This window comes from Lissotriton helveticus, chromosome 2_2 (genome assembly GCF_964261635.1).
Source record: "Lissotriton helveticus chromosome 2_2, aLisHel1.1, whole genome shotgun sequence".
Taxonomy (NCBI): Eukaryota; Metazoa; Chordata; class Amphibia; order Caudata; family Salamandridae; genus Lissotriton; species Lissotriton helveticus.
Window position 1 is genome coordinate 206,314,334 of NC_136060.1, and position 72,089 is coordinate 206,386,422.

Consider the following 72,089-nt stretch of genomic DNA (forward strand, 5'->3'; position numbering starts at 1 on the left):
TAAACTGGAGTAGTGTGCAAAAAAAAGATGAACCTCATTTATAAAGCCCTGCATCAGTTTTCCACTGCTGATGCGTCACTTTCTGTGACGCATCGGCGGCATAAAACATGTGCCTTGTTACGCCATATTTAAAAAGTGACGCATGTAGGTAGATGTGTCACTTTTTAAACCTCTGCGCCACATTATACCTCTGTCAGGTGTAATGTACACAGAGGGGGCATTCCCCCGCAAAAAGCCTCGTAATAGTGACACAGTGAAATCTTTGAGATTTCACTGCGTCACTCTTAGGACACTGTTACGTCAAAATCTTGCACCTGCCTAACAGCAGCCATAAGACTGAGGCAAACACTTTCACATGGGGCTTTCCCCATGTGAAAGTATGCATTGCAGGAGTTGCGTCATTTGTGTGACACACTCCAACAATTCGTCACTTTTGCGCTTACAGATACATCACAAATACTGACTTATCTGTAAGTCCTAGAAACATGATGCGTCATACATTAAATATAATGCATCATTGGTGTCACAAGGAGTGCACAGTGAAAAGTGATGCATCGCTGTTTTCATAAATAAAACTCTCAGTGTGCTTCCTAATGTGAGGTAACACAGGTGACATGATTATGAAACCTTCAAATTATTTTACTTAATCATGTACTCATTTTTTATTTTTTGCTCAAAAATGTAAAAGCTATTAATTTGCCCCAAAATCGATTTTTCAATAACATTTTAGAATCACAGTGCAAGTCCTATGTACAATCATTCCATTTCAGTACTGAAAAGTCACTATTTTACAAAATACATTTCCTATCTCTTGGAAACATTCCTACCAAGCATTACCCAAAAAATTAAACAAACGAACAGCAAAAAAACTCAATCTGCTTCCTTCCATTTTAGGAACATAATACAGGTCCTATGTACAAGCATTCATTTTCACTACTGAAAGCCAATAATTTGCCATAAAACCGTTTTTTATTTAATATTTTATGAACAGAGCACAGATCCTATTTACAGGCATTCATTTTCACTACTAAAACCCATTGTTTTGCTCTAAAATTAACATTTTAGAAACACTGCACAGATCCTATATACAAGCATTCATTTTCACTACTTAAACCCATTGATTTGCACTAAAATCGTTTTTCAATTACCATTTTAGGAACACAACACAGGTCCTATGTACAAGCATTCATTTTCACTTCTGAAACCCATTCATTTACCCTAAAATTGATTTTTAAAATAACATTTTAGATACAGAGTGCAAGTCCTATGTACAACCATTCAATTTAACTACTGAAACATCACTATTTCACAAAATACAAATCCTCTATTTTACAAATATAGAAACCATGCATTTTCAAAAAGCATCACACAAACCAACAGCAAAGATAATCAATGTGCTTCTTAATCTGAACTCTCTATCTAAATGAATCATAACTCACCTTTACAAATGCTTTGGGAGATTCAGAACAGTGTCAGATACACACACCAATATTTCTTTAGCAGAGCAAAAGGTATGTTCTTCAGGCACTGCAACCATTAATTACACAGAAAACCTCTAATTGTACACACATATTCCTCATGGTAACCAATCAAAACTCTTCCCTCTCTATTTTCAAATCAACACCCTACCCCCCCTCAGCCCTTTCTACCTGTTACCATAGCAACTCCCTCCTCACTGAGCTCCCAGGGTTAAAAGTTTATTCTACAATGTTGCAAATCAAATGAGCAAGGATGTTTGACCTCTCAATACACCAGCTTATCCACTGCAATCTTTCTTTAAATGACTTTTTTAACCATTCAAATTACTTCTTACACACAACAGAACCATGCACCCTAACTTTCAGTTTTCAACTATCTGAATCCACCAATCATTGCTTGTGATTCAAGAGCACTGAAACTCCACAGTTTTTTTTTGTTGCAAACTCCTACTGTTCCAACTGCCATTTCATTCCTACACTTCATCTGACTGCACCAGAACCTCCTCTCACCATGTACTCTGTCTGGATTATTGGACATAGCTACATTCACTGGGCTCAAAGGTATGCAGCTATCAGAAATTTTCACAACCTTGATTTATCAAATGTGCACATAAAATGGATTGGCCAAAGAGGATTGAGATGTCATCAATTGATACCATTGGTGAAAACCTTTTACCATCTGCCGCACCCTGACCTCATAATTTTGCACTGTGGTGGAAATGACCTAGGCTCTTTGACTGGGGTAGGTCTGGAGATGGTTTTAAAGGACACCTTTGGGCAATTGATGACACGTTTTCCACAAACTGCCTTGGTATATTCCAATAAATGCCAAAGGCAGAAATGGAACTGGTCCAACCAATTTTGTCCACAATTTGAGAAAGCAAGGACACATGTGAATAAATCTGTTTCTGCTTACATGAGAGACTATGGAATGGGTTCAATATACAACAACAACTTGCGTTACAACATGCAAGATATCTACAGAGGAGATGGTGTGCTCTTTTCAGATGAGGGGAATAGAATATTCCTCCTGAATTTAAGACTGTGCATTGGTACCTACTTGTAGGTACCTAAATCAGCCACAGAACCCAAAAGCCCTTTTCAGGGCTACCCTATCTTTGATCACTCCAAAAGATTATCTTTTTCTAACTTTTTTCACTGTTTTTCACTAAAGTACGCTCCCCGGTACGCTCCCCGGTGCGCGTACCGGGCACTCCCCCGCAAAAAATATATATTTTTTTTTCCCGCCTATATGGGCCTCCTATGACCCCCTCAGAAAGCCTAGAGGGTCAGGGAGTGCCTACGATGCCCCCTTATACCCATTCCCAAAGTTGTTTGTCCTCCATTTTCTGTCTCAAATCTACCGAAACACAAAATGGAGGACTCCCGTTGTGCTTACCGGTACGCGTACCGGGGCGCTCACCGGGAAGCGCTCCCAAAATATTTTAAAAGTTAATTTACATAAAAACCACTGGAGACACTTTCACCAAATATAGAATAGGCCATACTACATACCAGTCCCTACCATTTTCCCAAATTTGGTGGAATTCCATTGGACCATTTAGCCTGTAGCCCTCTCTAAATATCCTGAGGTGAATTACTTGACAAAAACACATCTGAAGTGTTAGAATTTACAACCAATTAAAATGTTACTTTCATTTTCTACTATTATTTCATGACATTTGATTGGTTATGTACATGAATATATATAAAGAAAGAGAGGGAAACACAGCCATTTTGACTACTACTTCCTGAAGTACATTTCAAAAGCATTTCCACTGAGAACTTAAACTTCTTTTTGAAAGGTAAGATGTTATTTTGAAAACTGCAGTATGTTGTGCACTTTAAGTTAATTTGGAAAACATTTTCTGATAGTTATATACTATCTCTCTGTAATAGTTATAGATTGAGATACACTTCTCTGTTATAGTTATGGATGGAGTTAGGCTTGTCTTGTATAATTATAAATTTAATTAGGCATCATGATATACACTTTTTTATAATTCTACTTCCAGCCTGATATAATACACTGCTCAAAGATAACTTCACTGTTAAAAAATAAAAACTACCTGACTGAACTTAAACCCAACAGTGCCCTATCTCTACTGATATATTTATTTTTTATGCAAATTACAGCAAGAAAATGGAAGGACAGCAAAATATTTCCTTCGAAATTATTCTGGAGAGCAACAATGAACAAGTTATTGAACCCAATGATGACTTAGAATTCATGGATAAATCACGGGACTATGAATTAGTTCAATGTGTGGAAGCGGTAGATTCGCTAATTCAAAATGAGGACATTTCCGACAATCTGTTATTAGAAGTTCTATCAAATTTTGAAAAAGAATCTGAAAAATAAATGTATATTTAATAATTATAAAATTGTTTGAGACATTATTCATTTTTATATGTAATTCATAAACTAGTACCAAATTGATTATAATGTAAAGTCAGATTTATAGTATAATGTGTAACTTTTTTATGTTACATAGTAATTTTGCTCATAGATACTTTCTTTCTCCCAATATATTATCTCCAATGTGTATTTGACATCTCTTTTTCATCTCCTGCCTCCATGTTGTTTCTGGTTTCCTGACAGACTATGATATGGATTCCATATACCACAATAACTTCTGTAACAACATGCAAATTATCTACAGAGGAAACGGTGTACATCAAATTTAAGACTCAGCATTAGTACCTACATGTTGGTACTTAAAACACCCAAACAACACAACAACTCTATTCAGAGCTACCCTACCTCTAAGCACTTTAAATTATTATTTTAGTGTTTCACTGAGTTTTCACCATTTGTGGGGGGAGGTGTGTGTGGGGAATGTGTGGGGTGTGTCTGTGAGGTGTGTGTGTGTGTGTGTCTGAGGGGGGATGAGGTGTATAGGTGTGTGTAGGTGTGTGGGGTATGTGGGTGTGGGTGGGGATGTGGGTGTGTAAGGTGTGGGTGTGTGAGGTGTGTGCGGGTGTGTGTGGGTGTGGGGGGTATGTGTGGAGGATGTGTGTGTATGTGTGGGATGTGTGGATGTGTCTGTGAGGTGTGCGTGTGTCTGTGGGGGGGATGTGTGAGGTGTGTCTGTGAGGTATCTGTGTGTGCATGTGTGTGTGTTGGGGGGGTGAGGTGTGTGTGTGTGGGATGTGTGGGTGTGGGTGTGGATGTGTAAGGTGTTGGTGTGGGGGTGTGGGGTGTTTGGGTGTGGGTGGAGGTGTGCGTGTGTGAGGTGTGTGTGGGGAGTGTGTGGGTGTGGGGGTTTGGGGTTGTGTGCATGTGGGTGTGTGTGGGACGTACTTGTAGGTACCTAAATCAGCCACAGAACCAAAAGCTCTTTTCAGAGCTATCCTACCTGTAATCACTCAAAATGATTACTTTACACTATTATTTTCACTATTTTTCACCAAAGTACGCTCCCTGGTGCGCTCCCCCTGCGAAAATTCATAAAAAAAAATTTGTTTTGCCCCGCGGAGCCTTTTATGGCCCCCACATGAAACCTAGGGGGTCAGGGGAGGTCTACCCTGCCCCCTTTTGGTCATTTGCCCCTTTGTTTTTTGCACCTCTTGTGTGTCGATCCTACCGAGACACAAGATGGCGGCTGCTCCGGACTGTTTGGAATGTTTACAGACACCCGAGAGCCAATCAGCTTTCCATGCGCAAGTCGCGTGGCGCGCCCGGCGCGCTCCCCGGTGCGCGTACCGGGGTGCGCCTATAGATATATATATTTTTTTCAACCTAAATTACTCAAAATCCACTTGAGCACATATCTTGAGACATAGCAAAGGCACATCGGGCTAGCAGTCCCTACAATTTTGCCAAGTTTGGTGGAAATCCATTCAGCCTTTCGAGCTAAAAATGAGTTCGACCGCCCTATGGAAATTAACATGGGGAAAACCCCGATTGACAGATCCCCCCCAAACTTTCAGGGAAGGAGCGGAGAGCAGCGAGGCAAAGTTGAGGACAAATTCAGGCAGATTCCTCAACCGACGCCAAAGTTATTCCCAATAGAATGTTGCGATTTCCCTATGGTAATCAATCCTAACTATAACTACCTACTGGCGACCGCCAGTAGGTAATATATATATAAAATATATATATATATATATATATATATATATATATATATATATATATATATTACCTACTGGCGGTCGCCAGTAGGTATATATAGTTAGGATTTTTTCTCTATGGGATTTTTGAAAATTCTATGTCTAATAACTTTGGCGTTTGTGGACGGAATTGGCTGAAATGATCAGGAAAATGGAACATTTTGTTTCTGAGCAGCCCCTGGAAATTTGGGGGGGATTCGTCGAGGGGGGCTGAGAAAAAAGGGGGTCCCAAAACACGTTTTTCCCATGTTAATTTCCATAGGGCGGTTGGCCTCACTTTTAGCCCGAACGGCTGAATGGATTTGCACGAAACTTGGCAAAATTGTAGGGACTGTTAGCCCGATGTGCCTTTGCTAGGTCTCAATATATGTGCTCCTGTGGATTTTGAGAAATTAACGTTCAAAAAAATATATATATCTGTAAGCCCGCCCGGGTTAGCGCCCCGGTTCGCGTACCTGACGCGTAACGGAACTTCGCGAAGCGAAGCTGATTGGCTCTCCGGTGTCTGTCAACATTCTAAACAGTCCGGAGCGGCCGCCATCTTGTCTCTCGGTAGGATCGAGAGACAGGAGGAGGCCAAAACAAAGGGGGAAATGACCATAAGGGGGCATAGTAGATCCTCCCTGACCCCCTAGGTTTGATGTGGAGGCTTTAAAAGGGCCCCGCGGGGCAAAACAAAATATTTTTTTTTTTGTTTTTTTTGCGTGGGGAGCGCCCGGTACGCGCACCGGGAAGCGGTCCGGGAAGCGTAATATGAGGAAAAAAGAATGATAGACTATGATAGACTTTTGAAATAATATTGTATGTTTATTGATTGTTCTTTTTGTTGTTTTTTTTTGTTTTTTTTATTTAAGTAGCAGTATTTATGATTATTAAATATAAATTTATTTTTGTGATTGTGCACAGTATAATATAAGTCTGACTTTACATTATAATCAATTTGGTACTAGTTTATGAATTACATATAAAAATGATTAAAGACTCAAACAATTTTTTAATATTAAATATAATTTTATTTTTCTGATTCTTTATCAAAATTTAATAGAACGTCTAACATTTGACTGTCCGATATGTCTTCTTTTTGACTGAATATAACTTCCCACATTTGACCGTCCTCATATTGAAGTAAGAAATCCACAGATTCTACACATTGTAGAAGTTCATGGTCTCGTGATTCATCCATGAATTCCAAGTCAATGGGTTCAATGATTTCCTCATTGTTCATGTCTAGGACAATTTCAAAGGAAACGTTCTGTTCTCCTTCCATTTTTGTGCTGAAATTTGAATAAAAAATAAATATATCAGTAGAGATAGGGCACTGTTGGGTTTAAGTTCAGACAGGTACTTTTGAGGCGTGAAGTAGTACTATTAAAAAGTGCCTGTGAAAAAGCCTAAGTAAATTCATAATTATACCACAGAAACCTAAATCAATCCATAATTATAATAAACAAGCCTTTTTCAATGTGTAACTCTTACAGAGGGATAGTATATAACTATCTGAAAATGTTTTCAAATTTATAAAATAACATCTTACTTTTTAAAAACAAGTTTAAGTTGTGAGTGAAAATGATCTTGCAATGTACTTCAGGAAGTAGTAGTCAAAATGGCTGTGTTTCTCTCTCTTTGTTTATATATATTCAGGTACATAACCAATCAAATGTCAGGTAAAAAAAGTAGAAAATTAAAGTAACATTTTAATTGGTTGTCAATTCCAACACTTCAGATGTGTTTTGTGAAGTAATTTACCTCAGGGTATTTAGAGAGGTCTACAGGCTAAATGGCTAAATGGAATTCCAACCAAATTTGTGAAAATGGTAGGGATTGGTATGTATTATGAGCTAATCTATATTTGGTTAAAGTGTCTCCAGTCGTTTTTCTGTAAATTACTTTCCCACCTTTTTTTTAATGAGCACTTCCCGGTGAGCGCCCCGGTACGCGAACCGGCAGCGTTACGGGAGTCCTCCATTTTGTGTTTCGGTAGAAGTGAGATACAAGATGGAGGGCAAAAAATTTTCAGAATGGGTAGAAGGGGGCACGGTAGACGTATCCTGACCCCCTAGGTTTTCTGAGGGTGGCTGAGGAGGTCCATATGTGCGAAAAAAAACATTTTTTTAAAAAAATTTGCGCAGTTAGCGTCCGGTGCGCGTACCGGGTAGCGCTCCAGAAAGCGTAAATTGTGAAAATTAGTAAAAAAACATTTATATTTAAAATTTGTTTATGGTGATCATAGTTAGGGTAGCTCTGAGAAGAGCTTTTGGGTTTATGGTAGATTTAGGTACATATAAGTAGGTACCAATGCACAGTCTTAAATTCAGAATGAAAATTCTGTTCCCCTCATCTGAGAAGTGAACTCCATCTCCTCTGTAGATATCTTGCATGTAGTAACGCAAGTTATTGTTGTACATGGAGCCCATTCCATGGTCTCTCATGTAAGCTGAAACAGACTTATTTACATGCTTCCTCGATTTCTCAATTTGTGGACAAAATTGGTTCGACCACCTCCATTTCTGTCTTTGGCATATATTTGAATATACCAAGGTAGTTTGAGGAAAAAGTGCCATCAATTGGTCAAAGGTGTCCTTTAAAAGCATTTCCAGACCTACCCCAGTCAAAGTGCCCAAGTCATTTCCTCCACAGTGCACAATTTACAGGTCAGGTTTTGGCAAATGCAAAAAGGTTTTCACCAATGGTATCAATTGGTGACATTTTAATCCTCTGTGGCCAATCCACTTAATTTCCACATTTTGTAAATTGAGGTTAGGTAAATTTCTGTTATCAGCATACCTTTGAGCCCAGTAGATGTAACTATGTCCAACAATCCAGACAGAAAACATGGTGAGAGAAGGTTCTGCTGCAGTCAGATGAAGTGTGGCAATGAAATGGCAGTTGAAAAAATAAGAGTTTAAAATGAAAAAAAACTGTGGAGTTTCTGTGTTAATGAAGCAGTAGCAGTGATTGGTGGATTTTGATTGCTGAAAACAGAAAGTTAGGGTGCATGGATGAGTTCTTTGAAAGATGTAATTTGAATGGTCAAGAAAAAATCATTTTATGAAAGATTGCACTGGATATGCAGGTGTACTGAGAGTTCAGAGTTCAATTGAAACATTGTTGTGTGAACTTGCAAACATCAGAGGTCTTTCAGGAGGTGGTTGCTATGGAAAAAAAGGCAGAAAGGGCAGAGGGGGAAGGGTGTTGATTTGAAAAAAGTGAGGGAAGAGTTTTGATTGGGTGACATGAGAGATATGTGTGATAAATTACAGCATTTCTGTGGCATTGTTGCTTGCAGACTATGGAGTGCATACCTTTTGCTCTGCTAAAGACAAATTGGTGTGTGTCTGAGACTGTTTTGAAACTCATAAAGTATTTGCTAAGGTGAGAAAAGATTCATTTAATTTAGATAGAGAATAGTATGCTTTAGGGAGAAAATTATGAAGAAAGTTGTGTATTTAAAATGTTGCTTTGTGTCAAGTGTTTTACAAATAGATTTTGTTTCTTTGAGTTACATAGCCATGTTAAAAGTGACACAAAAATAGTGCAAGGGTCTTACAAAAATGCTTTCATGTGTCTTAGGGCATTTTAACTCACTTCCCCATGAATGTAGGAATATAATTGCTTTACAAGATGTGTTTAAAACGTTTTTTAAAATCAATTAGGTTTCTTGATATGTACTGCTAGAGTTTCATAGGTTGCTTGGGGCATATTTACAAGGCTTTTGAGTTCCTTTGATGTAATTTTTCCCATTTTATTTTAAGACATTTCCTTGTGGTGCAAGGTCCTTGTAAATACGCCCCCATGTGTGCTTGGCAAATTTAGATTTTGATTCTTTGAGTTACATAGCCATGTTAAAGTAACGCAAAAATGATGCAAGGGCCTTAAAAAACGATGTCATGTGTCTTAGGGCATTTTAAGTCACTTCCCGATGAATGTAGGTATATATTTGCTTTACATGATGTGTTTAAAAACGTTTTTTGAAATCAATTAGATTTCTGGATATGTACTGCTAGAGTTTCATAGGTTGCTTGGGGCATATTTATAAGGCCTTTGAGTCTCTCTGATGTTATTTTTCCCATTTTAATTTAAGACCTTTCCCCGTGGTGCAAGGTCTTTGTAAATACGCCCCCATCTGTGCTTGGCAAATTTAGATCTTGATTCTTTGAGTTACATAGCCATGTTAAAAGTGACCCAAAAATGGTGCAAGGGCCTTAAAAAAACGCTTTCATGTGTCTTAGGGCATTTTAAGTCATTTCCCCTTGAATGTAGGTATATAATTGATTTATATGATGTGTTTAAAAACTTTTTTGAAATCAATTAGGTTTCTTGATATGTAGTGCTAGAGTTTCATAGGTTGCTTAGGGTATATTTAAAAGGCATTTGAGTCCCTTTGATGTTATTTTTCCCATTTTAATTAAAGACATTTTCCCGGGGTGGAAGGTCCTTGTAAATACACCCCCATGTGTGCTTGGCAAATTTAGATTTTGATTCTTTGAGTTACATAGCCATGTTCCATACAGTGCTCACCTTCTGCGTAGTCTTTGATATGCTAGACTCCATCTGCACAATGAGATATCTAAGCAAAGGAAACACAGGTGATATGATTGTGAAATGAGCAAAAGAAATTCCACATTTTTCAATTACATCACCTGTGTTTCCTAACTTTACGAATCACATTGTGCAGATGAGGTTTAGGCCTGTCCACGGACACAGAAGAGGTCTGGCCTTTGTTCAAGAGTGAAGTGGACATGACTCATTTCATTGGTAGGCCTGCACATGTATTATCTCTTCTGTACTCTTCAACAAGCCTAAATTTCATCTGCAACCCTGAGTAGGCCTCACCTCAAACAAACCTCTGTATAGGCCACACCTTATCGTCATCCTGAATCAATCATTTAAAATGTTAGGGACAGATTTATGATAGCTGTGTGCCTCTTTTGTGCCACTGTGCGTCACTTTTGTGACGCAGCGGCGGTGCAAAAGATTTGCTATGTGGCGACATATTTACAACTTGATGCATCTAGGCAGATGTGTCATGCTGTAAAGTCCTGTGCCACATGAAACCGATGCAGCAGTGATGCAAAAGATGCACCATGTTGCAAGACAGGTCTCACTTCATCTCCAACAAGATACCGTCAGATTAAACTGTAAACATTTAGGACTGTGTAGGGGGCATGGAGAAGCTGAATCTTCTGTAAATGTCAAAATTGTTGTATACAGTGCTCAACTTCTGTGTACTCTTTGATATGCTAGACTCCATCTGCACAATGAGATACCTAAGCAAAGGAAACACAGGTGATGTGATTGTGAAATGAGGAAAAGAAATTCCACATTTTTCATTTACATCACCTGTGTTTCCTAACTTTACGAATCACATTGTGCAGATGAGGTTTAGGCCTGTTCACGGACACAGAAGAGGTCTGACCTTTGTTCAAGAGTGCAGTGGACATGACTCACTTCATTGGTAGGCCTGCACATGTATTATCTCCTCTGTACTCTTCAACAAGCCTAAATTTCATCTGCAACCCTGAGTAGGCCTCACCTCAAACAAACCTCTGGATAGGCCACACCTTATCGTCATCCTGAATCAATCATTTAAAATGTTAGGGACAGATTTATGATAGCCGTGTGTCTCTTTTGCGCCGCTGTGCGTCACTTTTGTGACGCAGCGGCGGTGCAAAAGATGCGCTATGTTGCGACATATTTACAACATGATGCATCTAGGCAGATGTGTCATGCTGTAAAATCCTGTGCCACATGAAACCAATGCAGCAGTAATGCAAAAGATGCACCATGTTGCAAGACAGGTCTCACTTCATCTCCAACAAGATACCGTCAGTTTAAAATGTAAACATTTAGGAGTGTGTAGGGGGCATGGAGAAGCTGAATCTTCTATAAATGTCAAAATTGTTGTATGCAGTGCTCAACCTCTGTGTACTCTTTGATATGCTAGACTCCATCTGCACAATGAGATACCTAAGCAAAGGAAACACAGGTGATGTGATTGTGAAATGAGGAAAAGAAATTCCACATTTTTCATTTACATCACCTGTGTTTCCTAACTTTACGAATCACATTGTGCAGATGATGTTTAGGCCTGTTCACGGACACAGAAGAGGTCTGACCTTTGTTCAAGAGTGCAGTGGACATGACTCACTTCATTGGTAGGCCTGCACATGTACTATCTCCTCTGTACTCTTCAACAAGTCTAAATTTCATCTGCAACTCTGAGTAGGCCTCACCTGAAACAAACCTCTGGATAGGCCACACCTTATCGTCATCCTGAATCAATCATTTAAAATGTTAGGGACAGATTTATAATAGCCGTGTGCCTCTTTTGCGCCGCTGTGCGTCACTTTTGTGATGCAGCGGCGGCGCAAAAGATGCGCTATGTTGCGACATATTTACAACTTTATGCATCTAGGCAGATGTGTCGTGCTGTAAAATCCTGTGCCACATGAAACCAATGCAGCAGTGATGCAAAAGATGCACCATGTTGCAAGACAGGCCTCACTTCATCTCCAACAAGATACCATCCGTTTAAACTGTAAATATTTAGGACTGTATGTTGCGACATATTTACAACATGATGCATCTAGGCAGATGTGTCATGCTGTAAAATCCTGTGCCACATGAAACCAATGCAGCAGTGATGCAAAAGATGCACCATGTTGCAAGACAGGCCTCACTTCATCTCCAACAAGATACCGTCCGTTTAAACTGTAAACATTTAGGACTGTGTAGGGGGCATGGAGAAGCTGAATCTTCTGTAAATGTCAAAATTGTTGTATACAGTGCTCAACTTCTGTGTGCTCTTTGATATGCTAGAATCCATCTGCACAATGAGATACCTAAGCAAAGGAAACACAGGTGATGTGATTGTGAAATGAGGAAAAGAAATTCCACATTTTTCATTTACATCACCTGTGTTTCCTAACTTTACGAATCACATTGTGCAGATGAGGTTTAGGCCTGTTCACGGACACAGAAGAGGTCTGACCTTTGTTCAAGAGTGCAGTGGACATGACTCACTTCATTGGTAGGCCTGCACATGTATTATCTCCTCTGTACTCTTCAACAAGCCTAAATTTCATCTGCAACCCTGAGTAGGCCTCACCTCAAACAAACCTCTGGATAGGCCACACCTTATCGTCATCAAGAATCAATCATTTAAAATGTTAGGGACAGATTTATGATAGCCGTGTGCCTCTTTTGCGCCGCTGTGCGTCACTTTTGTGACGCAGCGGCGGCGCAAAAGATGTGCTATGTTGCGACATATTTACAACTTGATGCATCTAGGCAGATGTGTCATGGTGTAAAGTCGTGTGCCACATGAAACCTGCGTCAGGTTTCATATAGGTGTTTTGTTGCAGGGTGGGCATTCATTTGCATGAAAGCCCTGTAAAACTAACACAGTGAAATTTAGAAGATTTCACTGAGTCAGCTTTATGGCATTGCTGAATCAAATCCTTACGCCTGTTTGAAACAGGCATAAGGAGTGATGCACCATGCAATGTGTGGCTTGCCCCTGTGCATTGCAGTAGACATGTCGCGCTTACGACGTGATTCCTGCAATGTGATGCTTTTGCGGCACAGATGCGTGACGCATCTGTGCTGTTTTTGCTCAATGGTGCTCCGCATTGTAAATGCGGCACATCATGGGTGGCAGAACAGCAGCACACGTTAACTGGTGCATCCCTGGGGATGCGCCAGTTAACATAAATCTGCCACTTTACATTTAAGTATGAGCAGGGGACACAGAGTTGGTGAGGCTTATCCAAGGTTAAGAAGAAATGAGTCCTGTTCACTGAAAAATTGGACATAGGCCTCACCTCCGCAGCATCGCTGGACATGGTTAAATAATATCTGCAAAATGTTACTCTTGTTAAAAAAATTTACAATTATAGTCTCTGAGATTTGTCTCTTACTCTGCAACATCTCATTTGCTGTTCTCTTTCTTTAAAGATAACGGCAACATCAAGCATGAGTGATAATGAGCAATCTGTTGATCTCGATATTATCATTGAAATTGTGATTGAAACATCAGTGGAAGTAGATCCCTTGGATGATTTAAATCCTGAGGATAATGAAGAACATGATGAGGATGCCGATTTGTCAGAATTGAATGAGATAGGGTGGGAAGCTGACCTGCTTGAGCCTATGGAACTATAAACATTTATTTGTAAAAATTACTGGAAATGAAAAGTAAACATGTAAACCGTTTCATTTAAAATTAAACACAACTTCAAAAACAGGTTGTGTGTAGTGTCTTTGATAAAATAGTCAAATATGCTAATAAAATTAGTTCAGATTCACATATAAAACAGCACAGGTGAAATGTAGAAGTATTCCATTTCTTTGCTACTATTTGTGACTACTAAATTTGCCAATGCATTAAAAATTATTATATATGAAAAAATGACAAGTAGTGTGTTAAATTTTTGACGACTGTTATTGATTTACTGTTTGCTAATAGTGGTTAATAACATTTTTAATTATATTTTACCACAGATTCAACTGCAGATCATTTCAAAAGTACATAATGCCATCTAAACAACGAAACCGAAAGGCTACAAAACGTCAAAGACAGCAGCTTACAAAGTTTTTGCAGCAGTCCTCTACAATAAAAACTCGTCAAGTCACCAAGAAAGCTCCGGGTAAGACAACGAAATCATTCATAAGAAACATTTGTAGAAAAAAAAGTAGTACTACAGAAAATGTTTTAGTCCATAAAAAGAGAACAAATGTAAACGGAAAGGAAAGGCCAATCAAAAATGTTACTGCTAGAGCAGGAGATAACTCTGTGCATGGTAGTAGAAGGAAAAATCAGTTAAGGAACATTCGTAGACAAATGTTCAGCAACAGGATAATTGGCAATTTGTTAAAAAATATTAAGAAAGGTCAACAGAAAGTGGTTTTTTATAAGAGAAAAAAAAAAGTTGAGAAAATTATTGATCAGGCATTTGAAATTAAGCGAAAGTTATTTATTTTGATAATCAATAGAATTAGGAAGCTAAACAAGGCAATTTATGATTTCAAAAGAAATAGTAGATGGAAGAGAACAGTTAATCGTAGTAATTTTTGTGAAGTTTTTTCAGGAGAATGGATGCATAGTTCAAGTTGTGAGGCATTTTTTAATGAGGAGAGTTATTTCCAGGATAATGATTTAGTGCATGCAGTTGACACCAGTGGTCGAGCTTATGAGGTGAAAGATGGTTGTCCAGTTGAAAAAGAAAAACTTGTGACAACAGAGGCAGAAGAGGTGTTAGGTAATGAGGTTTTAGGAAGACGTCCTAAGGGACCAGTGTATATCTGGAAGTGTAGTAGTATTTGCAGTGTGCGACAGGATTCCATCAATTTGCTTTGTGATTTTGTACGGACATTTAATAAAAAAAGTTTAAAGCAGAAAATGAAGTTGTTGCAAGAATTAGATCCTTGTAGAGTGAGAGAAGTGACAGGTTTGCATGGTCATTCACTGGCTTGTCTTTCCAGGAGAGTATGCCAGAGTGTTTTTTTTTCATTTCAGGATGCTAGCAGTGCATCATAATAAAGTGAGGAAATTAGTTAGAATGTTGTATTATGCTAAGAGTCCAGCAATTATGCTTAAACAATTATGCACTGCTCTTTTGCATGGTTCTGAAATAGATGTGAAGAATATTTGTGAAGAAATTAAGTTTTGTTACTTTGCAAGTAAAGAGGAGAATGTTGAAATTGACCCAGAAGAAGAGGGTAATGTGGAAGATAGTGTACAGGTTTCCAGTACAGATAATTTTCAGAAGGAAATTGCCACGTTTCAGGTGAAATCAAGTGAGAGGCCTAATTTCACTTGTGTGTGTTGTCGACGCACTTATTATAAGAATCAGACTAAGTTAGTGGATTTATATGCGAAAAGTGAAAGGGAAAATAATAGTGAATGGAAGGATTTTGCAACATACTTGATGGTAGAAAATTGTTTTGATTTTGGATTGGATCAACGTGTGTGTACTTATTGTTGTAACAAATTAAATCAAAACCGGATGCCTGCTAGAGCGGATCATAATAATCTGGAATTGGTTGAGATTCCTTCTGAATTGAAGGATTTAAATACTTATGAATCTATTTTGATTCAAAGTATCCATCCCTTTCAGGCTATTGTAAGAATGGAGCCAAAGACAGGGAAATTGCCTCCATCAGATTTACAGAGAGGATTAAAGGGAAGAGTTGTTTATTTGCCTCTAGATTTGAAGAAAAACATTAATACAATTGGAGTAGAAAAAGTGGAAGAGGAACCTCTGGTTATCTTAGTTAATGGGGTTCCGACAAAGAGTAAGAAAATATGGCAAGATTTAGTGGATGTTAGGAAAGTCAAAAAGGCAACATTGTATTTGAAGAAAAACAATAAGTACTACAAGAATGTATATGTTGCAGAAGAGGAAGTAAGTGAAGAAGAGGATAGCAATTTGTGTGGTGGTCAAATTGAGAAAGTAGAACCCTCTAAAAATGAAGAAATATATGAACATTATAGTGTTCATCCTTTGCATTCCAAGGAAGTCATGGGGAATGCTATTGAGTTGTTTCAAATGAAACAAGCCAAAGGGAGTCCCATTAGTTTTTGGGAGGAAAGTTTGGAAGCTCGGTGTTTCCCACAGCTATTTTCAACAGGTCAAGGAGGAAGATATGATGAGCGACCTCATCAAATTCCTGCTTCTGAATACCGGACTTTACGATTGTATGCAGAAGATCTTAGGTTTCGTCAATGCATTCCCTATTTGTTTCATCTCCTGTTGAAAGCGATCTGTCTGGACTGTCATATGCAGTGAACCACATCTTGAAAAGTGGTGTACAGATGCAAAACATCTCGGCAAGTGACTTTATGGATAAAGTCAATGTGCAAGACAGTATTTTGGATTCTCACCTGATTAATCTCATGGCGTGTCAGCGTGGTACTAATGAGTACTGGTACCGTCGTCATGGTGATTTAAAATGTATCCTGAGGAACTTAGGAACTCCCACATGGTTCCTCACTCCCAGCTGTGCCGAGTATGGCTGGGAAGACTTACTTGAATTTCTACGAGAGGCAAATGGAAACATTGAAAATATCGAATTCAAGACACCCGGAGAACTGTGCTCTTAGGATCCAGTGAATGTATGCAGGTACTTCAATCATAGATTTGAAGCTATGATGTCTTTCATCATGAACAAGAAAAATCCACCTCTTGGAGAGGTGTTGGATTTCTTCTGGAGAAAGGTGTACCAAGCAAGAGGTGCTCCTCATATACATATGCTGCTGTGGATCAGAGATGCACCAAAATTTGGAACAGATCCGTATGACTTAGTGATGAGTTTCATAGAACAGTATTCTACATGTGCTGTTCCAAAGGCAAAGGAAGACAAAAGCCTAAGAGAACAAGTTTTACGCTTCCAAAGCCATCGTTGCGGAAAGTACTGTCGTCGTAAATTCAGAAACAAGGACAAGTTCTACACAAAATGTTGTTTCCCCTTTCCACGACCGGTGATTTCTAAAGGAAGAGTGAACAGTTTGATGTCTTCGCTGCGAAATAATGTGATGAAGAAATCACCTAAAAACACATACAATTTGAAAAGGAACGAAGAGTCCAAGTACATCAACGACTACAACCCAGTGATTTTGTCCATGTGGAATGCTAACATGGATATACAGTTTATGGCTGATAACTGTATGGCTGTGGCTCGGTATGTGACATCTTACATCACCAAAAAGGAAAAGACAGAATTGAAGGATATGTGGGAGGACATTTCCCATGAAAAGAGCCTCAGTAAGAAGTTGTACAGTTTCAGTCTGAAGATGTTGTCGCATCGAGAAATCGGAGCTTACGAATGTTCTGACCGGTTGTCTTCAGCAAGTCTCTATGCCAAATCCAGGAGTATCATTTGGGCGAGTCTTGGTCTTGCTGCAACGCGTAATCGAGTTCTGAAACCTGTGCGGGAAATTGAGTATTTGGCAGAAAAGGAGCCAAACAATACCGATATTTTGAAGACAAACATGTTGGATACATATTATCCAAATAGAAGCAGTCACCTCGAGAATGTTTGTCTGTATGAGGTTCTACAAAATTACATATTCAAGAGGAACATCAAAGAAGATATTGATAAAGGAGTGTATGCTGTAATTGGAAGTGAGGGATGTCTGGTCAAGCAAAGAAAATGCCACTTGGTAAACCATCGAAAATTGAGTGGCGAATCTCCTGAAAAAAAAGAGTTTTTTTATTTAGCACTTTTGCAACTTTTCAAGCCTTGGCGTGCAGAAGATGAACTGCTTGGAGATTTCCTCTGTTACGAAGACTCTTTCAATGCCGCCAAGGAGACCATAGAATGTCCTGTTTTTCCCAAATATCTAGAAATGTTGAATGGGGAAATCGAGCAGGAAGCAACGATTGCAGCTGAGATTGCTAGAGACAGTTCTCAGGACAGTCAGAGTTCTGTTTCATTGAGTCAGGATCCACTAGGAGGACCAGTTATCGAAAATGAAGCTGCTACTGCCATGATTAAAGTGGAAAGAGCCATGGCACATGCTCAGGAGGATGCGGTTAACTTAGAAGACTTGGAAAGACAACTCAACGTTGAGCAGAGGAAAATATATGACGAAGTTACCAACCAAATTGATCATGGATTAAGTCATGAGAAGAAAGAGTGCTCATGTACGTCGTTGAAGGCTGTCCGACTGTACGTGAGTGGAGAAGCGGGAACTGGAAAAAGTTTCCTCATTAAAGCAATTTCATGTTATTTGCAGAAAAGGACTGAGTCATCGCTGTCTTGTGTTGTCGCTGCTCCAACTGGACTGGAAGCACAAAACATTAAAGGTATTACTTTGCATCGTCTACTGATGCTGCCAGTGGAGCATGATAACAAATTACAATACCACAAGTTATCTGGAGATGCTTGTTGTGAAGTTTCAAGAGTCTTGAGGAAAATGAAACTTCCTATCATTGAGGAAGTAAGCATGGTTTCCAATGTCATGCTTGCCTTTGTGCATTTGAGAATGCAAGAAGTTCTTAAAACAGAGTATGATGTGTTATTTGGTGGCAAACACATCATTGTTTTCGGTGATCTTCTGCAGCTGACACCAGTGAAAGGACAACCTGTGTTCAAAATGCTCACGCATGAAGATACCAGGAAGCGCCTAGGGAGCATTGGCAACGTCAATATATGGTTAAACTTCAATTATGCTGAACTGCGTGAAAATATGCGTCAGGCGAAGGATGAAGATTACACGAATATTCTACAAGATGTTAGAATCGGAAAACTGACCCAGCATGGGAAAGAAGCTTTACATGCACGATTACTGTCAAATTTGTATCCAGAACAAGACGTTGTGCCTGAGAATATTTTTCAGAAAATTACTGAGAAGAAATCTGGAATATGTTTGATGCCAACTCTTGCAGAATGTGCCATCTTCAACAACAAAATGTTGCATTTAGAAAACCAAGAGATTGTGAAACTGGAAGCTATTGACAGAATAGAGCATATGGGATCAACAATTATTTTGTCTGAGAATTTGAAATCAAAATTGGATTCATTAGAGAAGGCTATATCTAAAACTGCAGGTTTCGAAAAGACTCTGAATGTGTGCTTAAATTGACGTATAATTTTAAGAAGGAATTTACATGTTGAAAGAGGTCTGGTAAATGGATCAATGGGTAATGTTGTTGATTTTGTGAAATACAGAAATAGAGATTGAATTGAATTTTTTAAAATTAAATTTGATGGCATTGAGGAAGTACAGCTAATTGGTCGTTGCTCTGCTAGGTTTTTGCTTGTAAAAGACTTATATGTTCGCCGTAAGCAGTTTCCTGTTTGCTTGGCATATGCGGTGACAATCCATATATCGCAAGGTTTAAGTGTAGACAGTGCATTGGTGAATATTGGCAGTTCGGTGTTCAAGGAGGGTATGGCATATGTGGCATTGTCACGAGTCAGAACTTTATCGGGATTGTACTTGATTGAGTGTGATGTCACAAACATTTGTGCGGATCTAGATTGTGTTAAGGAATAGTGGAGAAGTGTGGCTCAGTGGTTAGAGGCGGCAGACCCGGAAGCTGAGATCAGCCGTGGACCAGGGTTCGATTCCCCGCCTCGGTGGGTCTCAGGCTCAAAAAATTCCACGGACTTGACAATTCTCGCTCTGGTGCCTACTCGACTCACGGGGTCACACTCTGCGACTCTGGGCAATAGCTTGCTTAATCTCCACTACGGCCCCTCGCGGCGGGATGCCTGGCTTTCACCTTGTGAATACCCTGCCGGGGTATCTCTCACAGGGGAATACCAGGACGGGTTCCCTAAGCAAGCGCCTTGAGACCCCTGGGTGAATCGTGCGCTATATAAATCGAAATACATTTACATTTACATTTACAATACAATAGGTTAAGAAGAGAGTATGTGCCACATTTGCCACAATATCCTTTGTTTGAGAAACATGTGGTAGGCCGGAAACGAAGAAATGTGACCAATAGTAGAGAGGTTGTAGCAAAAAGACGAAAAGTCGATGAACCAGAAATTATAAGCAGAAAGAAAAAGGATTTTGTTGAAGATGTTGTTGGTTTTCAATTTGAAAACAGTTCTGGTGTCAACTGCTATGCTAATGTAGTGGTTAATGTTTTGTTTTCTCTAGAAAATTTAAAAGAAGAGATTGTGGTCAATTCGGATCAAAGATTTTGCAGTTTGTTGAATTCTGTGTTAGAGAAATGTAGCACTGATAGAACAAAAATAGAAAGTGTATCTGAAATTCAAAATCTGTTAGACAAATGTTCAGGTCAAACACAATTCTCTCAAAATATTCAGCAAGATTGTCAGGAGTTTTTAATGTATATGCTTGATGTATTGCAAGATGAAGGTGTAGATGTAGATCACCTGTTTGGGCTTTCTTATCAATGGTAGCATGACTGCGAGAACTGTAGGGTATCAAGTACTACTAGTGTTGACTCAGAAAAATGTATATATTTAACTTTGCCAGACAGTACATCAGTGTCTTTTAATAAGCTAGTAAAAGCAGCTGATCACAACATGGAGTGTAGCCAATGTAAGTCTGAAATGTTGTCCACATTATTTATATGAACATATGGCCAGTATGTCATTTTAATGTTCCAACGATGTAGGCCTGATGGAACAAAATTGACAACTTTAATTAAAAATTTTGTGGCTTCGCAGTTGTCAATATCAGGAAGGACTTTTGTAACTGCAGCAATTATATATCATGACGGTCCTTCAACAACATCAGGACATTACACAGCTTATTTGAAGTCTAGAAACGGCTGGTCATTCTGCAATGATTCTGTTTTAACTTTTAAAAAAAAATTGCCTTTTGACCTTAAAAATTCTTACCTGTTGTTTTTACAACCAAAATTTTAGGGAAAGAATCTCGGGATTTGCTCTGAGGAATTTCAAGAGGTTCTAATTGCTCCTACACTATTTGGCCTTGAGGATAAGTGTAGTACAGAGTCAAAAGTTATTTTTCAGTTTGAACTATTTCCTGAAAAAAAAGAAGGTTTTTTTACAGAAAGTGGTGGGCACGGATTAGTTAAAGGACAACAGAGTATTTCCCAAAGCAAACGGTGTTCTTACCATAACACTTGACGTCATGGAAAAATAACTGCACTTTGAATGAGTTCAGAAAAACTGTTTCTTTTAATAAGCTAATTCAAGCAGACAATCAAAACATGGAGTAGAGGTAATATAAGTCTGCAATGCTGTCGACATATTTTGAACAAACTTTTGGTTATAATGTCATTTAAAAATTCCAACTATATAAACCTGATGAAAATAAGTTTTCAACTTTAATTACAAATGTTATGGCTACACAGTTATTGATTTTAGGAAGACCATTTCTAACTGCAGCTATTATATGACATGATGGACCTTTGACAACATCCACTTATTACACATCTTATTAAACATATTCTTACTTTCTGTTTTCAGAAGAAAGAATTTAGGGTAGGTAACTGGCCTATAATGATTCTAGGGTTTGATATAATTTTATGTACTGTTTTAAATTGCTTTGTGATTAATAGTGATGTAAAGAATTAAATAATTGTAGTAGTCATAGAGGTAGTGTAAGTCTGCTTCATAGTAAGCAGTATCAGTGTCATAGGAAATGTGAAACATGAGTGAGCAAGAAGGGTAAGATATTACTAGTACAGGATTGTGAAAGTGATCTTGAACTTTTTCTTTCTGAAAGTTGCGGAAATACAAAATGACGGGATTTTCTTAGAAGAATTCCAAGAGTTATAAATGGCTCTTACACGATTTGGCCTTGTGGAAAAGTGTGGTAGAGAGCGAAAAGTTATTTATTGTATGTAACATATTTGTCAAAACGATGGAGCTTTTCTTTCAGAAAGTGGTGGGCTGAAAATAATAACAGCACAACAGAGTGTAAGCTGTTCATAGGATATCCTTCGACGTCATGGAAAGTAAGTTAATTTTTACGAGTTCTGATTTCTGATTGGTTATGTTATATGGGTTTTTTAAACACAATCATTTTGATTGTGTTTTTTTTTCCCCGCTGTTATATGATGAATACCTTCAAGTCACTGTTTTTAGTGAAATTTGATAAATTCTGAGAACAGCAAAAATAAACCATTTAACACGTATAATTAATTCTGTACTTTTTGTATTTATGTTATACATTTAGAACTGTGTAGTAAGCATGGAGAAGCTAAGGCTTCTGTAAGTGTCAAAGTTGTTGCATACAGTGCTCACATTCTACGTAGTCTTTCATATGATAGACTACATCTGCACAATGACATACCTAAGCAAAGGAAACACAGGTGATGTGATTGTGGAATGAGCAAAAAAAATTGCACGTTTTTCAATTACATTACCTGTGTTTCCTAACATTACACATCACATTGTGTAGATGAGGTTTAGGCCTGTTCCAGGAGACAGAGGAGGTCTGACATTTGTTCAAGAGCGCAGTGGACATGACTCACTTCGTTGGTAGGCCTGCACATGTATTATCTCCTCTGTACTGTTCAACAAGGCTAAATTTCATCTGCAACCCTGAGTAGGACTCACCTGAAACAAATCTGTGGATAGGCCACACCTTATCAGCATCTAGAAACAATCATTTAAAATGCTAAGGGCAGATTTATGATGGCCGTGTGCCTCTTTTGCGCCGCTGTTCCGTCACTTTTGTGACGCAGCAGCAGTGTAAAAGATGCACCATTTTGCAAGATAGGCCTCAGTTCATCTCCAGCAAGATACCGTCAGTTTAAAATGTATATAATTAGGACTGTGTAGGGGGCATGCAGAAGCTGAGGCTTCAGTAAGTGTCAAAGTTGTTGCATGCAGTGCTGCACTTCTGCGTACTCTTTCATATGCTGGACTACATCTGCACAATTAGATACCTAAGCAAAGGAAACACAAGTGATGTGATTGTGAAATGAGCAAAAGAAATTGCACGTTTTTCAATTACATCACCTGTGTTTCCTAACATTACGAATCACATTGTGCAGATCAACTTTAGGCCTGTCCAGGGAAACAGAGGAGGTGTGGCCTTTGTTCAAGAGTGAAGTGGACATGACTCACTTCATTGGTAGGCATGGACATGTATTATCTCCTCTGTACTCTTCAACAACTCTAAATTTCATCTGCAACCCTGAGTAGGCCTCACCTCAAACAAACTCTGGATAGGACACACCTTATTGGCATCCTGAAACAATCATTTAAAATGTTAGGGACAGTTTTATGATGGCTGTGCACCTCTTTTGCGCTGCCATTGCGTCACTTTTGTGAGACAGCAGCAGTGCAAAAGATGCACCATGTTGCAAGATAGGCCTCACTCCATCTGCATCAAGATACTGTTAGTTTAAAATGTATATTTTTAGGACTGTGTAGGGGGTATGGAGAAGCAGAGGCTTCTGTAAGTGTCAAAGTTGTTGAAAAACTGTTTGTCCTTCAATCTTTTCCCTTGTCTTTTCTAATTTTTAAATACATGTTTTAATATTTTTCAAATGTTTCTTCTCTCTTTCACAGATTGAAAGTATAAAAATAACAAGTGACTAAGTTAGCGACAATTATAAGGTAAATGTTTTGTACTCTTTTCGTTACATTTGTATCACATTTAACTTCTATTAATTCCACTGCTTCATTTCTTTAACCCTCACTTTCCTGCCTTTGCTACTTCCCTCATTCCTTTCTCTATTACTTACTTACTCTACTCCTTCCACTCTTTTTCTCAGTCCCTCTCTTCTCATAGTTCCTCACTCTTGTTCACTCACTCCGTCTCTATTACTCTCACTGTCTCTGACTGATCACTCTTTCACTACTTGTTCATTATGCTTTCTCTCTGTAGTTCAAGCACACTAAGGGGCATATTATCAACACAGGCAATATAATTATCGCCGCTTTTATCGGCAGAAAACTGCCGTAAAAGCGGCTTTAGCGGCAGAAACTGCCGCAAAAGCGGCTTTAGCAGCATATTTCTGCCGATAAAAGCAGCGAAACTTTTATCGCCTATGTTGATAATATGCCCCTATGTTATTTACATTTCTTTGCTGTTTCAATCATTCCTTTTCTGTTACTTCTTCTTTTCTGCATTCTGTTTTTTCTCTCTGTTATTCCAATGTTTTAATCTTAATTTGATCATTCAGTCACATTCTTTAAGAAACTCTTGTTTGTTATTCTTCTACTCTCCTTTTTTTCTTTCACTTCCTTATCTATTTTGTTTTTCACAATTATACCCTCTTCCATCTTTTCTTCGGTAAATAGATCTATTAAACAGTATCTCTGGTTTAGTCCCTATAGCTGTCTTTCTTTTAACATTACTCTCTGTTTCCTTCCCTTATACTTACTCTTCTTTTTAAAAAATTTTTTTTTTTTGGTTCGCTCCCGGTTCGCGTACCGGCGAACGAACCGGGAAGCGAACCAAAAGAAATAGAGGTTGCCAGAGTGCTAAACATTCTAGCAATTTTTTTTATAAAGGGGAGGTAGTTCTGAAAAGAACTTTGTTTAAAATTATTTTTGTTGTTTTATATTTTTTTTATTTTTTTATGAACATTTTTTTACTTTTTTTGTATTTTTTGAACGGTTTTATATATTTTTTGTTTTTTGGGGGGGGGAAACGAAAACGATTCATTGTAAAGGGCTCAACAGGAGCAACAAAAATAAAAGATCATTTATTTTCTGAATCGGTTTGTACAAACATGATTATCAATTGCTAAGTTGATTAAAGTGATGCTACTTTCTCTGTAGCAAATCAACTGACCGCAACGCACGCACACTTGTTTGACTCCCCCGAACCTCATCTGTATATTTGGGACCATCTCCCTCGCCTCTGGTCCCGTCACTTCCTCTACAACTGATCTTCTGGCCACAGAAGGGGGATTATCTTGCAGGTCACGTACCTGCGCAGCACTGTAGTTGTTAGGGTGCCACCTCTCATATGGCGATGCATTGTATAATTGCCATAACTATATTTTTTATCTGTCCCTCTGGACAAATCTTTCTTACAGATAAAGCAAGTTACATACCGGGCATTCACTTTTTTTTGGCCCCGGGGATATTTAAAAAATTGCCAAATATAATTTTCTTTGACATAAGACCTCCTGGGCTCCTCAGGCAAAAAATGCCTCTCTTGCTGCTGTTCCTCTTCTTCCTCTTCTTCCTCCTCTTGCTGAATGATAACTTCAGCAGGTGGTCCTCTCTTCCTAGGAGGTGGTGGTGGTGGTGGGGATGCACCAGCTGAAGCTACAACACTTGCCATTGCTCAGTGATGCAAAAAGGTCTTCCTCTCACAAAGATGAAAGTCAGAGTGAGGAAACAAGGAGGGGTTTTCATCATTTGGGAAAAACAATAGTTCTAAACCAATGAAAAGTGTTACTTTTAGGTCACATGACCTAGCCTTACATCATTAGGAAACCAAAAGTGAAATGAACCAATGAAAACTGTTATTAACAAGTCACATGACCTGTTGTGTTTACGTTACTCGCTTCGCGCCACGTCCCGGATCGCTTCCGGGAAGCTGCGCTTCGGGCCTCACCCCACGTAGCGGTTCACTTCCGGGTACGCTAACGCGGCACGTCATATGACGTATCACGCGACAACGCGATACGTCACGCTGACGCGACGCGTCACGATGTTGTTGTCTAACGCGACAGTTGTGCAAACGGAACGTTTACTGGTTCGCGGACCGGATCGCGGCATTAAATTGAGCTAACGGAAAGCTAACCGGTTCGCGGACCGGGAGCGAAACAAAAAAAATAATTTAAAAAAAATGTATTAATAAACATATAAAATATATTTTTTGATTTAAAGAAGAATACATTTTAAAGCTTTTGATATTTGCTATTAAAAAACCATTGAAATTCACTGAAAAAACCATAGGTTATAGACCATATATAGTTAGGTATTAGCATTTAAGAAACCTTTTTTTACTCACACAAAACCATTGAAATTCCATATATAGTTAGTTGTACTAACTATATATCGCGCACCCGCAATCCACTGCTGATCATGTCACATATTACATCATTCATGGCATGGTCAGTGACATCACTGATGACATCACTGATGACATCTCAAATGACATCACTGATGACATCACTGATGACATCTCAAATGACATCACTGATGACATCACTGATGACATCTCAAATGACATCACTGATGACATCACTGATGACATCACTGATGACATCTCAAATGACATCACTGATGACATCACTGATGACATCTCATTTGACATTACTGATCACATCACTGATGACATCATTCATATGATAATACGATGAACCTCTTCAGACTCTAATATAACCTTAGATACACTCAGTGTAAACAGACACTCACAGACTGTCACTCATCCATGGAGTTACTCACACACCTAGTCAGTCATGCAAAGAATCAATCACACCTCCATTTCCTCAACTATACAGTTATACACACCTTACTTATTCAAACATATGCTAACACATATTTACTCTCTTATACAATCCCTGATACAAGTTCACAATGATCCATACAGCCACTCACACATTCACTGGCTCTTATGCACAGTTATTTATATATGTCAACTGCCACATGTACTGTGTTTTACATATGTACTTACTTTGACATGTAGCACTGAGATATCCATTCACTCACCAATACACTCATGCACACAGTCAACCGCCCATACAGTTGTTTCTATATGCACTTTTGAACCCATACATCTAGTGAATCAACTGCTCACACATGTATGCACAGAGTCATACACCTCCCAGCCACCCACACACACACTCAGTCTCCCATACAAATACTTGGGCAAACAATCAATGATCCATATAGTTACTCATATAGCTAATGATCAACACATGCAGCAGATTACAGAACAACAGACACAATGATGCACACATTAAGACAGTTTAGTCACTAACCCATGCACTCAGTGAGACGCATTTAATCACTCACTCATACAGTCAGTCATGCACCTACTAAATCCTTCATCCAGACACTTATAAATCCACTCATTATTCAATTTGTAAGACATATTTTAACTGTACAGAATTATACAGTCACTGGATGTAGTCATCAGTGATGTCATCAGTGATGTCATTTGAGATGTCATCAGTGATGTCATCAGTGATGTCATTTGAGATGTCATCAGTGATGTCATCAGTGATGTCACTGACCATGTCATGAATGATGTAATATGTGACATGATCAGCAGTGGATTGCGGGTGCGCGATATATAGTTAGTACAACTAACTATATATGGAATTTCAATGGTTTTGTGTGAGTAAAAAAAGGTTTCTTAAATGCTAATTCCTAACTATATATGGTCTATAACATATGTTTTTTTCAGTGAATATATATATATATATACTTTGTCACCGGTTGGTATCAGCCAAAACGTGTTAGTACGGACACGATACATAAAGGATTCATGTTTAATTACTTTGCCTGGAGTGCCCACCTCTCCTCTTTTTTGCTAAGAGAGTATATATATATATATATATATATAGTGTGATCAAGGGCTATCTAGCCCGAAATGCGTCACTGCTGGGAGCTGGTCGAAATAAATACGAACTTGCCTCAACTTGAGTGGTCCATGCACTCCACGCAGTGAAATCACGCAAAAAGTCCTGGAGTCTGCTTCCGTAAATAAAGAGTTTATTTACATATCCGAAGTCATAACAAACACCCTCTGCGTTTCGGCGTTGCCCCCTTGCTCACGGGTAAGTTAATGCTTTCAAACAGTTACATTTAAAGTGAATGCGTGCACGTGATTACACTCCAGCATTGAAAGATGGACTACATGATGACAAACAAATAAGTGCAGTGATGGCGGCCATCTTAAGCTCTCTAAATCGACATTCAATCAATACAGAGTTGTGTAGCCTTCATGTGTTTGTTATGCTATATACATTTGTAAAACAACGTAAACATATAAATCTTAAAGTATAAAGCGGACACAGTGTGTTGATAAAATTAAATTTGATCATCATTAAATAACGGGATGATTCAAAGTATACTTTTTTTCTATAATGAGAATGGTTTTACAGCATATCACATTTTATATAGAAGCTCATCCTCATGATTATAATGGAGAAAAAATACTTGCTCGAAAACAATGTTCATAGCGTGATTGTCGTGTTTCAATAAAGTTGTATCTAAATAAAAAAACACACATACTCTTATCGTTAGAACACATGTCCGGCGAGACCATTAATATTGTTATCCCCAAGTGGGTATAAATAAACGAACAAACAGCAGGTTCATAATTCAATTCAAGTGCATAGTAATTCCATAGCAAGTGCTTTATATATCATTATTAGATGCTCCAAATTCAATATTACAACTGATACATAATATCAAAAATTAATTCATTCAATTCCATCTACAGATTGTATTACACAGTACTACCCAAGTGGGTTTATATAGTCTTTATGGCCAGTGATGCTATATATCAATCGTTTCTTCATATTCCATGGTGAATTGGAGCACAATTTTCATATCTGCATAAAAAGGGCAACAAAAACTCTGTCAAAATTATCATCATAGTTGCCTGCCAGCGCTGGTTAGCTATGTACAATAAAATAAAAGTGACTGTGATGTTAAAATAAGATACGGAGTCCGTAAGAAGTTCTTAGGAGGATATCATGACTCATCATATTGTCAACTACATTCATGTTACACACTACTACCCTAACGAGCTACCAAACAGTTGGATATATATTTCTTTCAACAGTACAAAATTGAAACGCTACGGTTATCCTAAAGACAATGCCATTTCCACCTCTGAATATAAACCCCCGGGGATTTTGGTGTCTAGGTCAAGAATATATCGGGATTCAAGCTGTCTGAGTTTGCGTATCCTGTTACCTCCTCTTACACGGGGAGGTATTCTGTCAATGACAAAGAAGCGTAGAACATCCCGGTTGCTTTTGTGAAGCTCCTCGAAATGTCTGAGTTTGTGTATCCTGTTACCTCCTCTTACACAGGGAGGTATTCTGTCAATGCAAAAAAGCGTATAACATCCAGGTTGCTTTTGTGAAGCTCCTCGAAATGTCTAGCTATAGGTGACGGTTTGTCTTTATTCTGGATTGCCCTCATGTGCTCAAGAACACGTTTTTTGGCAGCAAACATTGTGCTGCCCACATATTTTTTTGCACATGGACACATCAGAATGTACACACAATGATCGGACAGACATGTTAAATGTTTATCTATAGGTTTTTCAAAATTTTCAACTGGATAATGCACTTTTTTCACATTACAGCTGTACTTGCATGCCTTGCAAGACATGCAAGTGAAAAAACCTTTAATTTCACGAGCTGTATCCTTTCTTCTGACAACATCATTGCTACATAATTTGTCATTAAGGGAAGAACCTTTCCTATAGGTAATATTAGGAGAGTTCCCCACCACATCATCTAGAAGGTCCTCAGTTTTTAAAAATTTCCAGTGCTTGCTCAGGCATTTACGTACTGAAGGTGAACTCAAGTTAAAAGTAGAAATGTAGCGGGTAACATTGGTTTCTTGCTTGTCAGTCTTTGAGACCAATAATTCGTCTTGTCTGAATTTGGCAGCTCTGATACGAGAGGATTCAATCACCTCTGAATTGTATCCTCTATCTTTAAACCTCTGTGACATACAATCACACTTTTTTTCAAAGTCTCTTTCAGTTTTGCAGTTCCTCCGAGCCCGGAGAAACTCCCCATAAGGGATGCTACGGATAGGGGTGAGTGGGTGACTGCTTCCTGCGTGCAATAGAGTATTGCCAGCAGACTCCTTACAAAATAAACTCGTAGTCAGTTTATTATCCTCAACTTTAATAGCTAGAGCCAAAAACTCAGGCTTAGATGTACTCATTTTCCCATCAAATTTGAGATTCAGGTCATTGAGATTAAGATTGTTGATGAAAGATGGTGTCTGCTCCTCACTGCCATCCCAGATCACAAATAGATCGTCAATATAACGCAGCCATGTAATAACATGGCTGCGATACTGACGATGTGTCTTGGGCACTTGCTGCTCCCACCAACCCATAACTAAGTTGGCAAAACTGGGAGCAAAACAAGTGCCCATCACCGTACCCTGATTCTGTTTATAAAACAGACCATCAAAGGTGAAAAAATTATTCTCCAGACAGAACCGTATCATTTTAAGAATCATCTCATTATGGTTATGGTATGAGATTGAGCGTGATTTACGGTAGAAGTCACAGGCTTTCACACCGTCTTCGTGTCTAATAGATGTATACAAACTGCATATTTTTAAGGTTATTAGAAGAAATCCTTCCTGCCAAACAATACTCTCAATCTTTTTCAAGAATTCACGGCTGTCTTTCAAATATAAGTTCAAAGATTCGAAAAAAGGGCGTAAGAAAAAATCAATATATTTGGAAGTATTTTCTAATAGTGAATCCATAGAGGATACAATAGGTCTTCCTGGTGGTCCAGTGGGGTTGCTGTGTAGTTTTGGCAAAAAGTATAAAATAGCTACTTTGGGATTTCTATTTGACAAAAAGGCATATTCATCCCATTCAAGTAACCCACATGTATGCCACTCTTTCAACATTGCATAATATGTAGCATTCGATTCATCTATTTTACATTTGGACACTTGCTCGTAGCACTCTTTTTGGTTAAGTTAATTCAACACTTCTTGGACATAATCTTCCACATTTAAAACCACAACATTCCCTCCCTTATCCGACTGACGGATCACTATACATTTATCTTATTTGAGGGATTTTATGGCAAATGGCTGTTCCTTGGTTAAATTGTCCTTTGGCCAAAATTTCTTTTTTGTCAATTTTTTAAGATCATTGATCATAAAGGTTTCAAATGTTTCAAATGGTTCACAGCCTTGTCACCTATGCCTGACGCGTTTCGAAGAAAGTCTTCTTTTTCAAAGGCTTTTTGGTGAAATGGAAAAACACAGTCCGAACCACACTCTTCTTATTAATACTAGTTTGCGCGCCACCTATGGGTTGTTCTGTATGAAACTTCGCAACGTATGCAGGGAGTTGTAGTGCGGAGGGAAATGATTTCCCTTTAAAGTGCATGTAATGTCCTGCTGAACATATTAAAAGCCCGCAGATGGGCCCCGGCGGGACAATCTTCTCCTAAATCCTGTGGAATTTCTCTTCCAATGGACGCCGATAGTTATCAGCCTCCGAGGCCCCAAACGTTTGATGGGGTGTTGCATTCTCGGCGGTTTGGCCCCCGCCTAATATTCATGCTCCAGCTTGTATATATATATATATATATTCAAAACCAAAGTTTCCTGCGCGATTGCGGCTCGCCTCAGTATGCGCCATGAATACAGTGCACGCACCAGATTTTGTGGTTTTCAACAATCCTTTATTCGCTTGTCGGCTTCATGACGTTTCGGCACTAAGGTGCCTTGCTCACATGACAGCGAAGGTTAGTGAGAGTAATCTATTTAAAGTGCAAGCGCTGTGCTGTGATTGGGCTCTGTCCATTAGAGCTAGAGAACAGACTCACATTCGCATCAATGTATAATACATTACATTTGTGATCATTCAGTTAAATACATTTTGATCGTTAAGTTAAATACATTTGTTTGAGGTAGGGCATTAAAATCAATAGTATAATACCATTCTTGTTAAGAACAATAGTAATAAGTACAATCCTAAATGCTCACATAGTGCTTAGTAAAATACACTTTCCCTTGTTAGATCACAGACCATTCTTATATTCATGGTGCCATCTTTTCATGGAAAAAACATTTTGGAGTAACCCTATTTACAACTCTACATGTAAGTCATTGCTCCCATCCTAGCTCAGCCAATCGTTTTGTTCCAATTATGATCCTTTGATCTGTGTTGCACAGGGCCTCCAGCACATAGTGATATTTTTAATTTTAATAGTGCAATACAGTGAAAAAAGTGCTACGTGCATAACATTTATATAATGACCACACAATACCCCGAAAAATCCACACTTCTAAAATAACTGACTGAGCCCAGTCAGTACAATAGAGAGGAGGACCACCGCATGCCTGCATATATTATCATTAGGTCATTGATTGGTATATCTGGCAGACATAAATTAATGTACCCCAAACATTAAATATCTCCGCAAGGATGCTCCATGTATGGGTATCCATATATTATGAAGATATAGCAGGTTCGCCCCAGTAGTCAGTCCTTACTCTGGGATTAGGGGGGAACAGAATTAACCACACCAAATAGAGCAAAGTACAATAAAATAAACTAAAATAAATGAGTTTCATTCTACTCCCGGGTTCGAAGGCCAGATTTCATACAGATAGGCATTACATCACATCAGTCCAAGATCCTCGCTCACGATAAGGGTTGTTTAGTAGATTTAATCCACAGTGTAAGGATCCACTTTGTAAATGACTGAATTTTAGTTTTTCTTACTGTGTATTGTAGATACTGTTGAAGAAGCGGAACAAAATTCCTATTAATTCCACTATCGCATAACCAGGGACTATTATTAGTCATTTACCATAGGTTGCTGTTGATGATATTATTCATGGGGAACCAAAGATCAACTTTAAAACCAAATATACTTCCATTTGTATAGAATTATTTACAATTAATCAAGATGGTCAATATCATATACACATAAATAAGCAAGATAAAAAAATATTATTATCATGTTCCCCATCTTAAACAGACACCCAGGCCCTGATCTTGATGTTGTTAGTCCAAATTACTATGGTACATCTGATATCCCTACCTTTCTAATGCAAACAGGTATAGAGGTCCTCAGTCACATTTAACCTGTTGGGCTGTTTGCTATTGAGCTGCAAGATATATCTTGTCTCAAGCGTTCTGAGGTTGGCCTCTCTGTCGCCTCCTCTCCTGCTAGGCATAACAGAATCAACCACATACTACTTGAGATCTTTATTATTACTATTGTGATGGGTCCTGAAATGACGTGCCACAGGATGAGTATTATCCTGCGACGTGATAGCCCTCAAATGCTGTAGGACTCTCTTGTGAACAGGGAGCTTAGTACTGCCCACATATTGCACTGGGCAGGGACATTCTAAGATGTATATAGCAAACTCAGTTTTGCAAGTTAAGGTCTTGGTAATTTTATGCTCCCTGTGCCCGAACCCATCTCGGTAACTCGTGCGGTTGACCCCATGCATGCAGGCCTTACATGTCTTGCACTTGTGAAAGCCTCCTCTAGTGTGATACCACGATGTTTTCATTAGTACTTTGGGTACCGTCTCCACCAATCTATCCCTCATATTGGGTGCCCTGCTGTATGTGATGGAGGCCCGTTTGGGCAATTTATGCCCTATTATGTTATCTTTCAGTACTATGGGCCAGCTTTTGTTAATGATTCTCCTCACCTCACGGTGCTGAGAAGAAAAGCCTGTAATGATTCTAAAGGTTCCATCTTGGGGATTAAGTATGGATCCTGTGGTTGCTACACTTGTCTCTGTATTGGTGAGAGGATTGTATTTTGCTAGTAGGGTCTGGCGATCTAAGTTCCTCGTTTTGTGGATTGCCTCATCAATGACTTTCTGTGAGTAGCCTCGCTCCCGGAATCTAGCAGTGCTGGCATTTTGCGCTTCTATTAAATCTTTCTCAGTACTGCATATTCTGCGGAGTGGCAACATTTCACCGTATGGTATGCTCATGATAAGGTGGCGAGGGTGTGCACTGCCAGCATGGAGCGTTGTGTTCCCAGCTGTTCGTTTGCGGTATAACTAAGTTTCAAGCTTGTTATTCTGTATGTATACTAGGGTGTCGAGGAAGGGGACCTGTTGCTGACTCAACTCCCCTGTAAAATGTATGTTGAGATTATTGTTGTTAAGACGATCTATAAATCCCAACGCCTCCTCCTTGCTTTCCCTCCACACCACAAACAGATCATCAATGAATCTATGCCAACTGATGACATGATTCCTCAATTCTTGCTGAAAACATGTATGGAGGACTAGTTCCTCCCAAGCTCCCATGTGCGAACATGCGAAGCTCGGAGAGAAACTGGCCCCGATAGCTACTCTCTGCAGTTGTCTGTATAGTAAATTACTAAACATGAATACATTATGTTCAAGGCAGAACTGGAGCATTTGAATCAACATGTTGTTATGTTCATAGAACTCATGTTCCCTTCTCCCTAAATAATGCTGTATTGCCACAATGCCATCTGCATGGCGAATACTTGTGTAGAGAGAAGTGACATTGAGGGCTATTAGCCAATCTCCCTCTCGTACCTGTATGTTGGTTAGTTTTGACAGGAAGTCCCCCGTGTCCTTGATGTAAGAGTCCAACCCTTTCACGTGACTCTGGAGAAAATAGTCTATATATATGGACGTTCTTTCCAGTAGACTCCCCCTAGCCGAGATGATAGGTCTGCCAAGGGGGTTATTTTTATCCTTATGGACTTTCGGGATAAAGTACATAGATGGTATTACTGGAAAATCCATTTTAAGATATTTGTATTCCGGTTCAGCTAGTAATTTTGCCGATTTCCATTTTTGTAGCAGCTTGTGATATTCATTTTGCATGCTCTTTATTTCATCCCCCTTGAGTCTCTCGTAATGCTCTCTATTGTTCAACTGATGGAATGCCTCTTTGTCATATCCGGCTTTAGTTTGAAGCACAATGTTACCCCCTTTATCACTGGGATGGATGATTATATTGTTGTTTTTCTTGAACTTTTGCACCAAAGATTCATATTCAAATGTTTGCTGGTCATGTCTGTATTTTGCCTTAATGATCTTACCATGCAACTCCTTCAGATCGCTTACAATATTTTCATGGAACACATCGATTGAGTCTCGTGGCATTATGGGGCAAAAAGTTGATGGAGGTTTAAATGGGGTGAGTGGCTTTGTACCCGCTGTCTTTATCGGTGTATTTAACTCCTGGGTTAACAAGGGATTTGGTTGTACTTTATCGATCTCATCCTCCGTTTCATTAGATTTCATTTCATGGTATTTCTTCAGTTTGAGTTTGCGGGTAGCTTTATAAAAGTCAGTACGAGTGGCAGCATAGTTCAAATTAGTATTTGGGGCAAATGATAGCCCCAACCTCAAAATGCTCTCCTCTTTAGTGGTTAGGGTCATAGGGGTTAGGTTGATGATAGTCTGTTGTACGTGGCTATTTATTTCTTCTGCCACTGACCCCTGCTTCTCTTCTTCGGCTGACCATTGTTTGCCTGACCTTGTCCTTGCCCTCACCCTCTTCCTCCTCCTACGGGTGTAGTTTTTCCATTTTCTCTGTGGTATTTTCGCGTCCCCGGTCTCAGGCATTGGAGGCGCTCCTCGCATAAAAAACTAATCTCCTCACCCGGAGATAGTTTTTTACCGCCATTGCCTGCCCTGGCTTGTCTTAATTCGGAATCGGTATCACTTCCTGGTCCCGAACTGAAATCAGATGCCCCAGATTCCTCAGTGTTGGGCTGCACCTGTTTATAGTTTTTTCTGCCACCTGTTTTTGATTGCACGTTTCCAGTGGCACCTCCAGTGGCATTACGGATGCCATCATATTTTCTTGAAAAAGTGAATATCTGCCCTAAATCATAATCTTGTCTGTCTCTGGCAAATTTATATGTTTTTCTCGTGATGATTTTTTCTTCTTCCTTTTTCAACCGGACAGTCATCTCGGCCGGGAGCTTGGTCCTTTCATCCTCTGTGCCTAATGCGTCCAACTCCTTATATAATGTAGCTATTTCATCAAGGAGCTTGGTCCGATCAATTTCCTCATACTTGATCAATATCAAAACCAGATGCCTGGAAGCCTCCAGGTTGCTGTCAGCCCTCTCGTGCATCAAATGCGGGTTTGGGTTTTCGTAGGTGGGTGATGTTAAAATCCTAAGTCCCCTCGGTATCCGGTTTGCCTCTATATATTTTTGAAGGGACTTTGCCTCCCACCATTTGCTTTGTTCCTGGCGGGACTTTTTCTCCAGGATTTTAATTTTGCCGCTTAACGTGTCTGTGCTAGGTCCTCCGTGCAGATCTAAAGGGTTATGCGTGATGGTAGTAGCAGAAGGGGGCTCCACCGAGAACATAGTATTAGCTCGTGCCTCCCTATCCCTCATGCTGTCAGCCGACATGACAATAATGCGAATTCAATAATGTGGACAATACGTAAATTGTTAATGTGTAACAAATAAACCGTTTTGCCACTTTACCACTTAGCTCTCCGCCTCTGATTCCGGTGAACTTTTTACTCCGGTGCCGCGATGCTCATCACGATCCCACCGCCTCTCAGTTCCAAAGCAGGCGCGGTGCTCCCGAGGGCTCCAACTGCTTCCGGTTCAGTTCGCTCGGTTCCAAGGGGTCAAACGTCCTCGTCCTCCCAGAGGGTACACAAACGCCCGAGTAAAACTCCGGTAAGAATCCACTTACAGCGGCGTTGACCAAATCACTAATTACTCGTGGAGAGGGTCCCGTGTGTAGTCGCGTGGATCCAAGCGACCAATTATACTCAAAACCAAAGTTTCCTGCGCGATTGCGGCTCGCCTCAGCATGCGCCAGGAATACAGTGCACGGACCAGATTTTGCGGTTTTCAACAATCCTTTATTCGCTTGTCTCGTGATGATTTTTTCTTCTTCCTTTTTCAACCGGGCAGTCATCTCGGCCAGGAGCTTGGTCCTTTTATCCTCTGTGCCTAATGCGTCCAACTCCTTATATAATGTAGCTATTTCATCAAGGGGCTATTAATGATTTTAATTACAAAATAAGAATGGCTGTTGATATTTGAAAAAAACAAAATATGATAAAAATAAAAAGATTTTTGATATATAAAAAAAGAAATGAATATCAATGTTTTTTTAATAATTTTCATTATGTCGTCCTGGAATTTGTAAGCTTTGTAATATTGTAGACTTTTTGCTAGTTTCCTTTCTTTCCCTTCATGACCCTTTATCTGTATTCTGTTCTGGAAAACTCATCCCCATGGTTAATATTGGCAAACCGTTTTCTCCGTTTTTTTCTTTCTCATGCCCATCTCCCTCTCATCTCCCTCTCTCCGTCTTCGATTCCTCTTTCAAGTCTATTCCTCTACCTATTTCTCTACCCATTACCACACCACTCCGGTGTCACTGTTCAAATGCTGTGTACCGTAACAATGTATATTTTCTCTGGTACAATTTGACCTTCCACCGGGACCAAGCACTTGACATGTAGATGTGTAGCCTGCAGTAACACTAGTTGGAACGTCACAATGGGTAATCACTCGCCCTCAATGGTTGCCTTGCACTGAAACATATCACCATAGTTGGGTTCATATTGGCTTAGACATTGTTCCATTGTATATCCGTTCAGCCCTGAAGACTGAAGAAATCTTGGGATACTTCCCCAGACGAAACACGTGTTGGCTGGGCAACCATTCAGGATTAAAAGAAGAACACAACACTTCTGATTGTTCATCGTTATTTTTATTACATTTCTGTACATTGAATGTTCTTTCTGAGAGAATTGATGACACAGAGTACTTACTGTGCAATCAATATTGATGCGTGCACAGGCTTGCAGTAATTGTGTGTGACCTCTGGTCCATGATTTAGGGGGTTCTGGGTTAACCCCCTCCTGTTGGCACCGTCCCAAGTACACTACAGCAAAAGAACACATACACTCATTGCAGATGCCAATTCCTAACCACATACATTCATTACCCTGTCCTTTGTCTTCATACTGAAGACAGGTAATCACTCTTCCTGGGCTGCGGGTTCAGGCGGCTTCCAATACCTTGGAGTAAACTTCAGCCTTGCCACTGTGGCCACCGAACATTTGAGGCTCGGTGCTCTGCCATGCTTCTGGCCGCATGCATATATTACCAACAGGATTGCTTTGTTTCAAAAACAGCAACCAGTGCACACTACGTAGTGGTAGGACTTCATTTATTGAAAAAACTTTTTATGACGTGTTTCAGCTTTAATGCCTTTATCAATTGCTAAAACACTGGTGTGCTGCTTTACCGTTCTTTAAATCCGTGTTGCCTCGCTGCTATTGGACAACAACTGTTCATCAGCGTGGAAATACTTTACCTTTTGCGATCTCTCGGCATGAGTGTCTTTCTTTTGTTTGTTCCTCCTTTATTATTTCTCATTTATTTTCCAAATTTGTGCTGTGATCAAATAGAGGTTTTTTTCCCAATCTTTTCCACCAGTGTCTTATTTTTCATTAAACTTCTCCCAACAAAATCCAACATCCACGCGCTTGCTCACCGAGAATAAGACATCCCTGAAAGTGCAGCATTATGCAACTTGCACCTTTCCGTGTAGTCACAGATCGACTACTGCCAACAGGTAATCACTCATCCTGGGCTACAGCCGTCAGGCAGCTTCCAATACCTTGGACTAAACTTCATAACTATATATATATTCCTTCTCGACAATCCCCGTCGCAGAGGGAACTCTGTATGTCGGTGCCTGCGTTAGAGACCGGGAACGTGTCTCTGTTAATTTCATAAACAAAAAATAATGCGGCACACTTCTTGGCAGTAAAGATGTTGGTTTATTCACAGGTCAAGCGCAAAACTCCTACGCGTTTCGAACTAACGTTCTTGGTCACGGCAGTGTTCTACACTTGTCCTTTCTTAATTTCCACATTTTATACTCTCTCCCTTTTGTTTTCAGGGTGATGCTTTATGGGCCTTGTAGTTAATTCAAAATAACTTTATTATTTTTTGTTAGCAAATTATACTCAGTGGTAGTGTTTTTATGTGGGGATGTTCTCCTTAATAAATACTCATTAAAGCGTTGATCCTTTAGTAGGAAATTATAACGCTTGAAGAAAATTCACGGATTTACCGTGAAATTGTGCCGTTAGTGCTATGATTATCATAACGGCTCTTATGAGTATTATATGTTACATGATTCCAACTGTTACTAGGGCTGAGTGCCCTTTACCCCACTATATACACTGCTTTTAAAATTATTTTAAAGATGAACGTGCATCTCCTCATCTGCATTCAGGCCCAACATCTTGAATTTTATTATGAGTTTGGACTCAAGTCTTCTCAATTTTAGTAGTCTGTCCCCACCTCGTTCTTGCTTTGGGACCATTGCCAACCCTAGATATTTGATATCTTGCCAAGTCTTTCTGATGTGCTTTGCCATGGCATATGTGTTATCATTGTTCTGGATTGCCCTGATGTGTTCAAGTATCCTCTTTTTCAAGGGGCATTTTGTGCTGCCTATGTTTTCCTTTCCACAGCAGCATCTCAACATATAAACTACAAACGAAGATTTGAAGGTTATTTTAGTCTTAATTACAAAGTCTTTTCCTGTTGGGTCTTTTAGATTGATGGTGTTGTATCCTATTTTGCAGGCCTTGCACGTCATACATTTTGTGAATCCATTGCTCCATTTTGTTTATGAAACTATATATATATGTGAGCATTTAGGATTGTACTTATTACTATTGTTTTTAACAAGAATGGTATTATACTATTGATTTTAATGCTCTACCTCAAACAAATGTATTTAACTTAACGATCAAAATGTATTTAACTGAATGATCAAAAATGTAATGTATTATACATTGATGCGAATGTGAGTCTGTTCTGTAGCTCTAATGGACAGAGCCCAATCACAGCACAGCACTTGCACTTTAAATAGATTACTCTCACTAACCTTCGCTGTCATGTGAGCAAGGCACCTTAGTGCCGAAACGTCATCAAGCCGACAAGCGAATAAAGGATTGTTGAAAACCGCAAAATCTGGTCCGTGCACTGTATTCCTGGCGCATGCTGAGGCGAGCCGCAATCGCGCAGGAAACTTTGGTTTTGAGTATAATTGGTCGCTTTGATCCACGCGACTACACACGGGACCCTCTCCATGAGTAATTAGTGATTTGGTCAACGCCGCTGTAAGTGGATTCTTACCGGAGTTTTACTCGGGCGTTTGTGTACCCTCTGGGAGGACGAGGACGTTTGACCCCTTGGAACCGAGCGAACTGAACCGGAAGCAGTTGGAGCCCTCGGGAGCACCGCGCCTGCAGTGGAACTGGGAGGCGGCGGGACCGCGACGAGCATCGCGGCACCGGAGTAAAAAGTTCACTGGAATCAGAGGCGGAGAGCTAAGTGGTAAAGTGGCAAAACAGTTTATTTGTTACACATTAACAATTTACGTATTGTCCACATTATTGAATTCGCATTATTGTCATGTCGGCTGACAGCATGAGGGATAGGTAGGCACGAGCTAATACTATGTTCTCGGTGGAGCCCCCTTCTGCTACTACCATCACGCATAACCCTTTAGATCTGCACGGAGGGCCTAGCACAGACACGTTAAGCGGCAAAATTAAAATCCTGGAGAAAAAGTCCCGCCAGGAACAAAGCAAATGGTGGGAGGCAAAGTCCCTTCAAAAATATATAGAGGTAAACCGGATACCGAGGGGACTTAGGATTTTAACATCACCCACCTATGAAAACCCAAACCCGCATTTGATGCGCGAGTGGGCTGACAGCAACCTGGAGGCTTCCAGGCATCAGCCTAATCTACTTATCATATCACTGCACCAATAACTAAGCACTTATAAAATCACCATGCACTCTGTTTGAAACACTGTAATTTTTTGAGTTACTGGCCATGTACTTATGGAATGGCATAGACAGTAACACCAGTACAGCTGAGATATTTTGTGCACTATGCATGCAGACCTCTAACCAGCTACATACTAGTGATACACTCTTGTAAATACCCAGTAAGTTTTCAGTCACTGTCCATGCACTTGTACAATGACTCGGGCACTAAGAAAAGGAGTGCTATAGTCAAATGTGCACAATGTCCCCTAACCCCCTGTAGACTAGTGATTCAGTTGTGCAAAAATCCAGATAATAGCCATGCAAGTCAGCATTCACACTGTCATTCTCTCCACTCCTGCAATCATCCTGACAGAACATTGTCCTTTTCTAATCTCTGTGCTGAAACATAAGCACTCATAAACTCACACTGCTGTGAACTACCAGCACTCTAACTATCCAGTCACTGTCAATGCACTTGTTCACTACGTATTCATTGCAACAATTATCCAATTAGTAGCTGTGTACTGTAGTAAATTCATTGTGTTTTCAAAAGAAAGCGTTTAAATGTTTTTTACGATTTGTTCTATTTATGGCTCAAATCACGATGAGGTATTAGTCTTAGAGTTGCTAAATGTCGAATTGGCTTTATGGCCAAATCCAGTGATAGTTTGTGGAGACTTAAATATTCATTTGGCCTCTAAATTTCTAGAAAATGGGAATTATGTGTACACAGGGAGAAAGCCAAACGTATTCAAGGCGCTTCACTCTTTGGTAGAAGCGCATGGCTTGGTTGTTGTTTGGGCTACTCTGAGGGTAGACCCACCAGGGTACACCTTCTATTCTTGTCCACATCAAAAACTTGTGAGACTGGACTATTTTTTTGCTCCGCAGTATTTATTGAATGATGCCCGAATTCAAGTGTACCCAAGGGTTACCTCTGACCACGGTCCTTTGATACTAACTCTAGCATGTACTAGGATAGCATCAAAGACACAAGGCTTTTCTTTTGACAGGAAATTATTGTTGGATGGAAAGTTTGTTTCTCATATGAATGAATGGATTGCAGCCTTTTTTCGGATCAACCGGGGGAGCCTTTAAAGCTGCGTTTAGGGGGGAAGCTCTTAGCATTGGTTTATATAGGCAAAAACAACTTTGGACCATCTTACAGGAATTGTATCAGGATCTGACGCTGGCAGAAGAAAAACTCATTCAGGATATACATGGCGGCTCAGATATTGGTGACCTCTCAACAGAAGTAGCTAGGTGCATGGCCAAAATTAACCTCCATTGGAGTCTAGCGGCAGCTAAGAGATATTTAATGAAGCCACAACTGAATTATGAATATTGGGAGGCAAGCGGTCAGTGCTTGGCCCAAAAACTCAGAGCAAAGGAAGTGGCTCGGAGAATTAGTTCAATCCTTGACTCCAGGGGGAATGGTGTGGAAAATGAAGCTGGGATATTGAAGGTGTTCAAAGATTTTAATGAAGCATTGTATTCAGGAGAAAATTATGACTGCCAAAAGGGTGAACTCCTGATACAGCATTATTGTGACAATAATCTGGGTGACTTAGAGGCGAAGATGTTGGAGGCCCCTATAACTATGGAAGAGCTAGAGAGAGCCATAAAAGAGCTAGCATCTGGAAAAGCGGCAGGGCCGGACAAACTTCCGCTTGAGGTCTATAAGACTTTATTTTTAGTCCTGCAGGAGGATATGTTTGCTACATTCAAACAAACTCAGACTGGTGCATCTCTCTTAACTTGGGATGAGGCCAGCATCGTCGTATAAAAAAAAAAGATAAGCGTGCTGAGCACCCGGCTTCATACCGCCCAATTTCTCTTTTGAATGCTGACGGTAAAATATACTCAAAAAGTCTAGCGACTAGACTGGCAGGAGTTATAACTTATTGGGAGTTGGCAGCTCCTAAGGTTCGCTGGGTGTTTCATTGACAGCGGGTGCAGTTATACTCTCGGGGCTTGCAAAAAACTTTTAATTACTCACTCAGATCGCGCTGTGAGCACTGGCATGATTTAGATGCTGGCGCCGATTTTTCACTTTTAAAAATATCACTCACCAATGTCGAGCACTATTTTAATGACCAGGCAGAACTAGAGGATCTTGGTTCTCCTTGTGGCCTCCCTCGCCCCGTTCCACCGCGGCTGACTGTGCGATTGTGTGGAGGGCGAGGCGCCATCTTGTGTTTCCCAGAGCTAGGTTGGGCCGGAGTTAGCGGTCTAGCTTACCTGGGGAGGCAGGACACAAATTGACAGGCTGCGGATGGCTCTCTGTGAACTTATTGGGTGGTGGCAGCTCCTAAGGTTCGCTGGGGGTTTAATTGACAGCGTGTGCAGCTATACTCTTGGGGCTTGCAAAAAACCTTTAATTACTCACTCAGATCGCGCTGTGAGCACTGGCATGATTTAGATGCTGGCGTTGATTTTTCACTTTTAAAAATATCACTCACCAATTTCGAGCACTGTTTTAATGACCAGGCAGAACTAGAGGATCTTGGTTCTCCTTGTGGCCTCCCTCGCCCCGTTCCACCGCGGCTGACTGTGCGATTGTGTGGAGGGCGAGGTGCCATCTTGTGTTTCCCAGAGCTGGGTTGGGCCGGAGTTAGCGGTCTAGCTTACCTGGGGAGGCAGGACATATATTGCACATGTGTCCTCGGCCGCGCAGCGGACGAGCGCAGAGGGCGCGACGATGGCGCGTCAAAGGTGCGCCTAAGGTAAGCCCGTCTGCGCCCGTCTGCTCCCCGTCGGCGCACAGGGCCAGGAACGCTGATGCTGGGGCGGCAGAGCCTGGAGATGAAACATTGGTCTACAGTTGCGAGGCTTTGCTCGCACTAAACAACAAAGTCCCATGCAACAGCTCCAAACAGTGGGAAGTATTATATTCTATGACACGTTATTGCCCCGCCTGCCGGTTTCAGTTCACGGATCACTCATCCGCCTCTCCGTGTAGGATTGATCATCACACCAACATTCACTTATTAATGCCCGCTCCATGGTCAAACACTCAGAGAATGTTCATGAGTTGATAGTGGACGAGTGCCTCGACATCCTGTTCATTACGGAGACTGAATGAATTCTGCGCTCCAGTGATCGAGTTAGCCACTCCGCGAGGGTACAGGATAGCCAGGCTCGACCGTAATACTGGCAGAGGCGGAGGCATTGCTATGATTTATAGCGACAACTGGATCTTAACAAAGGAATGCACAGGGGGCATTCTAGGAGGGGAAGTGATGGAATTCTCTTTAGCCCTTTCCCCCCATTTTACCTTAGGCGGGCTATTGGTATACCGTCCCCCAGGTCCCCCAGGTACCTTCCTCAAATCTCTGGAGGAGGTAGTCACACAAAGAGCATTGAGGTTCTCAAAATTCATGCTGCTGGGTGATTTTAATATCCATATAGACAATCCGGTACCCCCAGGGACAAGGGATCTACTGAATCTGTGTGACGCAACCCTCCTCTCACAACAGGTCTCTGATTCTACCCACTCAGGAGGTCACTGTCTTGACCTGGTCTGTTCCAACTTTTCCTTAGCTCCTGTGAGCTCCCGCCCTGTCACATTGTCAGACCACCATCTTATCTGTTTCTCCTGGGATTTGGGTAGCCCGCGTAAACCGTGGGCTGGGAACCACGGCCCACCCCAAGTAAACATTTATATTCCAGTCCTATCCACCGCTCTAGCACAGTCCCGCCCTGCTAGCGCCTGTAACTTAGAGGGGGCAGTGGAAAAATTTTCGGAATGGATGAGCACTGCTATAAAGACGCTCCCCATCCATTCAAGAAATAATCGACCACGACCCTCTCCATCTTATCCATGGTACACCGATTGCCTAAAAACCCTGAAGTTAGGTTGTAAAGAGCAAGAGCAGGCATGGCGACGGGAGTACTGCTCCATAGCTAAGTTGAAATTACGCAAGGCTCAATGTGAGTACTATGCTGCCATTAAGTTAGCAAAGGGTGATTTCTTTGCCGAGAGAATTTCTAGAGCTAAGAACAATAGCAGAGAAATCTTTGCTATTTTGCGGAGCTTTACTTCTCCAGTAGCAGAGGCCTCTTCCACGTCCACTTTCCCCAGTTGGTGTGAAAAGCTGTCCACTTTCTTTATTGATAACATTCAAAAGATACAGGCCAGCCTTAAGCTTCCCGCCCCTGCCAACCTATCTACTACCTGGACATTTCAGGATAACATCGAGCCTACCCAGTTTCTTTCTGGCTTTGATAGAGTGGAAGTGAAGGATGTGGCAGCCATTCTTAAATCCCTTAAGTCAGAATCCCGACAGATCCCTGCCCTGCTAGGGTCCTCAGTGGGGTAGCTGATGTAATCGCTCCTACAGTAGCGACCTTGATTAATGAATCTCTGCAATCAGGTGCGATGCCCTCTCAGTGGAAACATGCTAAACTTCTCCCCCTGATTAAAAAGCCTACGGCTGATCCACTGCTCCCTTCAAACTATCGCCCCATTTCCCTTCTCCCATCTCTTGCAAAGGTCTGCGAGAAGGTGGCGTTTAGGCAACTGGAGAAATTTGTGGAAGCCTCAGGGGCTCTGCACCCTGCTCAATCTGGCTTCAGATCATCCTTTAGCACCGAGACAGCGCTTGTAGAGGTCTCGGAGGCTATCAAAGAATGCCTTGATGGGGGCGGCAGAGCGGCTCTAATTTTATTGGACCTCTCTGCCGCGTTCGATACTGTCCCCCATCTTAAGCTCCTCTCCAGGTTGTCGGACATCGGGATTGCAGACGTGGCACTAAGTTGGGTGGAATCATTTCTTAAAGATCGCTTCCAACAAGTATGGTTGCCTCCATTCCATTCGTCTGATAACAAAGTGGAAACTGGGGTCCCACAGGGCTCAACACTCAGCCCTCTACTTTTCAACGTTTATATGACTCCCCTCATATGTCTGGCAGAAAGTTTGGGTGCTAAAATTATGGCCTACGCCGACGACACCAAACTTCTCTTCACCTGGAAAGGTAATGATTTACAGACTGAGAAAGCTCAGCACTGTCTGTCGTCAGTATTTGCCTGGCTGGCCCAGGCCAGTCTGAAATGTAATGAGGAGAAATCCGAAATACTCCTCTACGGACAATTCCCTATAGGTTTCAAAGAATCATTGTGGCCCACAGGATCACCCTGCCCAAAGGGTGACTGTGGGATAGCAAAAAACTTAGGGATTTGGTTTGGGGCAGATATGTGCTTCCGAGAACAGATCATAAGATTGGTGGGAACCTGTTTTGGCACCCTTACAACCCTAAGGAAATTCTTTCCCCTCCTCCCTAGAGCTGCCTAAGTGTCCGCAAACAACTATGCGACCTTCATTGGCTCCCGGTGTCCCAAAGAGTATGTTACAAGGCCCTGGTCTTGGCCCATAAAGCCCTCCATGGCCCCTGTCCAGCCTACTTGAGGGCTAGGTTTATGTTCTATCAGCCGGCGCGTCAACTACGCTCGGCATCACTTAGAAGCCTGGTTGTCCCTAGGTTTCGGAAAACTTACCTAGGGGGCAAATCCTTGGCGGTTAGAGCGGCTAATATGTGAAACGCCCTGCCAAACCAACTACGACACACTATGGATCTGACCAGTTTAAAAAAACTATTAAAAACACATCTGTTTAAACAAGCCTTTTAGATTTCCGGTATATGCTGTCTTTGTTTCCTCCACGCGCCAGGACAGTCTCGACTAACAGAGCGCGATACAAATCAGCACTCGTTTTGACCCGACAACACAGATTTATCCCTACACGCTGTACGACGAATAACGTCAACAGAGTATTAACGCTTTTGGATAATGCTAACTGTAGTGGGGAGGCGTTCAGCCTCATTTTACTCAGGTTTTACTCATTATACTAGACGCCGAGAAGGCTTTCGAGCGCGTTACATAGGGATTCCTGTGGGCGGTGATGCGGCGACGTGGGTTTAGGCAACAGTTTTTAACTTCTTTGCAAACACTATACCGACAGCCAGTTGCCAGGATTTGTATTATTGTTCTCTTTATATATCGACCCGTTTTTAAAAATGCTAGAAAATAGCCCCAGGATGTTGTCAGTAATGCTACAGCAAGAGCAATATTGTGTTTTTGCATATGTCGATGATGTGGCCGCAGTAACAACTAACCCAGCAACAGTGATGTCCGAAATAGAGCAATTGGCGGTACAGTATGGGGCGGTATCTGGCTATAAATTAAATTCATCGAAGACACAAATTTTATGTGCTAATACAGGGGCATTTGTGGATCAAAGGGTCTTGCAGGAGGTGTTTTTTTGGGGGATTAGGATCCGGGTCTGTCTGAGTGCAATGGTTGAGTCTAATTGGGGGCAGTTGGTGGCGGGTGCCCGTTAACATTTGGACCGATTCGAGTATTTACATCTCTCCATGGTGGGAAGATGCAACGTTCTTAAGATGTTGATCTTGCCGAAAATATTATATTTTTTTAGATCGGTGCCTTTGGAGATTTTGCGAGCAAATTTTGCTCTATTACAATCTGTATGTGCCAGATTTCTTTGGGCTCAGGGCGAAGCACGAAGAGCGATGCAATATATGGATTTGCCTCGGGAGCAAGGGGGCCGGGCTGTCTCGGACTTCACACTGTAATATTATGTCTGTATGTTGCAACATATGAATATATTGCTGACGGGGGTAGGCCCACCTGCTTTGGCTGATTCTCCTTCTATTTATCATATGCTGCTGGGCAGCGACGCAAAAAATAGATTGTTTGTCACACTCCCATTTACTCACCTATACAGTTATGCACACACCAGCTCACTTACTCATACAAATACTAGCAAAACTTTTGTACAATAACTGATACAAGCACACACTCATCTATACAGCCACTCTCACAATCACACACTCTCACTTATAGCCATTTATATACTCTAACACACATATATACTGCCTTTCACATATGTAGTTACTCACACATGTACCACTGAGATATACATTCACTCACTAACACACCCATACACACACTCACCCACCCATACAGTCCATCACCGATGCACTGTTGAAACCACACACCCCACCCACACAAACACTCAGGCCCCCAGACAGATACTCAGACACCAATCAATAACTCATATAGACACTTAATTAGCTATTCACAAACCCATGCTGCCGCTTACACACCAACAGACAGATGGATACAGACATTCACACAGATTAGTCACTAACCAATGTTCAGTAAGATACGTTTAATCACTCACTTATAGAGCCAGTCACTCACCTACTAAATCATCCATTCAGACGCGTATACACCCACTCATTTTTCAATACGCCTTTCTCTATATATATTAAACATATTTAATCTTTACAGAAACACACATTCACTGGATGATGTCATCAGTGATGTCATTTGAGATGTCATCAGTGATGTCACTGACCATGTCATGAGTGATGTAATATGTGAAGTCATCAGCTGTGCGCTGTCGGGCGCGAGTTATAGTTTGCTGAACTAACTATAACAGGGGAATTTCTATTGTTTTGTACGTGTGAAATTTCCAGCTAACTATAACGCCCCTGAAACCTATGTTTTTTCAGTGAATATACATAAATTTACATTCTTATATATATTAAAAGCTGTATCCCAGCTTTGACTGAAAAAGACGTTGTTATAGGTGTGTTATTTGCCTTGCTGTGGTATCACTTCCCATCATCTCACTGAATGTGGCATCACTGCAGATTGCATATTTATAATAATCCCCCAGTGCCTAATCTGAGCCAGGTTTCCGGTGCTCGACACCACACTTAATAATACCAGCAACTATGACGATCTGGTACATGGTGGCGCTGTCTGCTTAATTTAGAGATGAGCACAACAATAGTTTGTTTATTAATTAAATACACATGAAAAAAGACTAGTACCAGGCACCCAAGCCATTCTAATAGCTTTGGGTGGCCTGTAACAGTCTGAATTGTCACACTTGTAGGAGTGTGATGGTCAGTAGTTTGGGTTGTACTGCCACTGGCAGTGCTGGAAGGTGATATGGGTCATGCGAGCTGCAGGGACCTCCTGACGAGGGCCCTGACACTTATGGTTTTACAAATTAAGCACTCCCCCCACAATGTTCTATTTACTTTTTCCTGTTGCAATTATTTGTCAGAATGAAACGTCCTTCCATACAGATCATAAAGGAAACCTGAAGCTCACACAGCATAGAAGTGTAATGGTTCACACAAGGCAATTTTTCGCAACATTAGCCAATACTCAAACTTACCTTGTTAACCAATAAAAAACATGTCAAACACTTGACTAATGCAAGATTGTAATTCAACGAGAAACATAAATGCAGACATTTTGCGGTTTGCGCACCTATGGCGCCTTCCTGTTTTGACTGGAAGGTCTCGCGTGACCAACAGCAAAATCTGTACATGCGTTGTGAAGCTCTCAAGCTCGCACGTCTTTTTCTTTCTCTGAAAGCCTTCTAATGATTCAAAAAATAACTAAAGTACATTATCAGTCTTTAACTCTGTCATAATTTATATGACAGAGGAAAAAGAGCGATATAAATATAGAGAGTTCTATGCTCCACAAGTGATGCTTTTATATAATTCTTCCCCACATATGAGTTATCACTTGCGCTACTAATGATAGCAAAGAGCGCCTACATTACTTACCTGTTTCCTAATGTCAGCCTAGAGTCTTTCTAAACAATCCCGCGAGAACATTAAAGTCAATAGAGCCATATATTCTGAACGGCATGATACAATGAATAGTTGTTAAATTTAACAGGAAAAAATCCATAGGGAAAGCTGAACTATGCCTTTGAGGTCATGTGTCAGGCAGTCCTGGGTTACACAAACTACGACTGGGACTCCTACTCAGGATGCAAAGAATCGAACCATAATAAACTTAGGAAGATTCATGTTTAAGTACTTATTGAACGTAGCCTTTAGCTATCTGTTGTGTCATGTTGCCTATGAAAAGTCACCTCTTTGCATATATGAATGTTGAGTTTGAGTTTGAGTTTAAAATATTTCTTAAGCGCGCGTACACCGAGCGGTTTCATGGCGCTGTAAAGTACTAAAAGCCTGAGGGGGAGAAAGACAGGAACACAGAAAGAGGCTTTATGGTGCAAAGGCTTGTGTAAAAAGAAAGGTTTTGAGTGCCTTGCGGAAGAGTGTGTACTGGGGGCAGGATCTCAGGTGCACCGGGAGGGAGTTCCAAAAAGCAGGAGCGAGTGTGGAGAATTTGGAGCCTCCCCATTTTTTTTGCATTTAAAACGGGGAACTACGAGCAGTTGTTGGGTAGATGAGCGTAGCTCCCTGGGAGGAACATAGGAGTGAATTTCGGAAGTGATAAAAGCAGGGGCTGAGCCAGACCGGGCATTGAAAATGATGCAGCCCAACTTGAACTGGGCTCGTTCCTGTATGGGGAGCCAGTGTAGGGACTTAAGAAGGGGCGTGACGTGGTGTGATTTGGACAAATTGAATACCAGGCGGACCGCCTGGTTCTGGACCAGCTGGAGAGGTCGCACGTTGTACGCAGGCATGCCACAGTAAAGGGCATTCCCGTAATCCAGGCGGGAAGTAACCATCACCAGGACTATGAGTTTGAGTGCGGCGGGACAAAAAAAACGAGAGACTTTGCGGATAGTGTGGAGGGAGAGAAAGGATGAGGATACAACAGAGCTGACTTGGGAATGAAGGGTGAGTTGGTCATTCAGTTTGAATCCAAGAGTTTTTACAGAGGAAGATGGAAGCGGGGGGGCCTAAGGAGGGGGGCCAGAAGAGAGTAGACCAGGGACTGGAACAACCACCTGTCAGCACCAACTCCGTTTTGTCGGGGTTTAACTTCAGGTGGTTGTGATTCATCCAGTCCTGGATGAAGATCATGACAGACTGGAAATTGGATAGTGACTCGGGGGAACAAGATAGGGAAAAAATAAGCTGGAGGTCATCCGCATAGTTGTAGACGGAGACCTCCAGCTGTTGGAGGGCGAAGATGAGTGGGGCGATATACAAATTAAATAGCAGGGGGGAAAGGGAGGAGCCCTGGGGAACCCCGCATTGAACCGCACGGAAGTCCGCCGAAAAGTCACCCATTCGCACTGCTTGGGTGCGGTCACGCAGGAAGGAGGACAGCCAGACCAAGGCCGATCCTTCGATTCCCGCCGCTCTGACACGGGAAAGTAAGGTGGCATGATCAACCGTGTCAAAAGCGGCGGAGAGATCGAGGAGGACCAGGGCCTGAGGATGGTGGGTGTCCATACCCTCTCTGAGGTTGTCAAGTACCGATAATACCACGGACTCCGTGGAGTGTGCGGGACGGAAACCCGCATGCCTGGGGGCTAAAACCCTGTTCGCCTCCACGAAGGTACTCAGTGTTCTGATTACATGGCGTTCCAGTACCTTCGCCAAAAAGGGTAAGAGTGAGATGGGGTGATAGTTAATAGGAACCGAGGGGTCGGCGCCAGGTTTTTTGAGGATGGGTAGGATAACGGCCGATTTAAGGGGTGAAATGACAATGCCCTGTGATAGTGAGCTATTAAAAAGGCTGAGGGGTGGCAAAACACAGGCAGAGTAGATCTGTTTCAGGATGTTGTGCTGGGCATGGGTCTAGAGGGGAGCCGAACTTAACCAAAGGCAGAAGAGAGAGGAAAGAATCTTCTGTAATGAGAGGGATGGAGTCGAGGCGTGCTGCCACTGGGGGACACTGGGGGCTAACGAAGGAGGGGGAGGGGGGGATGTTAGCTTTGATGGTGGCGATTTTGTCAAGAAAGAAAGAATTGAGGGAGTCACAAAAGTGCTGGGAGGGGGAGGGTTTGAGGGTTGCCCTGTCGGAGTATGCGAGGTCATGCACAATAGTAAAGATTTCTCTGGGCCGATTTTCGGCGGTTAGGATTTTGGAGGAGAAGTAGGTGTTCTTGGTTGTCAAAATAGATTTTTTTTGTACAAGGCCGAAAGGGTGATGTACTGGTTTCTAAGGATCGGGCAGTAGTCTCGCCGCCAGGAGCGTTCCGCCCGGCGGACGTTAAGTTTTTGAACCTTCAGTTCCTCGTTGAACCAGCGATTAGTGTCGTTGGGGCGTCTAGATGATATCCGCCTTAAGGGGGCGACTAAGTCGCTGCCAGCTCGCAGCCATGCGTTTATGGAGTCCGCTTGTCCGAGAGATGGCAACCCGTGAAGATCCGGGCTGGATGCGGAGAGTGTGGCGGACAGGGAGGCCACATCCACACGGTTCCATGAGCGCGCCCAGATGTTTTTGGGGAGGGAGGGCTTAAGGGCTGGGCTGAGGGATAGGGAAAAAGAGATGAGGAAGTGATCGGACCAAGTGCAGGTGGAGATAGACAGCGAAGTTACCGGGCAATTGAGGGACCAGATCTGATCAAGGATGTGGCCCTGGCTATGGGTTGGGGCGTGAACAGCGGGGACAAAGTTGAGGGAGCGGAGAGACTCCGAGAACTCTTTTGATGTTGAACATTCGGCCGGGTCAGAGGGCCAAAAGTTGAAGTCCCTAGGACCACGATGGAAGAGTTGTTTCTACTAGGGTGGCCACCAAGTCTTGGAAGCTCGGAAGAAAGAGTTGAGAAGAAGGGGGAGGGCGGTACATAAGGACACAAGTGAGCGGGGTGCTGAAAGTAAGTGAACGGGCCACTAAAAAGTCTGATGATCCAATGGAGGAGAAAGCTAGAGGTTGGAAAACGATATCTCTGCGGGCAATCAGGGCGACGCCACCACCCGGTTTACCGGGGGGGCGGTCGGCTCGGAGAGCATAGTAAGAAGCAGGAAGCATGGCTAATAAGGAGGGAAGGGAGCTGTCACAAAACCAGGTCTCTATGAGAAATAGGAGGTCGGGTTTGTGGAGGTCCAGTAGAGTAAAGAGTTCATGGTGATGCTTGACTGCTGACCTGGTGTTAAGGTAAAAGGCAGATAACACGATGGGGGGGGGACGAGCTGCTGGAGCAGAGCCGGGACAGATGGCGGGTGACGAGGTTGAGGGATGGGAGTGGGGGGGAGCGTGTGGGGGGGACAGACCCAGTTTGTTGATTCGTGCTATCGCAACAATATCCAGAGGCCACGGGCCTTGGAGACTGGCCAGCTGCGCGGAAGAGTATTGTATGGAGTGGGCAGAGTGGCCGGCCTCTAGCCCCGTTCGGACGCGGACGGGCGCAGACGGGCTTACCTTTGGTGCGCCTTCGGCGCGCAAACGTCGTGCCCGCTGCGCTCGTCCACTGCGCGTCCGAAAGAGGCACATGATTTATGGGTGGGTGAGGAGAAGGCGTGGCCTCTGAAAAGGGGGCGTGGCCTGCGACCTCGGCGGGATGGTGGCGAGGAGTGTCTGTCTCTGGTGTCAAGCAGCGCTCAATCTGCTGCAGAAACCAGAGTAATGGCAGAGGGTGAGTGATTTAAAATCAAATAATAAACAGTAAGATACAAGTTTTTTTTTAAAAAAGCAAAGAGACTCCCGGCTTCCGCCTCAGGAGTTAGTACATTCACAAATGGCGGCGCTTGCAATCAGCGAGTCTATGTAGTCTCGGCGGGGGGCGTGGCCTCCGACCTCGGCGGGATGGTGGCGAGGAGTGTCTGTCTCTGGTGTCAAGCAGCGCTCAATCTGCTGCAGAAACCAGAGTAGTGGCAGAGGGTGAGTGATTTAAAATCAAATAATAAACAGTAAGATACAAGTTTTTTTATAAAAAGCAAAGAGACTCCCGGCTTCCGCCTCAGGAGTTAGTACATTCACATATGGCGACGCTTGCAATCAGCGAGCCTATGTAGTCTCGGCGTGGGGCGTGGCCTCCGAAAAGGGGGCGTGGCCTCCTAAAGGGGGCGTGGCCTGCGACCTCGGTGAGATGGTGGCGAGGAGTGTCTGTTTTTGGTGTCAAGCAGCGCTCAATCTGCTGCAGAAACCAGAGTAGTGGCAGAGGGTGAGTGATTTAAAATCAAATAATAAACAGTAAGATACAAGTTTTTTTTTAAAAAGCAAAGAGACTCCCGGCTTCCGCCTCAGGAGTTAGTACATTCACAAATGGCGGCGCTTGCAATCAGCGAGCCTATGTAGTCTCGGCAGGGGGCGTGGCCTCCGAGAAGGGGGCGTGGCCTGCGACCTCGGCGGGATGGTGGCGAGGAGTGTCTGTCTCTGGTGTCAAGCAGCGCTCAATCTGCTGCAGAAACCAGAGTAGTGGCAGAGGGTGAGTGATTTAAAATCAAATAATAAACAGTAAGATACAAGTTTAAAAAAAAAAAAAAAGCAAAGAGACTCCCGGTTTCCGCCTCAGGAGTTAGTACATTCACAAATGTTGTGAATGTGCCTCAAGAGGCCGACACCACGTTCGATAGACAGAAATAACTTAAACCATCGTTACCTCTTCTGTAGTAATCATAATTAAAAAGGGTCTTAAAAACAGTTTTAAAACTGTCTTCTATTATGGGCAGGAAAACTGGAACCAGACTGAAATCACGTGAATAAATGTTCGCATATCCCAAACATCTAAGGTTATCCACTAGCCTCTTGATTACCCTGTTCTCGATTTTTTGTAGTACATTTTTACCAATGAAAAATGTAAAAGTGAAATTCGGGTCTTATTCCTATAACCCAGATATTTGTATTATCTGTTACTTATTCTGGTCTTCATTCCTAACTTAAATGCACGTTCCTATTTATAGTTCCTGATGCATGTGTACCACAAGGGAGGTTTGTACCATAACGTATTTATACTAGCGTCTGGAGACGCATATGAACAAAGTAATACTTATTAGTTGATTGCTGATGCCAGTCATAAAATAAACTGATCAGTCTAGGCAATGGACAATTGTTCACCCAGTTAAACTAAATGAACAATGGATGGTCGCTAACACGCAAGCACACACACACACTTCTATATAATGTGATAATGTGATGAAACTCATCTCAATTTTCACATTAACAAAAAGAACCACTGGCAGGTAATGCAACACCATCTGTACTAACCAAACACACCCTGTTAATGAAAATTGCACACATTAATTGAAAAAGCAACAACACTACCAGAAGTCTTAAAGGTAGAAGGGGACCCAATAAATGATGATAAGGCACAACAAAAATGATTACCAAGAGCAGTCTTTGAAACAGTTTGTTGATGTTCTAAAAGCATTGGGACCTTAATTATGAGCACTTAAAGTACTGCTCAAGAACTATTAATTCACATTGTCATAATTGCTATTTACAAGCCTCCAACCAGAGAGCTCTGCCACAAAGCTCTGCCTCCAACTCTCTTATCTCCTATGTTTAGAGATCTCTACAAACAAAGGTAAATACTTCCACATGTTTCGCCTGCTTAGAAAGACCTTCAGATGGATCCCCACTGAGGACAGAAAGATGGTACTCATGCTTTCATCAGAAGCAGCCTCGACTACGAAAACGCACTCTACGCAGGTGTCACACAGAGACTCCTCAGGAAACTACAAAATGTTCGGAATGCCACAGTCAGACTGGTGCTCAACATCCCCTGCCTGAGCCAGATCTTCGAACACCTGCTAGAACTCCATTGGCTCTAAGTCAACAAAAGAGTCAACTTCAAGCTCTTCACACACGCCTACAAAGCCCTTCACGAAACCAGACCAGCATACTTGAGCCACTGCCTCTCATTTCACATACCCAGCATACACTCTACCCAACTGACCAACTGATTTGATTCCCGAGTCCTCCTGAGGCGGAAAGCCGGGAGCGGACACTCTGCTTTTTTTTTAAAAACTGTACCATTTTGCATGTTGCTGTAAATATGTGTATTTCATTTTTAAAAATACCTACTTTGCACTGACTCCTACTCCCCGCACAGCCGAGTCAACGCTGTAGCGGTAGGCATTTCGATCACCTCGACCCCTTCCCGCCACTTCATGCGAGCGCCCAGGCCACGCCCCCTTCCTCTCTTCAGCCTCCCATAAATCATGTGCCTTCACGGACGCGCAGCGGACGAGCGCAGCGGGCGCGACGTTTGCGCGCCGAAGGTGCGCCTAAGGCAAGCCCGTCTGCGCCCGTCTGCGCCGGACCGTGCCCAGTGCCTAGGCCACCCCGCTATTCTGGCCCTTTACAATACTCATCATCACAACTTACTGCTCTCCAAGGCCCCTGGCCGATTGAAGCCTCCTTGACCACCAATCCCAACAATTTGGGACTGTTAACCCCAACTGCTCTTCAAACTCTTCCTGACCCAACTCACCCGCCTATGCTCCCTCCCCTTCCTCCCTCCGGGTCTAATCCCCAGGCCAGCCCTAGGCAGTCGCCTCTCACGATTTACTATCTTAATACGCGCTCTGCAGTCAAGCACTGTCACGAACTCTTTGTCCTGTTGGATCTTCACAAACCAGACCCCCTGTTTCTCACGGAGACCTGGTTTTGTGATAGCTCCCTTCCCATCTTATTGGCATCGCTCCCTGCTACCTATTACGCCCTCCGAGCTGATCGGCCTTCCGGCAAATCAGGTGGGGGGGTGGCCCTGATTGCCCGGAAGGAACTGCCGTTCCAACCTCTTAGCTTCCCCCCGATTGGCACTTCAGACTTTTTAGTGGTTCGCTCACTTTCACTTAAAGTGCCCCTCACCTGTCTACTTATGTACCGCCCCCCCAACCTCCCCAAACCTTTCTTGACGAGTTTCAAGAACTTGCAGCCACCCTCGCAGTTAATAACTCCTCTGTTTTAGTGCTGGGTGACTTCAATTTCTGGCCCTCTGACCCAACGGAATGCCCCACCTCTAAGGAATTCTCCGAAACCTTCTCTCAATTTCATCTCGCACGTTCACTCCCCTACGCACAACCAGGGTCACATCCTTGACCAGATCTGGTCCCTTAACTGTCCTGTCACGTCCCTGTCTGTTTCTCCCTGTCCCTGGTCCGACCACTCACTAATTTCCTTCTCCTCTCAAATTGGCCCGCCCACCAAACCCTCGCACCCTAAAAATATCTGGGTGAGATCCTGGGGTCGGGTGGATGTAGCCTCTCTAGCTTCCTCTCTCCCCGCTTCCAGCCCAGTCGTAGCCGGCCTGTCCTCCTCAGATCAAGCCAACACCATCAACTCTTGGCTTCGCTCCGTCGGCGAATCTATCGCCCCACTTAGGCGGGTCCCCTCTAGACGGACTAACGACTCCAACCTCTGGCTCAATGATGAACTAAAATCATTAAAACTTTCAGTCCGGCAAGCAGAACGGGCCTGGAGACGCCAGTACTGCCCCATCTTTAAAGCTAAGTATATCTCCATGTTGTTGCAATATAAAAAACTTATCTTTTCCACCAAAAAGGATTACTTTTCTGCTAAAATCATAGTCGCGGAGAATAAACCCAGAGAAATTTTCTCTATCATCAACAAACTGGCCTATTCTGACTGAACCACCCTCAAGCCTTTCCCCTCACAACCTTTATGCGACTCCCCGAACTCTTACTTTATGGATAAAATTGCAACAATCAGAGCTAATATACCCCCCCCTTCTCCCTCCTTCCTTCTCCCGCCCTGTATCCCTACAGAGGCTTGTCTGGATTCATTCCCTCTACTTACAGAGGAATCCTTTCTCTCGCTCCTCTCTCTGGTCAAATCCGGCTCTCCACTCGACCCATGCCCTGCCCATGTTCTTCGTCACATTTTCACGTGTTGCCCTCTGCCTCCGCTCACCTTCCTCAACTGCTCCCTGTCCCAAGGCATGGTTACCCCTGCTCTCAAGGCCGCGATAATCCTTCCCATTCTCAAGAAACCTGGGGCCGACCTCTCTGACCCTGCTAACTATCGCCCCATCTCCCTGCTTCCCTTTTTAGGGAAAGTTTTGGAGCGACATGTGACCAGAGTACTCACCACCTACGTGGAAGAACATAGGATTTTAGCTCCTCGCCAGGCCGGCTTTCGCCCAGGCCACTCCACCCAGTCAGTCGTGCTCTCAGTACTCGACAATCTCAGAGAGGGATCAGACACGAACATCCCCCAGGCCTTGGTGCTACTCGATCTCTCCGCCGCCTTTGACACGGTGGACCATTCCATCTTACTTTCCCGTGTCAGGACGGCGGGGGTCGGTGGCACAGCCTTGGTCTGGCTGTCCTCCTTTCTAAACGGCCGCTCTCAAGCGGTCCGTTTGGGGGACTTCTCGGCTGAACCCCGGAAGGTGCTATGCGGGGTCCCACAAGGCTCCTCACTTTCTCCCCTACTATTTAATTTGAATATAGCCCCCCTTGTCTTTGCACTTCAGCAACGAGAGGTATCCGTATACAATTATGCGGATGACCTCCAGCTCATTTTTTCTCTTTCTCACTCCCCTCACTCCAAATCTAATTTCCAATCCACCATGCTTTTCATCCGGGACTGGATGAATCACAACCACCTGAAATTAAACCCAGATAAAACCGAGCTGGTCTTGACAGGTCGTTGCTCCAGTTCCTGGTCCCCCCTCTTCTGGCCCCCCTCCCTTGGGCCCCCTCCCTCTCCTTCCCCCGCTGTTAAAACCCTTGGCATTAAACTTAATGACCAACTCACTTTACATTCCCAGGTGAGCTTGGTGGTTTCTTCCTCTTTTCTGTCTCTCCGCACCATCCGAAGGGTCTCCCGGTTTTTCTCCTTCTCGGCCCTAAAACTGATCACACTGGCTATGGTCGTCTCCCGATTGGACTACGCCAACTCCCTCTATTACGGCATGCCTGCCTATAACGTTCATCGACTGCAGTTGGTTCAGAACCAAGCCGACCGCTTGGTTTACAATCTCTCCAGATCTCACCACGTCACTCCCCTTTTGAAATCCCTACACTGGCTCCCCATTCTTCAACGCTCTCAATTTAAGGTAGGCTGCCTTGCCTTTCAGGCCCTGTCAGGCTCTGCCCCCACGTTTATCTCTTCTGAGATCAAACCTTACGTCCCTACCAGGGAACTCCGTTCCTCTACTCTACATCTGCTGACCATCCCCCGATTCCGCCGGAAGAAATGGGGAGGCTCCAAATTTTCCACTCTTGTCCCCATTTTTTGGAATTCCCTCCCAGTCCACTTGAGATGTACTACCCAATATTCTCTCTTTACAAAGGCTTTAAAGACATTTTTATTCATCAAAGCCTTCCCCCAATAAACCACCGCCTATCCCCCTTCCGTTTTCTTGTCTCTGAGGACTTGGCCCATCATAGCGCCATGGAACCGTTCCGGTGAACGCGCGCTTTATAAATAATTTAAAACTCAAACTCAAACTCAAACTGACCCTTGCCACCGTCCCTTGGATCCGCAAGACCAGCACCAGAGGAAAATCCTTTAGCCTCCCTCGAAGCCAGAACCTGAAACACCCCTGCCTCTCCACCTCAGGCTATCAGCCTTGCTGGCCCAATTCAGGACGGATCTCAAGACCTGGCTCTTCGACTAAACTTGCAGTGCCCAGTCGGACCTGCATCTCCCCCCAGCGCCTTGAGACCCTCATGGGTGAGTAGTTGCGTGTAACAAATTGAGATTGATTGATTGATTGATTGATTTTGTGGCAAATGGGGTCATTTCCATCAAAAGACTTGACACCAAAATGGAAATACCCCTGGCAATCCAAGGAATGTCGCTACTGTGGAGGATGGGACGAGTCTTTTCTACACTTACTATGCATCTGCCCTTCCCTGGCAGAGCCTCGAAGAACGGTCCTCCGGGAACCCTTTAGGAAGGAACAAATTAAGTCATTCAGAGTAGCTGTCATCCAATGCATCGGAGGACTATCAATCCAACTGTTCTGCAGAGCTATACAATTCCTCAAAACCACAGCAACAGAACTGGAAAAAAAGGAAACTAATTACGAATTTAATTAGTTCCAGTACACCTCGTCCAGAAACTAACTTAAGGTATATACTCTGTTTGTTTTATACTCACCTGTTTTTACTCCAAAATGTACATTTGTGGCAAATGTGGGTGGGAGAAGGGTGAGTGTGGGCAACATGTGAAATATGTATTGCTAAATGGGAGTGGGTTGGGGAGATTTAAGGATGGAATTAGGAGGGACATGGAAATACTGACGTACACCCACAAATTAGTAGGACAAATGTTATTTCCAAAACAAACTCCTTTATCAGATTTAGTAGCACTACTGACAAAACAGGTTTAATTTTTCTACCGTCAAGCCTTAGAATAAGTCAAGCATCAGACATGGCCAGTTGTAGGTACTTGAAGACACTCCCATGGACATCAATAGAGCAGGGAATAACACAAACAACATTAAGGACAATAAGGACATCCAATTCTGATAAAGGGAATGAATATGGTCAGAGCACTTTTGTACTATGGATCAAGCCGTAGCTGAGATGTACTCTTGGGAGCACATAGCATCTTTTTTCAGCCCTTGATTAGCCTTCAAGCAAAGGATTAGGTTGTTGACCAAAGCAGCTGCTTTTTTTTAGCATTCGTAAATGTTTGTTCCATCTTTGGCAAATTATTTTTTTCAGCAGGTGCATCTACGGGATCGCTGACTTCCCATGCCATAGTGCAAAAAGGCGCTAGCATTTGCATCAGCCAATCCACTATCTATCATTTGTTCACCTCGTTTGTCATGGATTTGGTAGTAATATCCCTCTCATTTGAATTAGATAATCATTGATAGACCTTTGCTGCTCAAATAGATGTTGCTGGATGTAGTAGGTTGGTTTCCAACATGTTGACATCACCTCTATAAAGACTTTTATATGTCCTTTATTGGAGCACTGAGTGATCCTCAACTGCTTCCAGGCTCCAACCAAATGATAAAAATTAGAGCACATTCTTCAGCAGGTGAACAGTATTTTGTTGACTACTTCTTCATTTTTGAGGAAGTCCTGAACAATTTGGCTAATCCATTATACTAATCACAGGACTCCAAAGTATCCTTCATTAACAATGGCTTTGACAATATCACTGCCATTGTCAGTGGCAACAAAACCAATGTTGAGACCTCTGTGTTCAAGCCGTTCAGAGACTTTAGTAATACATTCTCCAAAATGTTGACATCTTTATGAGATTTTTCCATGGTGAACACCACAACTGTTGCATGCCACAGAATGCCCCTAAAACACCATCAGTGATGAGAACAGAAGTCAGCCTTTGCTTTGTCCTTGAAGAGGATTTAGTGTGCAGTGATGTGCACATTATCTATTGTTTGACATGTGATTGACATGTCCATCATGAGGTGTATGAACTTACCAGTGCTCATGTTATACTGTTCCAAACTAATTACAGCACTTGAAGGTGCAGCGTTGGTACAGCCACAGTGGGAAAGGAGGTATGGAATGGAATCTTCTATTTTGGACAAGGTGTCTTGATAAATTCAAGAACCAGCTCTCTTTCCACTAAAGACAAAGAGCAAGGTTCAAACGTCAACATTGTTGCCAGCTTACCATTGTATAACTGGATGTTATCATGTGTTCAGTGGTACAGCGACTCCTTGGTGACTAGTAGTAACATACTGGGAGCAGATAGACAGCTTGGGTATTTTTCGGAAAATATATCCCTCTGTCTCTAGTTCTACTCTGGATTTGCTGTGGGTGATGACTGCACAATACATACAACAGTAGCATGGCTGCTTTGCAAGATGCTGATAGTCTCTTCTTTTTTCTCACCACCAGCTCCTTCTATAAGTTGAAGGGTTTCTTCTCTCACTACTAGCTGCAATGTTTTCGTGCTGCTCTGCCCACATGGTTGTTTGTTGATTTTTTAATTTTTTAAATGGACCAGTTGACCCCTTGTACCATAACATTCAACTGCCTTATGAAAACTAACTTATTTTTTGCAAATTAAGCATTTTTTAATATACTGTTCATGTTGTCGGAGTTTACAAAGTCCCAAACTGGTGGGGGTGGGGGGGGGGGGCAAAGAACTTTCTTAGAACTAAAGAACTTATTGAGGTTGAACTAGGCAGATGTGTTAGTCTTTCTCAAGGGTAGGCTGTGACTGCTGTAGGGATGATATTTCCTGGAGGATTGTGAGGTCTGCAAATATGGAAGCTGGCAGGCAGTGTTGGTGGAACTACATGACTAAGAGCAGGTTAAACAGAGGTGACCTGTATTTCCTCTCTGCCACACTCCTCTATAACAATCATTTTTAGATAGCGCGAAATAGACCAGAAACAAGAGGTATCAGCGCGCTTTACATGAGCACCAGTTTTGTTACAGAATGACACATTCATTTCTCTTAGGCACGGGAGATTAAGTGATTTAGCCAGAATCACAGGATGTTGAGCGTCATTGCCAAGACTCGAACCTGGTTCCCCAGCTCCGAGGTCAACCGCATTAGCTGTAAGGCTACATCCTCTTCCCATTGGTTTGTCATCACCTTCCTCATTTCACAGGCTTTTGTTAACCTCTTCTCGCGGATCTCGTTGGGTTCCAATCCAAGTGCAGATCATCGAAAGTGGGGCTTGGAAAAGATAGAGAAATGCTCTTTCTTTTCCTTTCCAGATATGCTGAAGCTTATGTGTTGAGTGGAGGAGCAGCCACAACAACATCCTCCTTAGCAGCAAGCTCAACTTCCTGCTCTACTCCTACCTCCAAAAGATCAGGTGTTGGTTCCTGTTGTTGACCTTCCTGTGCAGATTTGGGTTGCAGCTGGGAGATTTCAATTTCTGTCTCACTGCTCTGCATGCCATTTGTCACTGCAGTGGTGAGAGACATGGGCTTTGGTCTTGGTGGCGGTGTCATTGGTACAGGGGTGATCTTTCTTCTAGCCTCTTCCTGTTCAGAAGAGGGTGTAGAAGTATGTTTTTTTCCAGAAAATACAAAGACAATAATGCCAGTTCTGGCATTGGCAACAAACTTATTCATTTCCTCTCTGGCCTCTTTCTTGGCAGAAACCAACTTTTCCTTTTTGGGGCCATCTTCTTTTCAATTATATTTGGGTTGGCACTTAGCAGAAACACTTGGGAGAGGACTTCAAAATCGCTATCAACTAATTTATAGACTTTTCTCTGTCTCAGTATTGTGCATGTGTGACAACTTGTGCACCTCAAGGCAATACAAATGAAGCAGGAAGTCAGTGAGATTTGGGCAATCTAACCTATGTAACACAAGTTATCATCATCATCCCAAATGCTTAACAGTAGTGCACCCAGGCATCAACTATATTTTGCTAGATATCACACAGAGAAAGCTAACTTGGTATCTCTCTAGAGGTCCATGCAGACCATATGGGAAGCAAAAGTGATGAGCTTAAAATCAAATAAATGAATTAAATAATTGCTTGTGCACCACCAGGAACCATGGGGATCATATGAGCAGTAGGGGAAGATAGACAAACATGTGAATCATTAATTAAATATTTGCTAGTATGCTTCAAGGGCCATGTGAAACCTATGTGAGGTAGTAGGTGCAGGCAAAAGATTGAATATGTTTATTGATTTTTTTCTGAAGTTTCTCCAGTCCCCATGGACACCAAAGAGGACCCACCTGGAAGGTGCGAGGCAGGAAAAAATAAAATAAGTAAATACAATAATTGCTATTGTGGTTTCAGGCCCCATAGGGACCCAATGGGTAGTGGGGTAAGCTGATATTGAATAAATGATTGAAGCAATTGCTGATATCCCTCTAGGGTCCATGGCAACCCAATGAAAGTCAGTAGGGGGTAGGTAAACACTGAATAAATGAATCAAAAACAATAACTGTGTACTACAATCAGCTGTAGACACAAATAAATGTATTCGAAAAAAACTAACAACAATGTCATGGGCTCTTCTATCACTGTTCATATGAACTGTTTTTTAAAAGGGTATTTAAAGGATTAAAACATACACTGGTCGTAGCTAGCTTGTCTACAGCAAACACAAAATGGCCACCACACACCCTATTTCGCTGAATGGTGGTCACCACATGGCCAGCAAAGGAGGAGGCCAGCAACAGATATGGCATAGAGAACAAAGACAAATTGCCCACCACCACTCATACTGGCTAGACACAATGGTCACTATTGTCATCTGGACAGCAAATAGTGAGGCATGGAGACAAAGAGAAAATGGTGATCTATGACATACACATATACTGGCTATAAAAATGGACACAGGCGCATGGTCAGCAAAGAATGGGGACTGGAGAACAAAGAACATGGTTGCACAAACTAGCTGAAGCACCACTCCTCCAAAAAATATCTTGCAGGATTGCTAGGAAAGGATTGCGCAGATATATGTTATTTACACAAAACATGTCTGGGCACACACTTCCCTTTTCCCACCACCAGTAAGTAAGCAAAGAAAAATAAATATACTTTTAAGAATTCCCCAACCACAAACAGGGCAATAAAACATCAATCATCCCTCCAAAATAGTTTTACAATTGTAAACAAAAAGCAAAACACAATATCTGCCATGTCACACATACACACAAATTGTAGTCACGCATATGAGGACAAAGTTATTGGAGAACAAAGAAATATGTCTTACGACATGGTCCTTGACTCCAAGAGCTACCCCAAATGTGGCCAATTTTCTGCATTTGATAATAAGGCATCCATAAGCCCCTAAACTGATTAAAAACCATAGTTCCGGAGCAGTAAGAAAGGAAAAACACACTAACATATACACCCAGGGACTACTGCAGAAAACAGTAAAATAATGACGTAGTCAAATGATAAACGTGTAAAATTCACAAACTAGCACACAGAAAGAGGAGAAAATGTATTCATAACCCCAGGCCTCAACCATCCCTAAAATATGCAAACATTATTCCTTAAAATTCAATAATCCCACAAGTACCCTCACTCCAATTTCCAGGCCATTCAACAACAAACAACCAAAAGGAAAAGAAAGAAAATCAACAAAAGTAGTAGAGCTGCCTCTCAAACATGAAACCTTTTGCAAAGATCTGTATTGAGTGTACTTGATTTTTTTCCTAAAAGTCAAAATTCCAAGGGTGTGAATGGGAAGAGATTGCAGACAAAAAGAAAGCAATGCTTTCCCTTTAAAATCCAAATTCTAAGTGATGTAGGTCTGAACATAGCAGCAGGAAAGGTCTTCAGGACAAGAAAAGGAAGTTGTTACTGTATGTAGATGCCACTAACATTCAAGCCAATCATGTTGTTTCTGTACATCTGGCTTTCTGATTTTTCCCTGAACAGGATTTTATCAAGCTGAAATCCAACTGACCCTTGCCACCGTCCCTTGGATCCACAAGACCCGGACCGGAGGAACATCCTTTTCCTGCCTCGATGCCAGGACCTGGAACATCCCTGCCTCTCCACCTCAGGCTATCTACGTAGCTGGCCCAATTCAGGACGGATATCAAGACCTGGCTCTTCGACAGAACTTGCGGTGCAAGTGATCAAAAACTCATTCAGTAAAGCTGCTTGAAATATAAGAGTAAATTATTATGTGATTCTTCTGCACTCTTTTTTGAAACTAGAGTATTGGGGGAAAATGATTTTACGAAGATTCTAATTTTAATGTCAGCCAGACCACCAACAGGCCTTTGGTGACAGTCCAACCAACAGACAGCCCTTCAGCCTGACTGCCACATTATGATGCAGGAGGTTTTTTTTTGTCAGAGGGGAGATCACAGCCTCTATCGAGATTAATGATCCTGACAGGGCAGCGGGCGGAATTGCAATCCCTGAATGGTGGTAGTACCGAGGCAGGCCCCGCTGTCAGGTCTACGATGTCCCTTTCTGACAGCCTTTTTATTGCCTCTGTCCCTCGTGGGCCACTACAAAGTGGTCCTTGGGGCGCATGTAGTATTCCCCGCACATCCATGCATGCTGCATGGCATACAGTGCATGGATGTCCACAAAGTACTCATTTATACTGTGGCTTGTGCTGCAGCCCTTTTTCTTGGACAAGGCTGCCGGAAAGGGACATCATAAACCTGATGGTGGTGCCTGCCTCTGCACTGTAGCCATTCAGGGATTGCGGTTCTGATTGACACCCTAATGTGATCACTGATCCCGGTGGAGGTGGCTGTCTCCCCTCCAACAGACAAGTGCCCGACTGCCTGCATCATAATGTGGTGGTCAGAGTAAAGTTTTGCCTTTCAGTCTGTATCCACCCGATATCAAAATCAGCCCTTTAATGTGGAGATTATTATCAATGATGTGGGTTTGAATAATGATATTTCTATCCAGCAGACAATATTCCTAATGTGCTGAGAAATGGCAATATGTTAGCCGTGTGCTTCAACTCAACTGCTTGTAAATTCCTCATGAAGTTGGAATGTATTTGACCTTCTCTCTTGGAACTCACATTTTTTCCAGGAATTTGTGAATACTTTGTTTATTTTCATTATAAAAAAATCTTTCAATTACAAATATATGAAAAGGAACAGTTAAAAAAATATTGGTTCAGAAATGTGCAAAGTGGTTGGTTTAAAGAGAAATTGTATTCAGCTGTAGGAGATTACCAAAACATCTGGTAATCAATGAAAGTGCATGCTTTGGAGGAATGCTACTTGAATATCAAGTTCTAAATATTGTTTTATAAGAATATCATGGTCCAAATTGTGAGACAGCACAAATTTGTCAGACAAAGTAACTTAGGTAAGTATAATGGTTTTTGCATTTTGACAATAATATCATTGTTGGAAATATTGCATACCAAAACCACATGTGTTATAAAGTTTTATTTAATGTGCATGTTTTTGTAAAAAACATTCTTTAGGAATTTGGTGAGTTGTGTTTTAATATTCTTTATTTAATGTATTATTTGAGGTTTGATTTTTTAATTTGACTATTGTATAATCATTTTTTGTGTGTGTTCTAGTTCATAATTGTGATTGTAAATATTGGGGTTCATATATATGGGGTATTTTTTAGCTAATTCTTTATTTACAGGCTATGCTTTTCTTATGATATTGCGTGGGTAGTGTTTAAAGTTTAGTTTTTTTTATTAAGTTAGTATTTTCGGGTTGAAGTGTAAAAAGCTTTTTTATATTTTATCAGGCTGTGTTTCTTGTATGTTTTGGGATACAATTTAGGGTCAATTCAGGGAGTCCAGTTTTAAAAAGTATATAATTAATTACACAGTTTCTGGGTCTTAATGGCTGAAATATTTAGATTTATTGTTTTTGGGTTCCTATGCTCTAGGTGTGCTTAGACTTACACCTCCTCAACGCCAGTATACCCTCCTGGGTAATACCGTTCTCTACAAATGTGCCTATTATAACATAATTTAATAATATATTTTTTATTATATAGAAATTAGTATTAAAAATAGTAATCTTTACATGTAATAGGATTTTTGGGGGTTCAATTGGTGGATAATATTCTAATATTAGGATAAAGTAAGTTAGTACATATTTGTGGGTCAAGCGTAACTAACTTACCTGTGGGTAATTTTTGTGATTTCCTTGAGTATATTTTATTTGGTTAAGTTTTTGATTTATAATTTTGAGAATCGAAGGATCTTTACTTTCATCATTTAAAAATATTTGAAATATACATGGTATTCACAATGGTAAATATTGGTGTTCAAATATATAAGAGATCAAATGTTTTATATGTCTTTTGTTATAATTTTGTAGGGTTGTATAGTATCTTTTGCACTAGGGAGGAATGTGTTTTTATATTGAGTTATTCTTTAAGGGATTGTTGTTGGCAACCTTTATTATTTGGAAATTTGCTTCAAATGTTTTGGGGTTAAACATATGTAAGGGATCAGAATTTACTATACCTGAAATAGATTAATTATAATGCATTTAGTTATAATAGGAAATCAGCAGCCTGTTAAACTTAAGCACTTTCCCCAATATTTTGGGAACTTAAGTTACCCAAAATCCATTTATGCAGTTTCCTCAGTATTTGTGGAATTGGAGATAGAATAGTAAATCTCATACCTATACTTAATGCACCTTTTCCAAAGTTTAAGAGTTAGAATAGGAAATCCAATACAATAAAATGTCTTTGAACTTAGATTTCCACAATTTGACTAATGTATGTGTCACTAGAGTTAAAGCAGTATGAATGACCCACTCATTGTCTTTACTTTTCATAAAGTCGAATTGAACAGTTTTAGTTTAGTAAAGTATGACCCTTGCATGAAAAATGAATTACTTTAATAGTGATGATGATGATAATAATAATGATCATAACAACAATAAAAATAATCATAATTAACTAAATACAAATAAATGATTTTGTACATAAAGCTTCATAGTCTTAGTTCAACTGTAATTTAAAGAAAATATTTTAAGAAACTAAACCTTTTATAAATCTTTTTATAACTCTCTATTTTGTAATTACAATTAAGAGCACATAAAACAGTGTTCCCACTCCCAAAGTCTTTTACCTAGAGGGATCTAATCAACGAACATCTGACTACCAAGTGCTGCACAACAATAGATGATGAGACAACATCATTTAATTACATATAAAAGGGTGGTTCTAGTAAATGTATCATTTAAAAATTATAAAACATATTTCCCCTAAAATGTCATTGCTGCATATTCCCTCACATGTGTGAAAACCAATGTTATAACCCTGGTGCGACAATAACTACAATAACCACAGCATGGCATAATGCAGAAAATAATAAGATCAAAAAAACTTCCAAACTAATGTACCACTAGGTATACTGCTAACGGTTTTACTGTTGGTGCTGATATGGCATGTGCTTGATCTGATCATTGTCCGCTGGGTCAGTTATTAGCAATTGATAAGTCCTCTTTCATGTAAGTCCAAATAGACCACAAAAATGTGGCTAAGGAATTAAAAATGAGTTCATCATCTGTCCTCAAACACAACGGTAGTCCAGACCTAGTTGATGTAAATGCCTATAATCTGAATGTATATATCATGTGCAAAAGAGCCGTACATGCAATATATTATCCTTCCCTCCAAAAAGTCGCAGCCTTCACTTCCTTTTTTAAGCCTTGCACACTTGACAAGCTATTCTGTAGTGGGTAGGGTTCCTAAACTGAAATTGATGTATAACATACATTTCTCTTCAGGATGGAGCAAATCTAAATACAATTTTCTACATGAACAAATCCTATGTTTGAAGTAATCTCCCAGTAAATTGCGTGTTTTTTTGGGGGAGCTTCATTTTCCACCTTAGCACATAGTAGTGCTCCTTTACAAGCTCTACCGTATCCCATCCTAATGCGCTTTGGTCAACCCATAGGTGCCCCAATTCCATCCCATCTGATGTACTTTTCACAGGGGCCAACCAACTCCTCTGATGTCTCAGGCCACCAGCCTTACAAGTAGATTGTTGCCTTCAGGTTCCTCACAAACCAGACCAGTACAACACAGGTTTTAAGGCTGCCTGCTCAGTAATTGATGTGAACCTTAGTTCTGCATAAGTGATAATGGGGCAGGTACCAGTTCCCAATCTTAACAAGGCCATAAAAAAACATTTTTCCACTACTTGCAGAATTAAGCTGACATACCCTCAGACCTCCGCTCCAGAAACTGTAGCCACTACTGATTTCTGTTTGTAAATTTGAAGGATGGTGTTGGTACTTTGCGCACCTACAATATTCCTACATTTTAAAACCACCCCAGAAGTCTGTGTTAAACCAAACAGGCCAGCAGTACCTGATCCCTCCAGCTTATCAATCATTTACATTTTACATCTATACTTCATTTAAAAAGTACATTAACACAGAGGTGCATATTATCAAGGGGGTTTATCTCCGCTTTTTTGGCTTTAAAAGCCAAGAAAGTGGAGATAAAATGATCTCCCTATTACCTAGCTGTCGCTAACACCAGTTAGTGACAGCTAGTAGGAGATAGCGACCATCTTGGGCCCCGCTTTGCATGTCAGTGATATTTATCACTAATGACATGCAAAGTGGGCGTGCCAAGATGTTAGCGACTGGAAACAATCGCTAACATCGCGATCTCCTATTACCAACTTTTGGAGATGTTCGCGCTAAGCGCGAATATCTCCAAAAGCTAACACCTGCCCATGAGCAGTTCTTAGCCATGTTATCCAATGGTAGGTGGATAACATGGCTAAGAGCATTAGCTCAGTAATGCATGAATATCGCTGACTTTTCAGCGATATTCATGCATTTCGGCCGATTTTCATCGCTTAGGAGATAAACCTTGATAATATCAAGACTCCTAAGCGATAAAAATCGCCGCAGCTCAGCGATAAAAATATCGCCGCTAAACCAACATAGCGATAATTATCGCTAGTTGTTGGTAATATGCCTCAGAGTTCCTTATATTCCAATTTATAGCAAAATAAACGGCAGATATGTAACAATTTACAACAAACGTACAGAACGTTTATAGTGCAATAAAAAACATTTTGGTTACAAAATTAAGCTTTCCATAGATATTTTCTCAGTATAAGTAAACAACAGGCATGTGTGAAATTTCTACCAGCATAATCTAATGTAATCTTTGGCATTTCAAGTTTGGCTTGATATGTGAAGCATTTGAGATTATGATATTGCCCCGTTTTGCAAAACTGAGATTTCATTTGAGTAAAATGCAATAGTTGGGGCACGGAAACATGAATGCAGAAATGCATTTTATGCTAAGAAAAATAGTGACAAATAGAGCAAAAAACCTCATTAGCATTTCGCTAAGGACTCGTCATTTTGTGTATTCTTTCGCATTATTTCTGCAAAGGATATTATGCACATTTCTTTAAGTTTACAAATCATGTAAAATACGTTATTTTGGCATGTAAAGTAAAATGTATGGCTTTAATATTTTTCAGAATGAATAATTTACATATTCAGTTACAATCAAAAATATATAACTACTTTTCTACACATCTACATTCTGATGAATGGACACGATAGGAGGGAGGCGCTGGGTACAGCCTCACCCTAAAACATGATTGGGTTGTGTCCTGTCCCCAAACAAACGAAGGGCAGGAAGGGAGGAGCTCTGTGCACTTGAATGCCTCTCTTTAAATTCTCCTCCACTCCAAAGGTACCACTAGGTATAAGAACTGGACTTATGACCGTACCAACTCAGGATATTTATGGACCTGTTGATACTCTGCCAGGATGAAGTACTGTTATGCTGCTGGAGGTCTTTCAAGCTGCTGGGCTGCTGCTCTGGAAGAACTGCTTTTCTGCTGTGCTGACCTACGTGCTGCCTGCTGCCCTCCTTGCCTTAAGTGAGAAGGACTGGTCCTACCCCACTTGAACCCAGAGTGACTTCAATTGCTTGTCTGTTTGCCTCCTGTTACAAAGTTTTCTGGACATCGAAGACTTACAACAACCATGCTACAGCACATGGACAATGCCATATTTGAGTCTTTCCCTTCCAAATGGAGCCATTCCAGTCCAGGGTCCTTGGAAGTGGGTAGAAAGTGCTGCTCCAGCAGAAATGCACTTATTAATCTGGTGCGCACTCGGAACCGGCGCATTGGTAATGTTACCGATGCATCACTGCTGCTGCAATTGCCAAAGACATGAAATCGCCTCCAGTTCTCGATGCATCCTCAACTTGTGTGGCTCGATGACGACGTAATGCCTACATCGTGGGGTTTGATGACAATGCATCTCTGCCCTATGCGATTGGAACCAACATTTTGCCTACATCTGAAGGGATTGATGACGACGCATTAATTTCTCTGCTCCTCACATCTGATTCTCGATGTTGACGCTACTACAAACCAATGTAGTGTTTCAGTGGGTCAAAGCTGGTGCCTGTATCCAATGCATGGTCCATCGCGGTAAGCCTGATCTTTTGGGTTTGACCCAGTGTAGTATGACCAGATAGCCCAGTTAGGGGCTTTATGCACTACATTTGAGGATATACTTTGTAAATTCATAACTCCGGTTCTACATATAGGATTGTTGTAATTTTAGTGATCTTTGGTTTAATAAATTCAGCTGTATTTTTTCTAACTAGGTGTAGTATCTTTTTACGTGGTGTTTTCACTGTATTATTGTTTGCACAAATACTTTACAAATTGCCTCTTAAGTTAAGCCGCACTGCTCTGTGCCAAGCTACCAGGGGGTGAGCACAAGTTAATTTAGGGCGTGTACCTGACTTACCCTGACTTGGATTGTGGTGCCTGCTTAGACAGGGTGCATACCTCTGCCAACCAGAAACACCAAATTCTAGCAAAAAGCTTAGGCCAGTGTGCTTTGAAAATGATACTGTATAGGTAGAAAACAGATAGTTAGCTTGATTGAGATACACATGCTGAAAATTCACCACGGGACCTACCCTATCAGCTCTGCACTTACCCGATACTCAACTACTCCCTCACTTAGCTAACCAGATGACTAAAACCTTATAGAACACAGCAGGCTGACTCACCCTCAATCTCCCACCATGCATATGCATCACCTCACACCTCAAAGAGCATCACCGGCTCCCCACCCATAGGTGATCTCTCTTTAAAAGCCTCAAGCACACATTCAAAACCTTACACAAATCTGGCCCAGTATGGCCTAATATTTCAGAAACCTTGCAGATACCTCTGCTCAGCCAGACTCCTGCATCTCATGCATCATGCATAGGCAGCACCAGAACAGGAGGTGGTGCCTTTTCCTACCTTGCTACGAAAGTCTGGAATGATTTCTCCCAACATATCTGCACTGCCCCTTAAATTCATGAATTTCGCAAGAAGCTGAAGACTTGGTTCTTCAACTATGCATGTCCATTAATCAGCCCGGACTGCTCCTACGTAAGTAGCAGGAAATCCTCCTGGGTGATGGCATGCTTTACAAATATGTGTAACACAGAACACTTCCCCCAACACTACAAATATAATCGTCATACTTGGGCTCTGCCTGCCATGCTTATCCTCCATGAGATGTTG